Here is a 51,425-nt window from a genome sequence, read left to right as displayed (position 1 = left end):
AAATTCTCACAAAATTATCTTCATCGAAGCCGATGCTTTACATCCGGGGTTCAGTACTATTTCATATTGTTTTACAACACATGGTTTTAGCCCTCTGATGGGAAAGACTTTAAAACAAAACTTACAATAGTTACTTTTCTCAACAACTGAAATTTAGAATAGTGTGATTAAGAAAAATATGTGAACTGTTTGCAATTTCAAATTAATATTGAAATGCACAGGTTTAGAATTTTCTACAGTGAAAAGTTTTCGGAACTTCAGTGTTCAAAAAAGTATACGAAAGCTAGACGTTAAGAGCGTATCCAATGAGCGAGCAAAGTGAGCATCGGATTGCGAAGCAATCCGAAATGAACTGCGAAAGCAGTTCCGGGGGTAGGTGAGCGCCAGCGAGCAGGGGGCGAAGCCTCCTAGTTTATTTATATTTATTATGTCCGACAATGTAAAAAAAAAAAAAATGCATTTTGGGCTTCTGAGGGCCCCAGCTCCGAATAAAACTGTAAAAAAAGAGGAGGGAAAGTAAGATCAGGGGCCCTTGTCATCTCGGGGTCCCAAGCTACAGCTTATTTAGCTTATACGTATATCCGGCCTTGGTTGACTCTGACCTAACGCGAAACTCCCAATTCCGAAACCCCGGTTTGGAAACTTCGACCACGATTCGAAGAGCGTATTTTTCATTATTCTTTGACCTGCTGTTTAGATTTATAGCCTTATTAACAGTGTTTGTTTTCCATTTTTGTTGCTATTTTTTAAAACAATTTTTCTACTGAAAGAAAAAAAAAAAAAGATTGCATTGAGTAATTTAATTTGAATCCCGCTTTCACTGAACAAATGAAAAAGATGTTTAGTTTCGTTTTCCTAACTGACTTGTATTGATAAGCAAAAGTATCCGAGCTGTATTATTTATTATGCATTTAGGTATTTTATTATTATGGATATCATGAAGCCGCTAGCAACCATAGAAATGTAACTGAAATTCAATTTACTTTTATTTCACGCAATTATTTAATACTTTTTTTTTACACAATGATCAAGGGGAGTATACTAACATCCTTATTCGCATACATTTTTTATCTTTTTTTTTTCCTTCATAGCATATTATCGATAACTTAAACCATTGAGAAGAATTTTCTTTTTTTAAAATTTTTTAAATGAAATTGTATAAATAAATTTCTCAGCTCAGATAAGCATAAATCAATACATTCATATTATTCAGAAGTTATGAATGAATCTTATTGTGCTGCCATCTGCCGATGATAGAGAGAATCGCCGTCTGGGATATGGTGAATAAGATTAAAAAAATTTTAAAGGAAAATGTCATAATCGGAAAAATATTTTTTACTTTTAAAACTTTTAAAATTAAAAAAAAAAATCATGCCTTTAAAAGTTTAATTATTTAGATAATTGTAAATGGAAATATATCAGTTGTATATATGCCCTATATGTCATAAAGTAGTCAGGCTATAGATTAAAAATGACAACTAAAGACGGGCATTTTAACTTCATATAGTTTTAAGCAATTAATCTCTTCCAAATGATTTTTTCCAAATATTCAGCAGATTATTTTATGGTTAGAAAATTCTAAATTTCCTGATTTGAAAAGTTATTTGATGTAGTTTATAGTGTACTGTAGTTTAAATGTTACCTCAGTTCACACAAATTTTTTATTGATTACATAATATTTATTACAGCTTAATTTTTAATATACATTTAAAATAATGTACATGTTTTTAATTTTATTTTATGGATTAAAAAATTTTAAAATTATTTTCGTTATCTTCCTATATGAATATTGCTCATTATTTTGCCAGTTGATCTCCGAACTATTTTTATTTCAGGGAAAGATCTATCATCTCGATAGATATTATCAAAATTTATAATCATTTAATGAATTATATACTCTTTTAAATTTTATATTTCTTTCAAGTATCGATTGTTTTTTTTCTTTTGAAAAATTAAAATTAAAGTTAGTTAAATTATTTAGAATCTTCTTACTTACACTATTCATTTGAANAACATTTAATGAATTATATTCTTTTTTAAATTTTATATTTCTTTCAAGTATCGATTGTTTTTTTTTTCTTTTAAAAAATTAAAATTAAAGTTAGTTAAATTATTTAGAATCTTCTTACTTACACTATTCATTTGAATTATTGTAGCCGCAATCTGTATTATCCACGATTTTCTTTTTTTTTAGGGAGAAATTATGCAAGTGCTGCAACGACTGCTAATTATAATTTGAGAAATATATAGCGTATCTTCTATACAAGATATTAACTCAGGAAAATTTAATTTTCATTTTATTAATAAGAATTTATTTGATATAAATTAATTATAGTTATATGTAGCAAAAGAATTGATCTCATAGAACATAAAAAAAGCAACCGAACATCAAAAGTGTTATTTAATTTTTACTTTATTAATAAGCACTTATTTGATATAAATTAATTATAGTTACATGTAGTAAAAAAATTGACCTTATTGAACCCAAAAAAAAAGCAACCGAACATCAAAAGTGTTATTTAATTTTCCCTTTATTAATAAGCACTTATTTGATATAAATTAATTATAGTTACATGTAGTAAAAAAATTGACCTTATTGAACCCAAAAAAAAGCAACCGAACATCAAAAGTGTTATTTAATTTTCCCTTTATTAATGAGCACTTATTTGATATAAATTAATTATAGTTACATGTAGTAAAAAAATTGACCTTATTGAACCCCCCAAAAAAAGCAACCGGACATCAAAAGTGTTATTTAATTTCATTTTATTAATAAGCACTCATTTGATATAAACTAATTATAGTTACATCTAGTATAAAAATTGACCTCATTGAACATAAGAAAAAGCAACCGAACATTAAAAGTGTTATTTAATTTTCATTTAATTTATAAGCGCTTATAAGATATAAATTAATTATAGTTGCAACAAGTAAAAAAATTGACCTCATTGAGCATAAGCAACCGAACATCAAAAATGTTATTTTTGAAAACATAAATAAATGAAAAATCTCCGTCTTCGCATCCGCTGTCGCTCAAACCGGGGAAATCTTCAGGTTAAAAATACAAAACAGGAATCGAAATTCAAGACAATTAAAAATTAGAAACAAAAAAAGAACAAAAATATAAGAAAATACCGACGAAGAAAACGAAGTAAATAAACTAACACTAGTTCACTACGCATGCGCGGTTACTCTAACAGGGAATATCTTCAGGTTAAAGCAGTGTTTCCCAACCTTTTTTGTGCCATGCCCCACCTAAGCCTTTCTAAAATTCTTATGCCCCCCTATGTAACATATACATAATTTTTAATATTAAAAAATTTAATTGTTCTCTTAAGAAATTTAAATGATAGGTTTTAGGAAAAAATCAATCAACAGGAAATTGTTAACGAAACACAGTAAGTAAATTTTCAAAATATATAATGAAAAACTAAAATTCAAATTCGAAGTAATTTTAATATAAATTTTAATATAATCAAATTCGAAATAATTTTAAGATTTTTCTATGATAATTTATTAATTTATTGCGATCCTTGCGCTGGATGCTTGCTGCACAGAGATTTTATGTTCCAATTTAGTTGGCTTCAGTCTCAAGTGTCCCCGTTGTATTACATCCAGGTGATTTCTTTTTTTTTTACCAGTAAATCATTTACAGAACTGAATCCACATTCAGCTAAATATGAAGATGGAAACTGTAACAATAGTTTTCTTGCACATTTGGTTGAATTTGGGTATTTGATTTATGTTTCCTCACAAAGCCATGTCTTCACTCCTTTTGTATTAAATAAAATTTTAAGTGACTCACCATTTTGCATTTCTGCGAGTTCTTCTTGATACTGCATATTTGATATATCAGACAAATCCACTAACATTGACTGCATCATCCGTGTTGGAAAATCAATTTGTTTTAAATCAGAAAATGTTTCTTGTGAATCAGCCGAAAGAATAATAAGTAAAGCGGTATCATTTACTTTACATTTTTGGAGCCAATGAAACTGTTCATAGTTTTTGTTGTTAATATATTTCCGACATAACTCAATATGGGTAATGAAACCAAATATCTTCACTTTTGCATCAAAGAAAGTTTCATTTGTTCCTTGCAGTTGCTTATTTAATATATTTAGTTTTTAAAAAGATACCGGCTAAATAACTCTCAAATACTTCACCATCGACTGTTAACGGATACTTCATTTCAGATTTGTCGTCTAAAAAATCTCTAAGTCACGTAATATTTATTGGCCTCAATTATTTAAGAATTTGCTTTTTTCTTTCAATTTTGGCACGGAAATCTAGCATTGCATTTAAATGGCCCGGAGCAAAAGGCTTAAACTCGTGTAGAGTCAATTTTCGAATCGCCCCCCTTAACAATCAAATTGCCCTCCAGTGGGGCGTGGGCCCCACGTTGGGAAACACTGGGTTAAAGTCAGTTAACTCTGGGTTAGAGTAACTCGCATTTTACGTGCACGGTGAAATGAAATTTTGGAATCTCACCCGTAGTTGCTCCCATAAAACCTTTTTTGAACTGTGACTGAGGGTTAGAGTCAATGGTGAATACGGACGTTACCTGGAGTTGCTCCCATAAAACCTGTTTTGAACTGTGACTGAGGGTTAGGGTCAATGGTGAATACGGGCGTTACCTGGAGTTGCTCCCATAAAACCTTTTTTGAACTGTAACTGAGGGTTAGGGTCAATGGTGAATACGGACGTTACCTGGAGTTGCTCCCATAAAACCTATTTTGAACTGTGACTGAGGATTAGGGTCAATGGTGAATACGGCCGTTCTGGAGTTACTCCCATAAAACCTGATTTGAACTGTGACTGAGGGTTAGGGTCAATGGTGAATACGGGTGTATGCACTGTGGGCTAGAAGACCATGATCTTTGGCCAAAAGTCAAAATTAAATTTTCAACTAAAATATGTGTAGGCAGCTTTAATATAGCCCAAATTAAGTATTCATAATCATTCAAAACATTATAACTTACTTTTTGAACCAACGAAGGTACAATGTAGTTAAAAAGATGCTAAAAATTTTTTTTAAATTTAACTTTTAAATTTACATTTCAGAAATATATATGGGAATTTCACCTTACTGTTACATTTTTATCAGAGTAATTAGTCTGAAATTATAGTACAATTTTTCAATTTGTGGGATTGGTTAATACTCTTGACAAACTTACAGTTTTTATCTTATCATTTGACATTTTGCAATGCTTGAATGACTTTCAAAACTTAGTTTCAAAAAGTTCCACGAGGTAATTAGCTAAACTTTTTTTTGTTGCCTTCTTTGATGTTTCTTCTTTCGAAAAAACCTGCCCCATTTAGCCCATATTGCAAAGGTGGACTAAATATACCGAAAAACAAAAATTATGTTTTTTTTCTTCATGTTTTCGCGTTATTTTGTAATATTACNCCCAAATTGATGTCGCATTTTTGTAAAGTTTTGGATGCATAATTGATGTCGTTCAATACACTGTGCATGAATTCGCAAAGCAACACGAACTCGAAATTTAGCATTTTTGTTTTAATACTCTCTGCTTCACTACGCTCATCTTTATTAGGACTCTTTAGAACTATTTCTGATAATGCTTTGATAATATCAAAATAACGAAGTTTTATTGCAGATATCGTATTGACCCTACTGGACCATCTAGTCGGATTTAGTTTTTTTAGAGTGGTGTTCGATTCGCCAGTGAATTTTGACAGTAGATCCTAACGTTTGATGCTGTTTCCGAAAAAGTTATACAAATCTTGCAACGTTGCGAAAAAAACATATATTTCCACACAACTGCTAACGGCATCATTTATCACCAAATTTAAATTATGAGTGGCACAATGTACGTACTCTGCGTTAGGCTGGATATCCTTAATATGTTTTTGTACACCATTATACACACCACTCATCACATTGGCTCCATCATAGCCTTGCCCCAGACATTTTTTTAAATCAATATTTTTGTCGATAAATAACGTTGTCACTTGGTTGACTAAATCTACTGCGCCATGTTTGATGGCTACATAAATGCCTAGAAACACTTCTTTTACTTCTATATCAATTGGCTGTCCATTTTCCGATCTGGTTTTTACTGCATACCTCACAACAATGCTTAGCTGATCTACCTTCGATATGTCCTGTGTCGTATCCATTATGATGGCAAAAAACGGTGACGCTCTAATTTGTTCTAGTAGATGGGTTTTGAGTTTGGTCCTCAAGCTCCCAATCAATTCATTTTGAATTGTTGCACTCAGATATCTTGTAGATCCTAAAAACATAAAAAAACACAATTTCAAAAAAGTCCTGATATTAAACAGTTAATGATTATAAACAAAATAAAACGATAAAAAAAACTTAGAAATAATTATTATTACCTTTGGGCATATCCAAAACTTGTGTTATCACCGTTAGTGTTACCACATTTAACGGTGGAGACTGTAATGGTTGGCAACTGTTTGGCGACCTTTTAAAGCGCACTTGGTGCATTTTGTCATCCCGTCGGAGGGATGCGAGAGAGAGAAAGGTAGATGTATGTTTAATATAATCGGGAGAGGGTCTCCCTCGGTATTCTAAAAGCTGGAAGCTCTTACTGTAAAACAATGCCTATTTCTTTTGTTTTTAAATAAAGTTTAGTTTTATTGTTTTAAAAATCTGGTCTGCTTATTTATTGGAAGGGAAAGGCATTACAGAGACCATGAACGATCTCCTGCTCGCGGACCTGAATTAATGTACCCACTGCAGGTGACTTGCATTTTTTCACGATATTTCGCGTTATGCAATGAGCTGTAGCCGAAATCTATAGATTTGACACGATTTATTAACTTAACGGACATCAATATGAGTGGTAAAATTGAACCACTATATTGACCAGTACAAAAAAGTTTATTGACATTAGCTTACTTACTGCTGACACAGCATTAATTTTTTAACCGTTCTCGAAAAAAAAAATCTTAACTCGAATTCACAATAAAACGCACATCGATGAATAATAAAACGCACATATCACTATCCGTCAAATTGACAACACTGCCAACCTACAGAAAGAATTTAGGGGAATTCCCTAGGCATAACTTTTGAATTTCTCTCAACTGAGTTGTCATGATTAAAGTGGGGTTGCAACCTGTCTGATATATTTTTTTGAAAATGGGAGAAATTTCCAAAAGTTCAGTTCGATCGAGATTTCTGGTAAGGATTCGAGGGCCCCCTGAGCTTGAGGGCCCCGGGGTACTGCCCCGCCTAGCCCCTAGGTAGCTACGCCACTGGTGTATGCACTGTGGGCTAGAAGACCATGATCTTTGATCAAAAGTCGAAATTAAATTTTCAACTAAAATATGTGTAGGCAGCTTTAATATAGCCCAAATTAAGTATTCATAATCATTCCAAACATTATAATTTACTTTTTGAACCAACGAAGGTACAATGTAGTGAAAAACATGCTAAAATTTTTTTTTAAATTTAACTTTTAAATTTATATTTCAGAAATATATATGGGAATTTCACCTTACTGTTACATTTTTATCAGAGTAATTAGTCTGAAATTATAGTACAATTTTTTTCAATTTGTGGGATTGGTTAATACCCTTGACAAACTTACAGTTTTTATCTTATCATTTGACATTTTGCAATGCTTGAATGACTTTCAAAACTTAGTTTCAAAAAGTTCCACGAGGTAATTAGCTAAACTTTTTTTTGTTGCCTTCTTTGATGTTTCTTCTTTCGAAAAAACCTGCCCCATTTAGCCCATATTGCAAAGGTGGACTAAATATACCGAAAAACAAACATTATGTTTTTTTTCTTCATGTTTTCGCGTTATTTTGTAATATTACACCGGAAATATAATTTGCTTTTCATTTTCAATATAAAATTACGAAAATTATTATATGTTCATTGCTATATTTAATTATTTAAACGTATTATATTATTTTTTTTTTATTTTTGCTCGCCATATTTCAGACGCCATTTTCTTTCCTTTCGTATCTTCAGCGTATTTCAAAATTTCAACTATGAATTCAATTTACCTACACATAAAAACCCCTGAATAAAAAACCCCAAATTTTGAAACAAATTTTATCGAAATACTAATTTTGGCCACGAAACCTTGGATGCTGGCCCACTGTGGTTATGTATTGTTGGCTCCTTCCATGCCTTATATGTTGATTTTAATTCATGTGTGTGCAACTGCCCTTTGATAAGTTAAAATAAAATTTTAAGATGAAGTTGAACAATTTTTCTATATATTGTTAGGCCCCAAATTCAATTATATATTTTATTTTAAGACTACTTGAATTTTTTTTTCACACGACACGATTGTTTCTTCAGGCCAATGTCACGTGCCCTTCCCCCTTCCTTATATACTCCGTCCCGCAGTGGACTGATCGTTAAGACACGGTTCTCATCAGATCACCGAAGTCAAGCATCACTGGCTGCGGTCAGTGTGCGGGTGGGTGACCCACTTGGATCAGTCTGCGTAGGGACCGAGGGTGTGCGGTATTGGTCCTCGTTAAACTGTGCTACCGTAAAGTGCTCGACTTCGCGCGCAGGTCGTCGAGCTACCGAAGCGGGGGTGCCATCCCCTCCGCAGAGGATCAAAATTGTGATGGCATGTCTTCGGATCATCCTCCGGGATGTTTCCCAGACCGTCGCCAATAGCCCATTGTGCAGCTCTAGTGCGACGTTAATTAACAACAACATCCTTATATACTCCCTTTTTTCTGGCATATAACCCCGAATTCGATTACGTATTTAATTTAAAGAATGTCTCTTAAGCTATTCACACGCTCCCCCTCCCCCCCCAAAGAAATTCTTGTTGCTCATAACAGCGTGTAGAAAGTTTGCAATTCTTCTTTAGTTAGTAATTGCTTTAATTTAATAAGAAAAAAACAATTAGTAGAAATTGAAATTTATTCGATTAAAAAAATATTTATATAATTTAGGAGTTGTAAAGAGAGGATGCAATCAAGTTGATGCTATTTCTTGAATTATGTCTTTTCTTTGAAAATGTTTTTCCTTATTAGCATTTAATAAACACACGTTTCCAGCTGTGTTCATTTCTGTAAACACATCTCGAGCTGTGTCCCATTTCTTAAACACATATTTTGAGCAGTGTAGATTTTTGTAAACTTACAATTCGAGTTCTATCCAGATTTTTTTTAAATAAATAACAAAAAAAATAATAAAAAAACTCCCCTGCAGAATGTCTCCAAAGTTAAGATTTTTCTTAATTTGCAATGAATAGCAACCGAAATAATTTTGGAAAGCAATTTTAGAACATAATTTGTAAACACCTGAGTAAGGGTAGATACAAGGTTCAATTCTTTTTTAAGAATATGACTAACTATTTGCAAATGTAAAAAATTATTTTTGCATGGCTGGCAACACACAGGTTTTAAAATCATTTTTAAAACCTGTGACCTGACTAGTAAAGTGGTAATCCTTGTTACCGTGAAAAATAATACTTTTTGCTCATTATAACATTTATAATATGTAATACCTAAGTCTTAATTACTATGTTTCTTTCAAAATCTTATAGAGAGTTGTAAACAATTAAAAAGAAACGCTTTCAGAAGTTTGGGTAATTTTACAAACATTTTTGACCCATTTCCTCCTAAGCTAACTTTTAAAAAGACAATTACCGATCTCAAGAAAGAAAAAAGTGGTATCACGAGTGGTTCATTGGTAGGATTAAAGAAGAAACAAGGTAGTTCTGTCTACTGGAATATATTGACAGTATAAACGTTTATAATTGGATCTGAAAAACGGTAGATTACTTTAATAATGTGACAGGTGGCAGAAAGAAATGTCCTCTTGGTATTGACAATAACACTTAACTACTTTTTTGATATAATAGTTTCTCATACATAGGTTGCTTTTTTGTGTCTTAGCATAAATGCTACAGCTTATCACAAATTTATTGGTTTCTCATTCTATGTCAATTAAATTAGATGAAATGATTGTCGCATCATATTGGCACTTCCCACAATATCCAGATTTGTAGCATACCATACAGGGGTTAACATTTATTACCATGGAAGGCTGTATTTTTTTAGTACATCAACTTTGTTATTATGTGCCATGACAAAGTCCGTCACCTTTTATTATATATTATGTGCAGTTGTCGACAATTTACAGCTAAAACTTTTTTGAATTTCAGTTAGTTTTTGCAACATTTAAGGAGCCTCGCCGTGAGAGAAATAGGAAAAAAAATACATTTCATATGAATTTTGAAGAACATACATATAGGGACATGGAAAATAAATTTGAAACAAATTTTTCACAAGATACAATTTTCCAAAAAAGAGCAAAAATTTGAGAGCTTTAGTCATAGCGCTATCAAAAGCCTCAAAAACCGCTTTATATGTCAAAACGCATATTTATAAAAAGGTGAAATTATATAATATGCATTTGGTCTATTTTTAGCTATTCCTTCCCTTTGCTTATTGAACTAAACCAAATTTCGAATGCTTCATACATTTGAATATAAAGTACTCGGAAGACTAGTCGGAGTCACCTAGTTCCTACTAAATGATATTATATATATTGACCTAAAAATTGCCTACTCTTTTGTTTTGGCTATTCTAATGTTTACTTTTTGTTTTGTTGTTATTAAAGATTATGAATCCTCACCTCTTTGACGCCTTTTTTTATAAATACATACTACACGATAAATGGGATAAAGGTCACTTCGCGGCACAGGGGCTCTGATCCAAAAGCAAGACAAGACACGTTTAAAATAGAATCTGTTTTCATGCGCACAACTGGTTTACTTTTTAAATAGTCTGCGCAGAGGTGTGTCAAAGGTATTGTGAAGAGCAATATAGGCATAGAAATGTCGTGTCCGAAACGTTATTTTTGTACTTATTGTTCGGTCTTAAGCGAAGCGCCATCTGTAGCAATTGTTGTGAACTGCTCAGTTTCTCTTGAACTCTTGTTTGAGTCAGTCGTGGCTTCCATTGTAATAGTGCAATGATTTTGGTTATTTACAATTGTTAAAATAAAATATTGTTTGTTGAAATTATAGTATTTAATGAACCAGCGCACTGTGTACAATCGTGTACACATATTTTGTTTATTAAATTTGTTGTTTAACTCTTCTAATTATTATTTACATCAAAATCCTTATTTACATCAAATCCTTAGTATGCCCCTCAATCCTAGAAAAAAAATCGGAAAAAAGATCAAAAGGAATTTTTTAAATCACAAAATCTTTATATACATCAAATCCTTAGTATGCCCCTCAATCCTAGAAAAAAAATCGGAAAAAAGATCAAAAGGAATTTTTTAAATAACAAAATCCTTATATACATCAAATACTTAGCATGCCCCTCAATCCTAGAAAAAAAATCGGAAAAAGGATCAAAAGGAATTTTTTAAATCACAAAATCCTTATATACATCAAATACTTAGTATGCCCCTCAATCCTAGAAAAAAAATCGGGAAAAAAATCATAAGGAATTTTTTTAAACAAATCCTGTATTTTTTAGTCGATTGTAGTAATTTCCTTTAAATACGTCGCATACTCAATTAGAATTATAGTAAGTCCAGATAATATAAGCATAAGCAACAAGAGAGCTTATGTCATTATGAGACAAACTATAGTAAAAAACTATAATAAAATACAAATTAATACGTTCGTTTCCGGATCGCGCAATATCACGTGACAAAACTTTTTTTTTTTAACAGTATTTTTCTCACTGAAACAGATTAAGTGGTAGCAAGATGCATATTATCATTTAACTGTTTTTGCAGAAAATATCTTTTCTCGTGACAATAGCATATTTACACGTGACAACAACAAAATATTACTTTAGGTTTATCCTTACATTACTACCCTTCCTCCCCCCCCTCTAATCTCAGAAATAATCAGAAAATAATTCAAATTTAATTTAAAAAACTAACTAAAAATAAAATTAAAAATAAATTTCAAAAATTAACTAAAATTAAAATTAAATTTGCATTTCATAATAAAAATGCAATTCAAAAAATAATTCAAATTTAATTTAAAAAACTAACTAAAAATAAAATTAAAAATAAATTTCAAAAATTAACTAAAATTAAAATTAAATTTGCATTTCATAAAATAATTCAATTTATAGTAAATTTGTATTTTGATTTGAAGTTTTTTATAGGGAAAAAAATCAATCATTAAAAAAAGAGCGAAACAATGGGGATTCATATAGAAAGGGATCCTAGTTTCTCACACAAAAAAATTTATTGGAAACAAATGCCTATTTTAATAACTAGATGGCGCACTAGTGCTGCTGCAATGCTACCATGAAAATTTAGAAGTGGAGTAGCTGACGGACATAATATTATCTTATGTGTAAGACCATTGAAAATTCATTGATTTGTAAATTCCTTCAAATAATTTGTTTTCATTGGTTTAAGCACAAGAAAATATAACAATTTTAGAAACAAAAATATCTACAAAATATATCTAAAAATACTAATTGCATAATTTTAACTGCATTAAATAGTCAAACTAAAGTAAATATATTGAGAAGGGAAAATAAAAAAAATAATAAAACGTATGAATCAAATCTCTAAAAAACACCGAGCATTATTTTTCCTGTTTTTTAGATTCGAAGACATTTTTCTTTACATTTTAAAGATATTAGGGTAGAAAAAAAAGTAGAGTAGAGTAGAACTTTCGAAGGGAAATTCTAAATATAATTTTAATTCTTATAATACTGAAAATACTACGCTGCTATCCGATCAAAACTTGATATATAAGCCTTGCAATATTTTAGATTCATTATTACTTTTTTTTTCTGATGAAATTATACCACTATAATTTTATCTTCAACATTTTTCGACAAGTAATTTAGTATTATACATTTGTCGGTTTCTCGTTGTAATTTACTTTTTTTAAAAATGACCTTCGGTTTTTATTTATTTAGACTGCAAAAAAAAATTTTTTTTTTTCGAAAAAAATGTGTAAGCAGACAAGGGGGTAGTTTTGAATTATTTACACAACGCATACTTCAATTGCTTTACAATTCTGAGGATGAAAAAAAATTTTCTTTAGAAGTTCTGAAAATTAGCAAGCATTATTTCTCTTATTGTAATTATCTAATAAAATCCCTTTTTTTTTTCTTCAAATTTTTCAGAAATATATAGTTATGTTGAATTTTACTAGATGCTCAAAAACTTGCTCAATACAAAACAACTGCTCTTTTCAGAGTGAACTTGGGACTAAGCCTTGTATCTGAAGTTTGTTTTGTAACTGAAGTTTCTAAAGTTTGTTTTGTATTCAAAAACGAATAAAAATATTTTTAAACATGCTTCAAAATTCAGTTTCTTTTTTCCTTCTTGAACTGCATAGTAACGAATGAAATATTAAGTCTCTCCTGTACGAAGTAAAAACCGATGCCAATATTTTACTTATGTAGGATAAAAATATGCTATCGCCATCTTTTTTTTTACGAATTTCGTAATAGGGAACTAAGCATACATGCTTTTGTGTATAGAGCATGGAGTAAGAACGCATACAAATATTTTTATTTTATAGAACAAAAATGCATTTTAACCGTCTTACTTTGTTTGAAGAATTACGTAGTAGAGAAATAAGTATTAACCCTAGCAGCCAAATTACTTGCGCCTTCATTTGACCAATATTCACGAATCCTGACTCAATAAGGGTACAAACTGCCATTATTTTTCCGATATTGGTCCTATATAAAATTTTTCGATTCACTCGATATTTTATATTTATTTTTCAGCCAATATAGATTCTATATTTGTCCCATGACCGCCGATATTGGACCTATATAGGACCAATATGAAAAAAAACTACACATTCCATTAGGTGCATGTTCAGATAAAGACGCCGATTGAGCCTATTTTGAACCAAGATAAAGTTGTGGCTAGGGTATGCTTTCGTATTTGAAGTAAGAACACATGAAAATAATTTTTGTTATATAGAATAAAAAATATATTTTAGCCCTCTTTTTTAAGGAATTACATAGGAAATTAAATATTTATGCTTTTGGATATGGAGTAAGAACACATGAAAATATTTTCTTACATAGAATTAAAATATATTTTAGGCCTCACTTTTAAGGAATTACATAGTGGGGAATTAAGTATTTATGCTTTCGTAAATGGAGTAACAACACATGAAAATATTTTCTTATATAGAATAAAAATATATTTTAGCCCTCTTTTATTACAAATTACATAGTAGGGAATTAAGTATTTATGCTTTTGGATATGGAGTAAGAAGACATGAAAATATTTTCTTATATAGAATAAAAACATATTTTAGCCCTCTTTTTTTACAAATTACATAGTAGGGAATTAAGTATTTATGCTTCGTATATGGAGTAAGAACACATGAAAATATTTTCTTACATAGAATAAAAATATATTTTAGCCCTCACTTTTAAGGAATTACATAGTAGGGAATTAAGTATTTATGCTTTTGGATATGGAGTAAGAAGACATGAAAATATTTTCTTATATAGAATAAAAATATATTTTAGGCATATACGAAAGCATAAATTCTTAATTCCCTGCTATGTAATTCGTAAAAAAGAGGGCTAAAATATATTTTCATTCGATAGAAGAAAATATTGTCCTTGTTTTGAAAGAGGGCTAAAATATACTTTTATTCTATACATAGAATATCTTGTCTTTTTTCACGAATTACATTTTTTTTTTACGAATTACAAATTACATTATGTAACAAAGAGGGCTAAAATATATTTTTATTCTATATAAGAAAATATTTTCATGCATTTTTACTCCATATACAAAAGCATAAATACTTAATTCCCTTATATGTAATTCGTAAAAAAAGACAAGATTTTCTTATATAGAATGAAAATATATTTTAGCCCTCTTTTTTATGAATTACTTAGTAGGGAATAAAGTATTTATATTTTCGTATATAGAGTAGCAACACATAAAAATATTTTTATTTTGTAAAATACAAATATATTTAAACCACCTTTTTTACGAATTACACAATAGGGAATTATGTATTTATGCTTTTGGATTTAGAGTAAGAACACATGAAAATATTTTCATAATTTAGAATAAAAATATATTTCAGTCTCCTTTTTTTACAAATTACTTAATAGGGAATCAAATATTTAAGTTTCTGTATATGGAGAAAAAACATGAAAATATTTTTCTTACATAGAATAAAATTATACTTTAACTTTCTTTTCTTACGAATTACATAGTACGACAGATCCAAGTATTAACCATTTCGTATTTGACGTTAAAACAATGAAAATATTTTTAAACATGACTTAATTCATTTTTTTATGAATATAAAGTTATACATAGTTAAGTTTATGAATTATATAGGCGCACGGTTATTATCCGATCATAGGTGCAAGGATCCATGGCGTCTAATGGATCATGGAATGTATATATAAGGGATACCAATGTCCCATTTGCGTCAAAGGATTAAACTAGATTAGGCGGAATAACTCTTGATAACTTTCAAAACATTGATTTGGTGAAAAAATGCTTGATAATTTTAATAATTTGTGTAGATTTTATTTTGAAAAATTGCAAAGCAATAAAATTACGCAATTTATAGTTTTAACTATGTAATTTAAAACAACACATTTGTCTGTTTTTCAGATTTCAGAAATTTAATTTTATTTTAGTTTAAAGTAATGAAATCTGATTTGGATAAATGATGAAAATTGCATTAAACATACATAAGTCATGCAATAACAGAGATATTTTTCGAAATCACATAAAGTGATAAATGTTAAAAACTAAATTTCCTTTTGAAAAATGCCGAATGCAGAATTGTATTATACGTCATAAACAGGGTGCGTATCGTTTTTAAAAAATGCTTAAAGGTGCTTATTTTAGATTTACGTTTTTTAAAAGTCCTTAAAGGTGCATTTTTTATTCGGGGTTTGTAAAAAGTACTTAATTTTCTATCTTATAAAAAGAGATTTTTTCCTTGCCGTATCGATTTTGTAGATCTAAATTACAAAAAAATGCATGATTTTCACAATTTTCTCTGCAATATTTATCAGAAACCAGTTATTTTATTATGATTATGTAAAGTTTCTGAAAAAATGTTTCTAAATTCTATTGATTTAATGTTTATAAACCTTAACTTTAAACGGTAGTGAAAAAAATTTAATTGCTGCACAGATCTTAATTATGAATTTTTTTTGGAAAGCGATTAAAAATTATGCTTTGAGTGCTTAAAAAGTACTTAAAAGGTGCTTTTTTTTGTCGAAAAGTCTGGCTACGCACCCTAATAAAAATTCCAGTTAAATTTCTTGACTAACGCTATCTATATTTTCTCATTGTGACCACATGTTATGAACCATACCATAAATAAAGTAAACCAGTTTATTTGTGAAAATAACACTTAAAGAAATAAAAGCACGATTAAAATCCCTCCCCTCCCCCCGTTATTTACTTCCCTTTGACATGTGAGTTCCGTCAGGAGGAAAGAGGCCTCTTAAGTTTTTCCGTCCTTTCTACTTTTTTGTTCTTTCGGAAGTGCAATAGCAGGAATAACATGAGGGAAAAAAAGCAGACTTTTATTTGTTTAGTTTAATTGAAATAAAACTTTGCTTCAAAGAAGAAGGAAAAACGCTTGTTTTTTAAGAAGCCTCTTTTTTTCACAACAGATATGTGGGTGGAGGTGTATTGTTACTCTTTCTCTCTGTATATATATATATATATGATTTTATTTTATATTTTATATTCGTCATTGAACAGCCGACCCAATTTTTGGGTTTACGACTACTAATGTTCAACTCCGTAGCCTTGTAATTTTGAACCAATCCAGAAGACAAGAAAACTCCTGGATCAGTACCCCCAGAGGTATTAATTTGTTATGGAAACATGGAGGACTTGGAGACTCGACAGATTTAACGTGCATCAGTCACCATTTACTACACGGGGAGTCTTCGGCCGGCGAGGATCGAACCCACGACCTCTTGGACATGGGCTCAGTGCCCTATCGACCAGGCTATTCCGGCCTTGCTTTAATGATTTGTACAAAAGATGATTTGTACAAAATAGGTAATTTAATTCTATTCATTCTATAGTGATTAATTCGCCAGAAAAAGGGGATAGAGCGCTCTCCACCCAAAGAGGTAACCCAGCTGGTTCGAATTTCAGCGACGACTGGTCAATACAAATTCCACACCCAGGTCGCACCGACCACAGTATCATCAGCTGTAGACAGATCATGCGTTGGAGTCATCCTGTTGCCAGGCTTATCGTGGAGGTTTTCGTGGTTTTCTTCTCCAAGCAACGCAAATGCTGGTTAGTACCATCAAAAAATTTTCCTCGAAATTTCTCCCAATACTTGATCCAGGAGTTTCCTTATCTTCTGGGTAAGGCTCAAAATTACAAGGCTGCGAAGTTGAACAACGAAACATTGCTAATCGATATCCTAAAATTATAATTAATACTGATTCAGCTCACTTTCATTTTTTATTTGAAAAAAAAATGATAAAATTGAGAGAGATGTTAAAATTAATTCGAAAACAACGCTTAAAAAATCACAAGCGGTAAAATTTTTTATTATGTTCTAATTGAGATTTTACCATTAGTGTGATTTTTAAATGTTGTTTTTAATGAAATTTAAAGAAAAATATTGTTCTAAGACATTGTTTAAATAAAATGTAACTCTATTATTAAAAGATGCATTTTTTTTTAAGGAAAATTGTTTCCTGTTTCTTATATTGTTTAGCGTTAAGCTGTCAGAAATATATTAGTATTTCGATAACACGCATTACCATACTTCACATAATAGAGTTAAATATAAGCGGAATGGTAATCTGATGTTAATTTACACCCGAAGTGGTAAGTACGTTCTAATTCGAATGAAAACGAAATTTGTTGAAACCATTCAGAAAAATACCCCTTTTCGCATGGAACTCCAGCAGAAAGGAAAGGATTTGAAAGAAAAAAAAAAATGAAATAAGAAGGAAGGGAAAGACGAAAAAAATAAGGCAACCAAGTAACCCAGATACCTGAAATAGTTGCCTACATTACCTACTCTCCTATTTCAAAGAGTCCTCCACCTGGCAAGACCTTGAGGTCCGGATTGAAGACAACACCTGCTGAGAGTAGAATCGTATAATATTCTTTTTCCATCTGTTTTTCGAACAATATATGTTCCCAGCATCTATGACCGCTGCTGAGGAACATACGACAATCAAGCAAAATGCATATTTGACACTTTAGAGAGGTATGCATCTAAGCAGGGAGGATTTATTATTTCGTGGGGGGGGGGGCACTCTTTTTGTAAAGTCACGCATCACGTTCCATCTACGTTTCTTCACTTTTTCGATAGATTTCAGTGTATTGAATGTAGTTCTGAAGAGATTGCTTCATTCATTAAATTTCAACCAGTAGATTGAATGTTGTTCTGAAGAGATTGCTTCATTCATTAAATTTCAAGTAGTAGTTTGTATGTTGTTCTAAAGAGATTGCTTCATTCATTGAATTTCAAGTAGTAGTTTGAATGTTTTTCTAATGAGATTGCATCATTCATTGAATTTCAAGCAGTAGTTTGAATGTTGTTCTAAAGAGATTGCTTCATTCATTGAATTTCAAGTAGTAGTTTGTATGCTGTTCTAAAGAGATTGCTTCATTCATTGAATTTCAAGTAGTAGTTTGAATGTTTTTCTAATGAGATTGCTTCATTCATTGAAATTCAACTAGTAGTTTGAATATTGTTCTAAAGAGATTGCTTCATTCATTAAATTTCAAGTAGTAGTTCGTATGTTGTTCCAAAGAGATTGCTTCAGTCATTAAATTTCAAGAAGTAGTTTGAATGTTGTTCTAAGGAGATCGTTTCATTCATTGAATTTAAAGCAGTAGTTTGCATGCTGCTCTAAGGAGATTACTTCATTAAATTTCAAGCAGTAGTTCGTATGTTGTTCTAAAGAGATTGCTTCATTCATTAAATTTCAAGCAGTAGTTTGAATGTTGTTCTAAAGAGATCGCCTTAATCATTAAATTTAAAGCAGTAGTTAGCATGTTGTTTTAAAGTGATTGCTTCATTCTTTAAATTTCAAGTAGTAGTTTGTATGTTGTTCGAAAGAGATTGCTTCATTCATTGAATTTCAAGCAGTAGTTTGAATGTTGTTCTAAAAAGATTGCTTTATTAATTGAATTTCAAGCTCTGCTAGAAAGGGAATCTTCCTTTCAACGAAAACAAAACTGTTGAATTTTCTTAGTAATAATCTTAAAAGAATGTTTATTTAGTTATCATTTTGTGCAGAGAAATGCAGGAAATAACTTTTTCATCTCTCTGCATATTTATAATTCAAAATATAGATCGCAAGCAGAGTAAAGAAAAAAGTAAATCTTAATACATTCAAATATTTCAACTATAAGAAATCGTACTTTTAAGCGAAACAAATAATAAATTTCTTTCTAAATTTAGAACATCAGTTAACCTCAAAATTTGACTTCAAATGATTTACGAAATATTTTTTTTAAATTTTTCTTCTACCTATAAATTACTTGATATTAGAAGTTTTCAGCTGTTTTCTAACTTCAGAATTATAGTATGTAAATGTAGCTTAATATGTAGTTTAATATGTGTTATTCAAAATGTAGTTTAATATTAAATGTACCAGCATTTAATTTATTCTAACTAAACATAATATAAATTTTATGCACATTCTTCAGTTATATATTATACTTCCCTAACCATTCGTAAAATAAAACATATTTTAAATAAATTTCAGAAAAAATTACTTAGCATTTTTATGAAAATTTTTGAAATTCTGAAACCAAAATTCTTTATCCTCATCATTCAAGATAATGCCAATTAACAAAGCCACCATTGCTTTAATATACAACATTTCTTTTTTACAAATCAATATTAGAAAGATCTCAATATTCGATGTAGTATGTATATCTCTCAGGTAATAAAATGAAGTGACTCTTAACTATTTTATGTAGGATTTATAACACGCTAGAATCAACACACCATATAAATAGCACAAGATCAGATAAAACATGGATCCGTGATGCGTGACGTCAGAGTTGAAGATCACTATCAGTACCGAGGCCCACTCTTTACCACAACCCTACTTTCAAGGCGGCCCTCATCTAAGGCTCCGTAGTTATATGGAATGATGCTTTTTTTTTCTCGAATAATATGCTATTTTCATAACTGCCGTGAGTTCGCAACAGTTACGAATGATAGTTAGATCAAGTTTAGTCCATCGCTGTCCAGGCATATTCTGAAAATAGCGCAAAACGTAAATAATGAGAAAAGCCACAGTTTTGTGATAATGAAAAGTGTTTGCGGTTTAATTTTTTAATATTTAGAAAATTACTCCAATGTTGCAATAGTACATTATAGGGATTCATAAAAATTTGCAAAATCTAAGAATAAAGCAGTAATTTTGATAATTTTCATCTAAGTGGAAATAATGTCGCCAAATCGGCGATTTTTGTAACATTTAAATTATTTGTCCATTCTAAAGTTTGCTAGATAATTCTTCACGGCACACAGTGGGACAAAATCAGAAAAATGAGGTCAAAATTAGAAAATTAACTTCAATGTTCTAAAATTTGATCACCTATAGGTTTTTTGGGTCACTGATTTCAAATATGAAGTCAAAATTTCAAAAAAACAAAATGGCGGATGATTATTGAAAAAATTGTAAATAAATAATAAAAAAAATATTTACTAGTAGTTTTTGAGATATTTGATTACAAATTTGTGGTTAATAATTTTAATAAATAAAGTAATGGATGTAAAATCGCAAATATTTATCAAAACAAATTTAAACTAAATAAATTGAATCAAAATATTTAAGATTGTTAATTACAAATTCGATTATCGAATTTAAAAAAAATAATGAATCTATTTTGCTAGATATAAAAAATTTTGAAAATGTTATAACAAAAATAATAATCTCAAGTTTATTTTTATAATTTTTTCATTAATTTTATCATTATTATGAAAATGATACGAACTATAAAAATCGATATATCAGCCAAATTCGCAAATATTCGCAGCTAATTTTTTTTTAGTTCTTGAGTATATATACCAAACAAATGTACACATTTTTTTTTTCCTCGGCAACGTAAGGCTTTTTTTATAGAGCACCCTAAAGTTACAATTTCATTGTACAGGGCAGAAATAGGGAAATGGCTCTGGTTTTAATAGTATTTATATAAAATAATGAATTCATATATATCTTAGAAATACATTTATGTATAAATCATGCATAGTTTTAATATTTTTATTTACTATAAGGATTTATCATATTAATAAAAATTTAACTGAAAAATTTAATTTTTTTTATTTTGATTTTGCTTCCATTTAATTGCTATTTCCATTAATAAACCAAAAAAACAAAATACACCGTCATATTCCTTGGACATTTTACTACAAAAAACCATATTGAGATTTTTTTTTCTCATAACTTCATTTTTTTTAAATTTTTAACCGCGAAAAATGATTTTTGTTCCACAGTGTGGCATGATAATATGCTTTGTTTAAAATCATCGCTTTACTTAAAATGTAAGGTACTTAAACTGTCCTTTTATTTCTGTTGGCGACAGAATGTCGAAAAAATATGTTAAAAGGGTTCATTCAACGCAAGGAGATTTAACAAAACGAGAGCGACCTTTTAGCTATGCAACTTTAAGCATCAATGATTTTGTTAAAGGTATAAAATCCCGAATGGCTTACGATTTAATCGCATTTACTGAATTTTAGGTGACTAGGGGTAATGCCTAAGAAACTACCACCCACTGCTGGTTATCACTCGCCTACCCCATGAAAAGCATTAGCAGTTTCGGATTACTGCATGACCCGGGCTGCGATTTTCGGATCCAGTGACCTTTAACGACTGTCCTTTGTTTGGCTTTTTTTTAAAAATAAAAATAAAACTTGATTCTTGCCTTTATTTTAGTTTAGTTTTGTCTCAGAAGATAGAGTGCTCGCCTCCCAATGAGAGGTCCTGGGATTGAATCTCAGCGATAGCTAGTCGATACGAATGCTGCACCTAGCAAGCAACGACCACAGTGCTAACGTAAAATATCCTCAGTGATAGACGGATCATGGTTTAAAATCCACTTGTCGTCAGTCTAACCGTGGAAGGTTTTTATAGTTTTCCTCTCCGTGTAGCGCAAATGAAGGTTAGTTTCGTCAAAAAGATAAAGGAGTGAAGATAAAGATAAAGGATAAAGAAGTGTGATAAGGGAAGATAAAGGAGTTCCCTTGTCTTCTGTTTTTATTCTTCTCGTCTTTTGGGTTTAAAATTATAAGGCTACGAAGTTGAACATTGGTAGTTGTAAACTCGAAAGTGGGTCAGCTTTTCAACAGCTATAATAATTATAATATTATAATATACTTTAGTTGAGGTAAGAAATTTTAAAAGAAATTAAGCCTTGCATTATAATTGGAACTAACTACATCCAAGAGAGAAATGTCCAAAATAGAGAACGAGTAGTTAAAAGTCACAAGATTGTAAATTAGAACCCGGATTTGCTTCGCTTGCTCACAAGGGGCATGGTAGTCTTGGTAGTCTTTTTGTTTAAACAATATGCTAGTACACAGAGCAAAACTGTCTGCCATTTTGAAAGTATTCAAATTTATACGTTTTGACAAAAGTAATGAGCTTAGTAGTTAAAAAAAATTATTGACATTTCTTCTTTACATAAAAAATATACTGAGCTTGTCAATTAAAAAGAACGTATCCCAGTTTCTTCTTATTATTTTTAATTGAACTTAGATGAAAAAAGCTTATTTCAATAACAAATAATATCAAGAATGGTCATTAATTGCACTGCTGGCATATAAGAAATAAAAATTTATCACAATACGTTTAAAAAAAGATTGTGTTTATGTATTGCCATTTAATCGATAAAAACTGAAAATTTGATATTGCTGAGTGATGTTCAATGTTCATAAAAGTTTTTAGCATTTAGTTACACGTTATATTTGCATATCATTTTGAATAGAAGACTATAATTTTCTCTCGTGTTAATCAGTTTAACTTTTTTAACTCACATCGAGTATAAAAGTTTCTAAATAAATATTACAAAAGATATGAAAAGTTTCGCTTATATTAATCTTCTTACTCACCTACATTTCAACAATGTGTATTTTGGAATTGCAATTTTATAGACAAATTTATCTAATTATTTCGCCACATTTATCCGTTATCCATTGGAAATAAAGGCGATTAAAACTTAATTATACAGTCATTTCGTGACCTGATTCCTTGAACATCATTCGTTGAACCTATGCGGTGTAATATGCTAATTTCATTTTATGAGTTATTTAAATTTTTGTTTCCTAATGCAATTAATACCTTAGCGTTGCCACCAGATAGAAACAAATTTAACCTTTATTTCAAGGTTACTTTAGACCTATATGCATCTTCCAGACACAGCGTTCAATATATTGAACAACATTTGGTAGAGTTTTATTATTTAAAAAGTAATCTGATTTTTTTTCTGCGACTTTACACAGTGATTATCCACTTAAAAATAAATTTTATTTATAAATTTTATATTGTTGATAGGAGTTTTAGACTATTGTACAATATTCAAAAAAAAAAATTTTCTTTTTAATAAAATAAAAAAAAAGTTAATTTTAATAAATTGATTTTTTTTTAAATTTCTATTGAATTTATAAGTTTACTTTCTTCTAAGCTACATATTTCTAAGTACAATTCACATTTGTTTTTTTCCAAAATTTAAATCTCGGGTCTGAGGAGGATTTATAAGAAATTAAAATAAAAGAATAAATGAAAATATTTGTTGAAAAGAACCTGTTTACCTAGCGGATTTACTCTTAAATGCTCAGACTCATACTAATAACTATTACAAATTTTTAATAATTAAAATAAATACGCTAAATTTATTTATGATACTTAGCTATGAAACTAGCCTTAGTGTCTATGAACTCGCTAGAAGTACTGCACGACAATTGTTAGTTGGAAATTAAAATTAGAAAGCACTAGTTAATATCTTATAACTGGGTGATTCTCACGAAATATGTCAATTCACTGTCCCTTGCTCCAAGATCTAATACTATAATACTAAAATAATAAATTTTTTTAAAGAAAATTAATAAATAGCATCGCTGTTAGCATTTTAAAATGACTTTGCACTAGCATTGACTGTTTTGTATAGTTAAAAAATTTAATTGAACTTCAAAATGTCATCTTCCTGGTATGTCCCAAACAATGTTTCCAATAATACTAGCCTCAAAACTTCCCATAAGTTTTTCAATATCTAATTTTTTCTTTATCTCAACCATAGTAAGCATTTCTAGAATATACGCAGAGGGTATTATTTACAAAAACTTCGTTTAAAATAATTTTTTCTGTCAATAATTTGTTTGTCCCCAGAAAATCTGTCATTTTCCTGGCTACTTTTATTTAGTGGTTTATAACCAAAATAGATAGAGCCAGCAATCAAAATCTTATGTTAATAGAATAATCAGATACCCTCCAATATGAACATGTCTTGTTGCATGAATAAAGAACCAATTTTTTGGTTCAAAATCTATTTCAAAAAATTTTTCAAGGTGAGTAGGTTTTTGTGTTGTCATTTACCTGGCTTCTTGAAATCATTAATAAAATAAACTACATAGATTTATCTGAGTTATTTTAAGAAAGCCTGTTGTTTTCTGCAGAATACAAACGTCTTAGGCCAAAATATTAAATTAAAGTAAAGTTATATGCTATAAAATGACGAATTTGTCATTATCCTGGCTGTCATTTTCCTGGCTTATAAATGCCAGGACACTGAAGTGTTACCAGAATTTATTTTAAACTGCTAATACTGTAAGGAGGGAAAGCAAATATTAACCTAATGCCAAGTTCATGTATGATTGTAATATGCTTAGATGTGATCAAAGTTATTTATTTATTTAATGATTGATTATTATACACAATTTTATTCTGTACATATCAGCAACAAAAATGTTTTTGATTCTTTCTGCAGTGGATAAAAAGAATTGATTTAAGCAATTTATGGTCCATTTAACATAAAGGCTTAAGTTGAGTTACTTACTATTAACTTAAAATGACTGTTTTTTAAACTTCTAAGCTAATATGTCATTTTCCTGGCATTCAAAATTTGGGGAATTTCTATTTTATTTTTTTTTCTCGAGCAAATGTCAATAAACTACACTGCTGTCTATAAGATATTAATAAGTGTAACTAAAGAACTATGCAAAAAAATTTTTTTGATTATTTTGAAGACTTTAAATTTGAAGATATTTTTTGGTCCGAATTGTCATGTTAGTGATGGAAACCGTGTCCTTACGATCAGTCCACTGTGGGACTAAAAAAGGGGCATGCGTATAATATGAAAATATTTTCTGAAAATGCTGATTGAAATTTTCCTGATAGTTCTGATGTTTTTACCGTTGGTCTCATTATTAACAGTTTTAATAATTATAGGTTAATCATACTAATTTTGTTTTTTAAAAAATATCAGAAATCCCAAAAAATTTCATTATGCCAGCTACATTTCTGTAAACTTCCTAGAAACCAGAAACTTGGTATTTTACAAGTTTTGTGAGATACTGAAGTACAGTAAATATCAATCATTTGTTTATTTACAGAAAATAAATAAATATTGTAAAAATATTTTTCAATTTTACTACCTTCATCTTCACCTCTCTGATGCAAGAATACGTACCAAAAAAGTATAGATTATAAATAGATTACAATTGCCAGTTCATAAAACTCTTCTCATGTTTTCGTAAATAAGCTGGACCCCTCTTTGCGTTTTTCCTTAACTTTAACTGCAGTAAACTAGATTTAAGATTTCCAATTAAAGATTGCATTAAACAAAATTTACGTATAATAATATCTCGTAAAATTTTGAGTAAAATATTTGTTAAAAAACTTTTGTATTTTCCTTTTGTGTTCAAAACTGCTGACCTTTGAAATACATTGAAGACATTTTTTCAAAAATTTTTTTCCTTCCTGGAATTAAATTTTTATTTCACATTTCAAATGCTTCCATAAAGGAGGCTTTGAACCTCTACTACTCCAAGGCAATTCAAAACTCTAATGGATTTTTGTTATTCTCGGACTCTCGCTCTGCCCTCCAGGCAATTTTAAGAGGATACTCCCAACTCACCCAAGATATCATCGTGCTCTTAAACAGAATAACCACGGCCCAAAGAACTTGTATCTCTCAATGTATACCAGCACACGTCAATATCGATGGTAATGAGAAAGCTGATATCCTGGCCAAGGAGGCCCGAGATAACTCCCAACTTTCCAACAGCCTGATCCTAACCGATGCTGATGCGATAGCCAGTCGCAGACTACTTTCTACTACCTCTCTGAAGCACTCCATCTCTGCCCTAAACTGTGATCGAGTCATTTNAAATAATTGAAAAACTTCTCCTATATAAAACTAAAATTAATTCATTAAATTTAATTAATGAATTTATATTTAAAAAAAAACTGTATAAACATCAAGTGCGATCCACTACAAGTTTAAAAAATGTATTTGAACTTGAGTGGATAAAAGTATTTTCATAACGATTGAAAGTTTGAACGAGGTATAGGTAGAGTGTGAAATAATAGTAGGGATTGATAAAAATGAAAATATATTTCAAACTAGAGGAGAATGATCAGGAACTATTTTAATTGAAAAACTAGGAAACTAAATGATTTCCAGTTTTTAAATGTCTTTATATCAGTGGTTACCAACTGGCGGCCTGCGAAGCCTTTTTTTGTGGCCCGCGAACTATAATATATTAGTTGTCATTTCTCTGCTGACAATTTTCGTAAAAAATCTATATGGACTTAAAATACTTTTCTTTCTTTAAGAAAAACCTAATTTCTTCGTTTCTTTGAAATTTAACACACGAACGTAGCAAAACAATTTATTTTTCAAGTTTTACATGCGAGAAAATATTTATTCAAATACAAAAATAATCGTGTATGTTGCGCTTTTTTATTTAATTGTTTTCGTATTTTGTGAATAAAATTTAGCATGTATATATCAGAAATTTTCTCGAAGAAATTCTTAGATTTAACTTTTTGAAACCACTTTATTTGGACGAAAATATTTACACACACATTTGTAAGTTTTAAATTTAAACTGTAAATATCAATTCTCTGGTGATTGCAGCAGACAAACCTCAATTTTGTCATTGAACATTTTGTGTGCTTCTATGTAAGTTTTAATACCAACCTTTTCAAACTTTGATATCTTAACAAGTAGATATCAGTTGCACATTAATTGTTTAATACATAGGTTCACATTAAAGTTACTGTAGCCCGATTTTTTTAATATGCAATTAAATATTTTTAAAAATCTGCTTCTTACTTTAATTTGTAATTCAATACTTTTGTTTTGTACAACTTGGCAAAATTCTGACAGTAATATTCAATGCGCCTTCAAACATAAAAGAGTCCTACATAAAATTTTGATAAAGTTGCGGCCCGCCATTTGATTTGTGTTTTTAATTGTGGCCCCCGGCCTCATGCTAGTTGGAAACCCCTGCTTTAGACCTATATGCATCTTCCAGACACAGCGTTCAATGTTTTGAACAACATTTGGTACAGTTTTATTATTTTAAAAGTAATATGATTTTTTTTGGTATGCCTTTACACAGTGATTATCCACTTCAAAACAAATTTTATTTATAAATTTTATATTGTTGATAGGGGTTTTAGACCATTGTGCAATGTATAAAAAAATTAATCTTTTTAATGAAACGAAAAAAAAGTTAATTTTAATAAATGGATTTTTTAAAAAAAAATTTCTATTGCATTTATAAGTTTACTTTCTTCTAAGCTACATATTTCTAAGTACAATTCGCATTTGTTTCTTTCCAAAATTTAAATCTTGGGTCTGAGGAGGATTTATAAAAAATTAAAATAAATGAGTAAATCAGAAAATTTTTTGATAGGAACCTGCTTACATAGTGAATTTACTCTTAAATGTTCAGATTCATACTAATAAATATTATAAATTTTTAATAATTAAAATGACTACGCTAATTTATTTATGATACTTAACTATGAAACTAGCCTTAGGGTCTATGAACTCGCTAGAAGTACTGCATGACAATTGTTAGTTGTAAATTACAATTAGAAAGCACTAGTTAGTATAACAATGTCAATCGTATGCGAAGTTCTGTAAATATTTGCATGCTGACTAGATTCTTAAGGCTTACGTGCTTACGTCTTGTAAGTCCGTTTGTCCAACATCACCAGATAATATTGACTTATAAGAAATATTACCCGATGAAGGAATAGTATTTTCCCTTGTCATATTGGATTTTAGAATCTTATTTATTGGAGAAAGTTTCGATATTCGATTTTTTTCTTCTATAAACTTTGATTACGGTTCCTTTAAAAAATAAGGTGGGGTGTATAAAATAATAAAGTCTTCGCTTTGGTAATTTTTAGAACTTCGAATATTTAACTTAAAAATTTAAAGCATAGAAATTATGCGGTAAACAATGAACAGTATTTGAAGCTTGTTGCCTAAGGGAAATAAAAAGTCAAGGTTTAATATTTAAGGCAAAGCTGTAGTTCAGTAACATCTTACTTTGAATCTGAACCTTAGAACAAACAAATAACTTACATATTTGAAAAGTTGATAATTTTTTTACGAAATATATCTAATTTAGCGAGACTTTTCAACCTAGATTAAATTAAATAAATAAATAATTTTCAGTTTTTGAAAAATGTTCCGAGCCCAAATAATACAGCTTTGGAGTAAGTTTTTTAATGTAAAAAATTGGATCAGAAACGTTTATTGTAATTTTTTTATTTTCACAAATGTGTGGCTTTTCTTTGTATTGACATTTTGCGCCATTTTCAGAATTAGCATAGAGGGCGCTGAATAAACTTGACCTAACAGTTATGAATAACTGTTGCAAACTCGCAACAGTTTTGAAAACAGCACGTTGTATTCGACAAAATGTTATTACATATGTTTATTTTTGTTCGAACAAACGAAACACCTATTTGATTGAAACTGAAAAAATAGTTTGAACGCAATTCATACAAAAATAAATACATTTTTCGAAAACCTAAAAAGATGGGTAGGTAGGTAAGAACTTTATTTTCGTCACACTAGAGCTGCTCAATGGGCTATTGGCGACGGTCTGGGAAGCATCTCTGAGGATGATTCGAAGACAACCACCGCAATTTTGATCCTCTGCAGAGAGAATGAGCTTCCTTGCTTTGGTAGCCCGACAAATCTGAGCGTGAAGTCGAGTACTTTACGATAGAACAGTTTAACGAGGACCAATACCGCACACCCTCGGTCCCTATGCAGACTGATCAAAGTGGTCACACACCTGCACACTGACCGCAGCTGCTGACTTCGGTATTCATCTGGAAACCGTGTCTTTACGATCAGTCCACTGCGGGACTAAAAAGGAGGCACGTGTATAATATGAAAATATTTTTTGAAAATGCTGATTGAAATTTTTCTGATAGTCTTGATGATTTTACCGTTGGTTTCATTATTAACAGTTTTATTAATTATAGGTTAATTATATTTATTTTTTAAAAAAATATAAGAAATCCCAAAATATTTCATTCTACATTTCTGTAAACTTCCTAGAAACCAGAAACTTGGTATTTTACACGTTTTGTGAGATACTGAAGTGCAGCAAATATCAAGCATTTGTTTATTTACAGAAAATAAATAAATATTGCAAAAATATTTTTTAAGTTTACTACCTTCATCTTCACCTCTCTGATGCTAGAATACGTACCAAAAAAGTATAGATTATAAATAGATTACAATTGCCAGTTCATAAAACTCTTCTCATGTTTTCGTAAATAAGCTGGACCCCTCTTTGCGTTTTTCCTTAACTTTAACTGCAGTAAACTAGATTTAAGATTTCCAATTAAAGATTGCATTAAACAAAATTTACGTATAATAATATCTCGTAAAATTTTGAGTAAAATATTTGTTAAAAAACTTTTGTATTTTCCTTTTGTGTTCAAAACTGCTGACCTCTAAACTACATTGAAGAAATTTTTTCTAAAAATTTTTTCTTTCCCGGAATTAAACTTTTATTTCACATTTTAAATGTTTCCATGCATAATTTTTTTGCGAAATTCTTTAAAATTTGTTTTTTAAGAAAATTCTGAAATTTTTATGCATTACGTAAGCAGTGCCTCCCTTTTGTTAAAAAAAAATCATAAACCTTCTCCCTTTGTTAAGTGCTTACGTACTATTTGAACGATCCCTTAAGTGAAATCATCAGAAAATAATAAGAATTCGGCTTTGGTTTATTGGTACAACATACATTTGCAGGCTTGCGTGCTCAATTAAGACTTATAAACATTTGTCAAGTAGAAGAACAGATAGCACAATATAGAGAAGGACATCCCAAAGAGTACATTCAGGGTTACGGCGAGATTCGAACCCGCCAACTCCACGCTTAACAGAGAGTTTGGCGGTCAGGGAGGCTCCAATAAGAATTCGCTTTTAGCAAATAAACTGCTCCTTATCAAAATCGAATTTTCCCACTGCTGCCAAAAATATTCATTAGACAAATTTAAAATTGTAAAATATAAATAAAAACAAGAACGAATAATTGGAAAGCATGACATTTTAAACAGTTAATGTTTAAACAGTTAATGCAAGCAAAAAAATATATTGTGATTCAGTAAAATTGAAATTTCGTTCAGTAAATTTAGAATTTTCATAACCTTCCAGAAATTATACGCTGGCTGCACCTTTGATAGTTTCTTATAAGTTCGAATTTAAAAAAATCGACTAGATGTCACCCCCTGCCTGCATTTACCTTCGCGGTGCCAAAAGGGGCTCTTGTACTTTTGTTAAAATTTATCTCACCCTGCATGCAGAGAATCCGGCTCTTTTTCACGGTTCCACCACCCCACCATAACCCCCAGACTTCCGCGGCCCACAGAGGTGTTGACGTCACGCGTAAACGGAGCTTCCCCATTGGTCCAACTGAAGGATTCAGCATCGATTTCCACAGCGTTACCTAGGAAACGACGGCATGACGTAAGCGTTACACTTTTTCTGAATGAGAGGACATAAAACTGTCGTTTTCTCTCTACAAATTCATTAACTAAATCCAGGAGGTGATTTCATTTGAATTCCTTCTTTTTTTTTTAGAAAGAACTTGAGTGAGCTTGCAGCTCACACATTCTTTTCCGGATTTTTCTAACCTCTTTTTCTATTTCCACTTACTCAAAAAGGAGGGGAAAAAAAATAAAAATAGAAAGGGGGTTATGGAAAGCGAGTATTTAATGCCATGATTCTTTTTATACATTCTTTTAACAGTTTTTTCTTTTTTTTAAATTTTTAAAAAAAAGATCAAAAAGAAATATTGAGCACATTTTTCTGTAAGATAAGAAAAAAGGAGGAATTTTATTGTTGAGCATGATTTTCTTCATTACTTTTCCAACGTATGAGTATATGTATACATCTATATTTTGCTCTAAGATACTTATAATTATAGCTATTACAAATTACAGATAGAAAAAAAACAGAAAGGTTGAGTTTACAGAAGAAAGTACAGAATGAAAATGTATAAAAAATTTTACTAGTAAAAGTGATATTTTTTTAATTCGAATCTTGTAGATGATATTCTCACATTTTCTCGGCAGAAAAATTTACTAATTATTGACTCTTCCGATTTCTGTAAATCATTTCACAAATTAAAATTTGTAAATAAATTAAACGATAATAAATTGAAATCAGTACATAAATTAAAAATCGTAAAATCAATGCAGTAACTCCCAAAATAAATATCGACGACAAAATCACGCGAATAGGATTCTTTAAAAAAAGAGATACTCAATTAAGTGTATGTAAAACATGGTGCTCTTTAAAGAAAAAAAAATGAAAGAAAGAACATTATTTCAAGAGCGAACAATCTTTTATACATTCGCGATTTCGGAATTTTTTATTTTATATTATTATTTTGAAATTCCAGCTGAAGCCAGTCGTTACCGATTTGCACATTTAATCTGCAAATCGATTTAGAAATAGATTTGCACATTTAAATGAAGACTTCCTCAAAAGTATTTCTGACACAATATACATATCTTATTGAACACACTAATTTTAAATTTTTAAACTTGAAGAATACGTTTTTATTAAAGAAACACTCATTACACTTAATACAAAAATTACGTACTTCTGAACGTCCTTGTAGCGCAGTGGATAGCGCGTTGGACTTCTAATCCAAAGGTCCCGGGTTCGAATCCCGGCAAGGATGAATTGAAGTGTATTTCTCTTTCATGGTCGAAAGAAATAGATTTGCACATTTAAATGAAGACTTCCTCAAAAATATTTCTGACAAAATATACATATCTTATTGAACACACTAATTTTAAATTTTTAAACTTGAAGAATACTTTTTTATTTAAGAAACACTCTTTACATACAAAAATTACGCTCGTTTGAACGTCCCTGTAGCGCAGTGGATAGCGCGTTGGACTTCTAATCCAAAGGTCCCGGGTTCGAATCCCGGCAAGGATGAATTGAAGTGTATTTCTCTTTCATGGTCGAATGAAATAGATTTGCACATTTAAATAAAAACTTCCTCAAAAATATTTCTGACAAAATATACATATCTTATTGAACACACTAATTTTGAATTTTTAAACTTGAAGAATACTTTTTTATTTAAGAAACACTCATTTCATACAAAAATTACGCACGTTTCAACGTCCTTTTAGCGCAGTGGATAGCGCGTTGGACTTCTACTACTGTGCTACTCCGCTAACGCATCAAAAAGGATGAATTGAAGTGTATTTCTCTTTTATGGCCGAATGAAATAGATTTGCACATTTAAATGAAGACTTCCTCGAAAGTATTTTTGACACAATATACATATCTTATTGAACACACTAGTTTTTAATTTTAAAACTTGAAGAATACGTTTTTATTTAAGAAACACTCATTACACTTAATACAAAAATTACGTACGTTTGAACTTGCTTGTAGCGCAGTGTATAGCGCGTTGGACTTCTAATCCAAAGGTCCCGGATTCGAATCCCGGCAATGATGAATTGAAGTGTATTTCTCTTTTATGGCCGAATGAAATAGATTTGCACATTTAAATGAAGACTTCCTCAAAAGTATTTCTGACACAATATACATATCTTATTGAACACACTAATTTTAAATTTTTAAACTTGAAGAATACGTTTTTATTTAAGAAACACTCATTACACCTAATACAAAAATTACGTACGTTTGCAAGTCCTTGTAGCGCAGTGGATAGCACGTTGGACTTCTAATCCAAAGGTCCCGGGTTCGAATCCCGGCAAGGAGGAATTGAAGTGAATTTCTCTTTTATGGCCGAATGAAATAGATTTGCACCTTTTAAATGAAGACTTCCTCAAAAGTATTTCTGACACAATACATATCTTATTGAACACACTAATTTTAAACTTGAAGAATACGTTTTTGTTTAAGAAACACTCATTACACTTAATACAAAAATTACGCACTTTTGAACGTCCTTGTAGCGCAATGGATAGCACGTTGGACTTCTAATCCAAAGGTTCCGGGTTCGAATCCCGGCAAGGATGAATTGAAGTGCATTTCTCTTTTATGGCCGAATGAAATAGATTTGCACATTTAAATGAAGACTTCCTCGAAAGTATTTCTGACACAATACATATCTAATTGAACACACTAATTTTAAATTTTTAAACTTGAGGAATACGTTTTTATTTAAGAAACACTCATTACATTAAATACAAAAATTACGTACGTTTGAGCGTCCTTGTAGCGCGTTGGACTTCTAATCCAAAGGTCCCGGGTTCGAATCCCGGCAAGGATGAATTGAAGTTTATTTCTCTTTTATGGCCGAAAGAAATAGATTTGCACATTTAAATGAAGACTTTCTCGAAAGTATTGTGTGCTGGTGGGTGACCACTTGGATCAGCCTGTGTAGGGACCGAGGGTGTTGTGCGGTATTGGTCCTCGTTAAACTGTGCTACCGTAAAGTGCTCGATTTCGCGCGCAGGTCGTCGGGCTACCGAAACGGGGGTGCTATCCCCTCCGCAGAGGATCAAAGTTGCGATGGCGTGTCTTCGGATCATCCTCCGGGATGCTTCCCAGACCGTCGCCAATAGCCCATTGAGCAGCTCTAGTGCGACGTAAATTAACAACAACAACATCCTCGAAAGTATTTCTGACACAATATGCATATCTTATTGAACACACTAATTTTAAATTTTTAAACTTGAAGAAACCGTTTTTATTTAAGAAACACTCTTTAGACATAATACAGAAATGGCGCACGTTTGAACGTCCTTGTAGGGTAGTGGATAGCGCGTTTGACTTCTGATCCAAAGGTCCCGGGTTCGAATCCCGGCAAGGATGACCTGAATAGTGTTTCTCTCCTATTACCGAAAGAGAATGATTAGCATACTTAAAGGATGTCTTCCTCAAAAGAATTTCTTTCACATTTAATGTATTGCTATCTTTTTGGTTTCGTGAATGCCACGGAAGATAACGTTACGTGTATGGCACTACTCAAATGCCAATAAGTGATAGATGGGAATAATTAAAAGAAGACAGCAACAAAAGAAATTTGTTTACGACGCAGAAATTTTTTCTCTTCGAACATTTTTTAAAATTTCAAGTGTATAGAGTATGGTTTATGTAGTTTATTAAATTCAATATTGTTAAACAAGATTATAAAGCACGTTTGAACGTTTTTGAAGCTCAGTGAGCAGTGCGGTTACATGTAACGAAAATTCCATGGTCGAGAGATCTTCTACACGCATTACTCAAATTATATAACAACCAAACTTTACTATAATATCCTCTCATACTTCTTATAAATTACAATTACTCAATTAAGAGCCGTGATGAATCAAGGAATTCAACGTTCCAATGAGGTGAACTGCGTTCGAATCCCAGCGATGGTTGGTCGATACGAACTTCGCACCCAGCTTGCATCGACCACAGTACTGACGTGAAATATTCTCAGTGGTAGACGGATAGTGGGTTAGAATCCAATTGCCATCGGGCTAACCGTGGGAGGTTCTCGTGGTCTTCCTCTCCATGTCACGCAAAGGCGGGTTTGTTCTATTAAAAAAATTTCCAAGAAAACAAATTTCTCCCATTACTTGATCCAGGAGTTCTCTTGTCTTCTGGATAGTGTTCAACATTGCAAGATCTCAGAGTTGGACATTAGTAGTCGTAAACCCACAAAATTGGGTTGGCATTTCAACGACGGTTATGAAATGAAATAAAAAGTACACAATTAAAATACATCTATATAATACCATTAATCTACAATTTTAAACCATTGGAATCCATCGTCCTCTTAAAATGATTGTTCCATTTCTCAAATAAAAAGAGAATAAATATGATAGGACGCTTATTATATTTTAATGATTAATTTCTTAGATACAGGATAGTACTGGCTAGCATATTTAGTAACATAAATATTTGGATCAAGCGTTAAAGCACTGCGCTTTTTAAAAGTTTGGGAGATCTTTCTACCCTCGACCGTCAATAGGGTATACACATGGTAAGAAAATTCTAAATATACCTATAATTCTTTTCATTTAATTTTTAAATATAAACAATAGGTGGAAATTTACTTTATTCTTCAATAATTTTCGATACGTGTAAATTCAATGTCATGACCACTGATCGGAACATGAGATATAGTACGTGCTTCAAATAATATTCTCGTTTAATTTTTTCTGACAAAATAATATCTATACCGTTTTGCAATCAACAGTTTTCGCAAAAACTGTTGAATTGAAAACTGTTTCGCAAAATTCATTAAATTGTATACATATTTGTCCCTTTATTTAACTTTTAAAAAAATGCAGTCGTGTTTCTATTTAACGAACTTCTATTTTGCGAATTTCTCTATTTTGCGATTCTCTTTACTTCGAGATCTGCTTTCCCAATTTCCCAAAATATTTCAGATTGTTTCAAACTTGTTAATGCATTTTATGGGGGAAATGTGCTTGAATTGATTTTCGATGCCACTTAACTTTTAGAGAAAGCAGTAAAATTCCTTGCTTTTTTTTTGTTTGCATTTCGAAATAAAACTCAGACAGAATTAACGGATTTTCTCAGTAGCAATTAAACTTAAGAACGCACGTGGTAATGTGTGGTTAAAATTACTTTTATAATAAATGCAGCTATAATTTTATACATAAATTTAGCATTTTTCAGTTGAAAATGTACGTAGCATGATAGTGTAACACTGGATAATATTTTCCATTATTCTTGCTTTCCATGCAGTTTTCCATTGTTTTTAAGATTTATAAAACAAGTAGTAGATGCTAGTATATAAGATGAAGCTGTATGAATTACAATTATAATTGTCTCTAGTGTTTATGAATTTAAAACCTGTTTTGTGTTGTTTAAGTATTTCAAAAGGTGTTTTTCTATTATTCTAATTCTTCTATTATTCCTATATTCTAAACGAATTTTCTACATAACGAACTTATTATCTGGATTTAGCGACTTCGTAAAATAGAGATCCGATTGTATTTTTTGTTTTTGTGAAATTTTCGTTATAAGAATCATCCAAATCGATTTTCATCAGCTTCAATTTAAATAAAATTAAAAAAATCTTAAAAAAATGACACACGGGTAGCTTTAAATTACTGATTCAAAACCAGCAGATTCTTCTTTTCTTTAAAGTTTTGATTAAAATATCTTAGAAATTCTAAAAAATTATCAAGCTCTATTTCTTCCAATCCAATAAAGTGATCCTTGAATTTCTTCCTTGATTTTTTTAACACATTGAATGCCAGGCTAATTTTACATGGCTTGCCCGTCTGGCCAAATGGTAAATAACTACAAACTAAATTTGCAAGTATTAGACAGATTTTGCTAGCTTTTCAAAGAGTTTAGCATGACATATCTGAATAAAGTGGTGAATTACATAAGCCTACGAATTGTTTAGAAATAGTGGTGGATAAAAATCTACTAAATTGAATTTATTAAACAAAGAGTCACAATTAATAAACTACCACTTGAAAATATTTATTCACTGTCCGGAGCAAGTTGACATCTCTGTGTATATAAATAAAACTATATTTCTATGTTCTGTATTGCATTCATTTCTTCAAACCATTTTAGTAACGATAATAATATTTTTAAAAAATTTAAAATGTACTCAAATTGTGTGTTTTTAATAATCTTGGCTTCGCCGGTCACCGGTGACCCCCATGGCATTCAACGTGTTAATAGATATTGTGCTGTGTAATAATATCATATCCTTAAAAGATAGCTAGGAACAAAATAATATTTACAACACAATTAATTATAGAATTTTATCTTTCCCTCTTATTAGTCAAGACTTGGTATAAACAAATATTGACCACTTCTTTTTTCTTCGTAGGAATGGATTTTAAAAAAAACTGGTAGTCATATTTCTGGAAAACTCATTCGCATAAAACAAAATTGTATCAAAAATGTTAATAAGAAAATAATAAATGACCACAAAAGCTGGTGAAAGCTTAAAGGGATAAAAAGTAGGCAGAAATAGGCGTGTCCAAGGACTCCTTACTTTAATTGGAAGTCAGATGTCAAACTTCAAACTTCTGAATACCTTGTTGGAATTACAAACTCCCCATTGGTGGAATGGCCAGCTTTTTATCTTTCCCGCCCTCAATCCCCCCCCCCAAATGCACGCACCATGCATTTCGACCACCTGCCTCCGGTCATATTTTGAGGCAGGGGGGTGACTCTTTCCATGTGCCGGCCAGCACCCCCTTTTTGTAATCAATGTCCCTACATGCAACCTCAATTATGTCAGGCTTTTATGGGGGAGTCCACCGCTTTGTTGAAGTCCAGTGGGTTTTTCAGGCCCCTGGGGGCTTCCATTTAGATGAAGTTTTGCATCATATGCATGGGTGAGCTGTCATTTTTCTAATGGGGATAATTTTCTCTAGTTAAAGTGGTTTTAAATTTTTTTTTTTTTAAATGATGTTTTCGAATCTGTTAGTTAAGTTAGTTTTATTTGAGAATTTAGAGGACGCTTAAAAATAATACAGGCAATCAGGAATCTTTTGAGATAGTAGCAGCCAAAATAAATTAGTTTTCATCCTTAAGTTTTTTTCTTTCTTTTTTTTTTAAAAAAAAAGGGCGGTTGTTTCTATTTTAGTCGTAAATTATATAAATTGGTTACTTTTCCAAGCAGTCGAATCTTTTATTTATTATTAGTAATAATGTCGAATTAAATATTTTAAAGATTTAAAATATGATAAGGTTTTAGATTTGAATGAATGAGGTTAATATTATGCGTAATAAAGTATTAAACTATGCGATGTGTATTAGGAATTATTTTAACTCTATGATAAAATAAAATGATAAATAAAGAAAAAAAATTTAGTAACTCACAAGGGAAATTTCATTATTTTTGCTATATTTTTTATTATTTAGCAAATGAATCATAGGGAACGTTTGCTAAGAAATAAGCTAAAATTTACTCACAATTCCATTTTTTTTCTTCTTCTTTTACTGAGAAGATTTTGTTTATTATGGCAAAAATTTTATAGGCACTTAGCAAAAAATGTTTTTAAAATTGAAAATTATGAAAAACAAAAAAGATTCGAAACTGTATCACTGTGTATGAAATTATATGCTAAAAAATATTTTTTTTCTTTATTTATTGAAATGCTAAATTAGTTATAAGTTATTTATCGTTAATATTTTTTTTTTATCTGCATTAATTCCTTTATATTATTTTTATTGTCTGCGTAGATACGCTGCACAGTAATTCTTTTTTAAAACTGCGAGGCACTCGAAAACAAAAACTTCAAAATTAAAACTACGATTAAATAGAGAAATAAATAAAAATAAATCAAATGAATAAAAGTTCGAATCTGCGTATTGCTTATAAAAATCATTCGCTAAGAGAAAAATATAATTTATTATTTAGTTTTTTTTTTTTTTTTTTTTTTTTTTTTTTCTTTTTNTTTTTTTTTTTTTTTTTTTTTTTTTTTTTCAGCAGACTGAGAGTTTTTTTTTTCTTTTTGGAGGGGTGAAAAAGAAGATATTGCATGATCCTTTTTCTAGAAATGCCTGCACTAATTAATTAGGCCATTTTAATTTCTACCTATCGAACTGCATGTGAAAATCCAATTGTTAGATAATGAAAAAGCATCCTTTTCAACATGCAGGCCGTTTTCAATTCCCTACTAATCGAAAATGTGTTTCAATTAGAGCTCCCCATACTTTTGATCATTCATTATCCACTTTCAAGAATGAATATTTCTTTAAGTCGATAGTAACAGCCCGATTTCTTTAAATAAAAAATATGTAGATCAAACTGAGCCTTAAAGAGATGTTAAAAATGTTTAATGTGCCTTTAGTTTCTTTATTTGAATTTTCTAGATGAAAAAAATATTAATATTTTATTTCAGTGAATTCAGCATGAAAAAAATTTCGAAACATGAAAAATATTAAATCATCACCATAATAAACATCGCCTTGTTTTAGAGTTTCTTCTTACTTAAAAACTACAGTTTTTAAAAAGCAACGAGTAATTAGTATTAAAAAGTATTTGAAAAATAAAGTATCGCGAGATTCAGAATAGACATCGTCTTGTTTTAGAGTTTCTTCTTATTTAAAAACCACAGTTTTTAAAAAAGTAACGAGTAATTAGTATTAAAAAGTATTTGAAAAACAAAGTATCGCGAGATTCAGAATAGACATCGTCTTGTTTTAGAGTTTCTTCTTATTTAAAAACTACAGTTTTTAAAAAGTAACGAGTAATTAGTATAAAAAAAGTATTTGAAAAATAAAGTATCGTGAGATTCAGAATAGACATCGTCTTGTGTTAGAGTTTCTTCTTATTTACAAACTTCAGTTTTTAAAAAGTAACGAGTAATTAATATAAAAACGTATTTGAAAAATAAAGTATTGTAAGATTCGGAATAAACATCGCCTTGTTTTTGAGTTTCTTCTTATTTAAAAACAAGAGCTTTTAAAAAGTAACGAGTAATTAGTATAAAAAAGTATTTGAAAAACAAAGTATCGTAAGATTCGGAATAAATATCGCCTAGTTTTTGAGTCTCTTCTTATTTAAAAACTGCACTTTTTTTAAAAAGTAACGAGTAATTAGTATAAAAAAAGTATTTGAAAAATAAAGTATCGCGAGATTCGGAATAAACATCGCCTTGTTTTTGAGTTTCTTCTTATTTAAAAACAAGAGCTTTTAAAAAGTAACGAGTAATTAGTATAAAAAAGTATTTGAAAAACAAAGTATCGTAAGATTCGGAATAAATATCGCCTAGTTTTTGAGTCTCTTCTTATTTAAAAACTGCACTTTTTTTAAAAAGTAACGAGTAATTAGTATAAAAAAAGTATTTGAAAAATAAAGTATCGCGAGATTCGGAATAGACATCGCATTGTTTCAGAGTTTCTTCTTATTTAAAAACTACAGTTTTAAAAAAGTAACGAGTAATTAGTATAAAAACATATTTGAAAAATAAAGTATCATGAAGAAAAAAAGTTTTTATTATGAAAATATGGCTTAAATAGTTTTCTTGAAAATCAGTCAAGAGTCTGAACCACTAATGTTCATTTAATTTTTTGTGTATTAGGTCGTATCTNAAAACAAAGTATCGCGAGATTCAGAATAGACATCGTCTTGTTTTAGAGTTTCTTCTTATTTAAAAACTACAGTTTTTAAAAAAGTAACGAGTAATTAGTATTAAAAAGTAGAAAAATAAAGTACCGTAAGATTCGGAATAGACATCGTCTTGTTTTAGAGTTTCTTCTTATTTAAAAACCACAGTTTTTAAAAAGTAACGAGTAATTAGTATTAAAAAGTATATGAAAAATAAAGTATCGTAAGATTCGGAATAGACATCGCATTGTTTTAGAGTTTCTTCTTATTTAAAAACTACAGTTTTAAAAAAGTAACGAGTAATTAGTATTAAAATATATTTGAAAAATAAAGTATCGTGAGGAAAAAAAGTTTTTATTATGAAAATATGGCTTAAATAGTTTTTTTGATTATCAGTCAAAAGTCTGAATCACTAATGTTTATTTAATCTTTGGTGTATTTGTGGTCGCATTTCTGGTAATCAAACTTTTTTCACTCATATACAAAACTCCTTCTCCACCGATAATTCCATGTGAAATATAATTCTAATTATAATAATTTATTATTTTTTAATGTTTCATTTAATAATTTCTTGAAAGAAAATTTCAAATTTTAAAACTCGCAAATTTTATATGATTTTAAGTGACTAGAAATTTTTTAATTAAAAAGTAAAAACAATTATGATAAAAATTTGTGCGAAATCTATCATTTAGAGTCTAAGTTATTAAATTACAAAAATTTGTGTTCAGATTTTGATTTTCAAAGACTATTCAACCGATTCATTTCAAATTTTGGATTAGGCGTAGTTTAAAATGATGCAAAATGAGCATATTTTAGAGTTATTGAAAATTCTTTCAACCATTAAATCAAATAATAATATTTAATTAACGATAATTTCTTTTTGGGGAGATTAATTTTGGACAAAGGAATTTTATAATTGTGGGAAATAAATTTTTATTTTGCTTAAAAAGCTCCGAAAATCGGACGAAGTACGCAAAAAGTGAAATTAAATATTAAAAAAATATATTTTTTTTAAAAAAAAAAAAAAGACGCACATTTTATTCGCTTTCCTGATTAAAATATGGGAATTCTACTTTCTAAATTGCTGCTCTCCTTCTTATTTGTATGGTTAATACAAATCTTTTGAAAAAAAAATGGAAAAAAAAGAAAGTTTGTTTCCTTAGAAAAAGAACGCTCTTGTGTCCTACTTAAGTAAATTAATAGTAAGTATTAATAAATTAGCATTTGTGCTCATCCTATCAAATCCATAAGGTTGACATATCGTACACTAAAATCTAATTATTGCAGCAAAAGTATTGCATAGTGATGTGTTTCGTAAATTGTTATTTACATGCTTTTATTTATTTATTTATTTCATTTTTGCTCGCTCAGGGTTCCTTAATTGTTAAGAAATTTTGTGGAAGAATCTCATTTTATTCATTCACATATACGTGTCGAGAAAAAGTAAAAAATAAAACATCTGCCTTTTTAGATTGGAAAAAATAGTGCTTTATAGCGGTATTTTGACTAATTCCCAAGTTTTGTGTGGATTTTTTTCTTCGCAAAAATTATTAACAATAAAGTTATACACGTAGCAATTTTAGATGGGTAATTTTATGATATATTACTCTTGATCACTTTTAAATTTTTTAAAATTCTCTTTTATATTTTCACTACATTAAAAAGTCGTAAGAATAATCGTCGACACTGTCTTGGGTGTTCGATTTACCGTTACAGTTTGTTTTGATACGCAAAAAACATAGAGCTTCGAAATTTGAAATTACCAAAGTAAAAATTATACACAGAATACAAGGAAATAAAAAAAATTTCAATTTTCAAAATTATTTCGAGCATTAAAGTACCTTTTTTGCGAATTTACTGTCTGGGGAATTGCTACTACAGAGTTGAAATACGACTTACTGAAAACGCCATTTTTATATGAATTTAATCCGATTTTTTTCGAGATTCCAATTTGTTCAAAAGTTATGGTACTTTTAAATGTTTTTCCACGATTTTTTCCACTTTTTTTTAATTTAAATTTATTTGGAAACTCCTCATGCTCCACAAAGTACAGCATGAGACTAACAGGTGTAAGTGGGCAAAGTACAATTGTAAATTAAAGCGAAACATAACAAAATTAAAAATTTAAGTTGCAAACAAAATGGCGTAAAATATTGAGGTTTTCAGCGCATTAAACAAACAAAGACAAAACAGGAAATACCTGAGTGTTTCTGTTTCTATTTTTAAGAGCTTGAATATAAATTGCAATAAAATATAACGTGTTCTACTGTGTCAACGTCTTGACTACGAGAACAAAAATTGGGATTCACTAAATTAAACCTAAACGAGTAGCAATTGAAATTTCCATGTCCTGTATGAATGTGAGTTAGATAGAAGTCGGTAAAAAATTACTACACTTCAACCGCTGAAAAATAGTCGAAAAAAATCTTTTAATCCACACAGCTTTTGGGGAAGCCTGTGTGGATTAAAAAAAGTGTTCTGGTTTCCAGTGTGACTACGGAACAGTGATCAGAAGATCAATACCAATGCAAGTCGCTTCTTTTGGACAACTGGCCCGCTCTATTATTGACGAGACTTTTTCTGCTGTTGTTGCTTTAAATGATGTTTTTTCCAATGCTGAAGAAAATTTTATTTCTGTTTCACGAGCTTTTTCTTTTTCTTCATGCAAAAAAAAGCAAAAAAAAAATTCTCAAACATATAATTTTTTATAATCTGCGATAAAATGGCATAAAAACTAACTAACTCCCTGGCATTACAGTCCATGTTAGACCATGGCCTCACTAACAATTTTTCTCCAAAGTCGCCTGTCTCTAGCTCTTTGTTTCCAGTTTCGGACCTTTAGAATCTTAAGGTCTTTCTCCCTCTCGTCTAAAACCATCTCTTTGCCGGCCTTTCTCTTTTCTTCTGGCCCTGGCACTGCCCCTTGAATATCTTCTTAGTGCCTCTGTTTTCATCCATTCTCTCAAGGTATCCTAGCCATTGAATTCTGTTTGCTTTTACGTAATTGATTATAACTTTTTCTTTAAATAGTCTTAAAATGTCGAAATTGTATCTTCTTCTCCACAGATCACCCTCTTTGACAGGTCCAAAAATAGCTCTAAGAATCTTTCTTTCCCAGGTAATCAGCATTTTTTCTTGTTTCTGGGTTGGAGTCCATGCGACGGGATCAATAATATGGCATAGTATTCAATAATTATGGTTATCGATCTTTATAGAATCCGATACCATCGACATTATCATAACAGAATTTATCGTTGTTCTAACTGTTGGATAAATGATATCTGATCTCTTTTAAACACGGAAGTAAAAGCTTGATTTTCCTCTTGTATCACGTGACCCTTAGCAACAATTTTACCCTAGTCCCAGTTGGGTTCAAAATTGGATCAATATAGGTCCTATAATGACATCCACCGAGGGACTAGATTTTTTAATATTGGTCCTATAATGGCCAATATAGGGCCTATGATGACTGAATAATGAATATAAATATCGGGTGAACCCGACAAACCTTTATTGAGCCAAGATTTGTGAATATTGGTTCAATCAAGGCCCAAGTTATTTAGCTGCTAGGGGCTTTTCAAGGACTGGTATACATGAATACTAATTCTCATGTAGATGTTATTTCTTCTGTTTTAAATTTTGCTTGTGTATTCTTTCAACGAAGAGAAAGGTTATCATTTTCCTCATTCTGTTAATAATGGCCTGCGATTAATTAGATTTATTCTTCTTCAGATTATCAAATATTCCCAATTTCATAACAGGCGAGGATTTATTTATTCCACATGTTTAATACATTTATTGATTATCGTTATGAAGAATAACAAATTCATAGCCATCATTAAAAAAAGGGAATATTTATTACCTTTATTACAACAGATACAGAAAACTGATATATTTTATGAAATAAATAAAGTGTACGATAACGAGTACAAATGTTATTCATTATAGATATAAGCATTATAGATATAAATATAAATAAAAATAATAGAATAAGCATGGAAGCGTACTATACTATCCATTGCTGTTGCACATACTATATTTCACGTACTACATCAATTTATACGTGCACAGCGATTGATGTTGCACGTACTACCAGTTATCGATTTTATTTTTTTTATTTTTTTATAACCGTTGTTGAACAGCCGATCCAATTTTATGGGTTTACGCCTACTAATGTTCAACTCCGTATCCTTGTAATTTTGAACCCAATCCAGAAGACAAGGGAACACCTGGATCAAGTATTGGGAGAAATTTGCCTTCGCGGAGGACTTTTTGATGAAACTCACCCGCATTTGCGTTACATGGAGAGGAAGACCTCGAGAACCTCCTGCTGTTAGCCTGACGGTAAAGGGACTCTAATCCATGATCCGTCTACCACTGAAGATATTTCACGTCAGCACTGTGGTCGGTGCAAACCGGAAGCGGATTCGTCTCGACCAGCCACCGTTGGGATTCGAACCCATTTCACGTGATTGGAAGGCGAACTCTCTATCCCTTGAGGCATAGTGGCTCTTATCGATTATTAAAAGAAATGAAAAATGCATAGAAAGAATAATCACGATATTCTCGCATTTGATAATTTTCGTAATCGGCAACTCTCGCAACATAATCGTATTTCATATTTTTAATTGTCACTCAATGCAGATCGCGAAACATGGCAATCATGACTGATATTTTTAATACCAGCCATGACTACTATGCCACATAAACATGATGGGTGTTTATAAAATTTTAATAACCATCATTATCCAATATTTTAAGGCTATGTCTAGCTCTACAGCCATAAGCTTTACTCTACATGGATACTTAAAAAATACATATATATTTCTTTCATTATTTCTTATCTACTATCCAATAGTGGTATTTGTAACAACAAATAGCCGTTTTTTTTTAAGAGCCCTTTTTAAATAATTAAATATTATTTTCGATAACCATTAATGTAATAATCATGCACCTGTTAAGCCTTTATTAATAATGTGAATGAGTTATGCAAAATTCCACGTCCATAAATTATTCTTTATCATTCTATCAACAATTTTCACTACCTCTCCGCCATTTGCTGCTTGCCCCCACCCCCCAGAGCGAATGCTTCCTCCCCTCTCCTATCATCTTTTTATTTTATTTTTATTTTTCAAGAGCTTCCTGCATAGAGAAAAGCACCTGAACTGTAGGAAGCGGAGTATAATAGATAGTTGTCAAGGTTACGAGGAACTAAAAGTCAGTCTTTTTTTTTTTTCTTTCTTCTTTTTGATACTTTTCTATCAAAACAAACCACCAATCTTATCTTTCTCTTTTTATTTTGAATAGAAATGCTGGATTCTCTTTTTATTGAAAGTTTCGTAGTCCGTATCGGTTTCCTTTAACTTTGGATTGTTGACTTCTTATTTTACTCATCTGAAAAAGAATTTTTTTTTTTTTTCCTTTCTTTCTTTCTTTGCCTTGAGGTTGATGTCTTCTTTTAAATCAATGCACACTTCGGCATTGAATTTTTTTTTCTTTCACATTAAGTGAATTTTTTTTTCTTTTTTTTTATGTTAAAGTTTTGATTTTTTTTTCTTTTTATTATTATTATTATTATACAGCTAACCTTTTAGTTAAGAATAGAAATATGTATAATAAAGTAAGGTTTTGTATAAGTGTCGGCGTGCCGGCGAAAAAAGATAAATTGTTGATAAATTATAATAACAGCACATGAAGGCAAAGTCACAACACGTAAATTTAAAATTTCAACAGTTAAATTTAAAAATAATTTTGTCCTTTCTTCAAATTTACACTTTACAAATTTACACTATTTGAAACCTAACCTGAGTAGAACAATAAAATTCGCACAGTTTTGTTTTAAAACTATTCTTTGTTACTATTTTGTAACTTCCAAACATATATTAAGGCGACAATTTTATCGCCAATGCGTATGATTTTCACGACATTTGTAGGACGTTTGGCGACTATTGTCATCACGTCACCATACTGACGTGAACCCTAGTTATAAATTGAATTGTTGATGATTCTGTTTTATATAAAAATATTTAAAACATAACGTCAGTGCTAAAGCTAAAAAGCTATGTTGAATTAAAACCGTGTTTTATGGTCCGGTCATTATAATAATCATTTATTTTCGACCTATAATGTCAGGTAAGCATCGATAAAATCAACGTGATGAATTAGTAGTTCAGAAATTAGTTGAAACCATATGTTTATTTTTTGATAGTTACCGAACTATTTTTTTTAATAGTAACTTCGAGTAGCTTCTGAAAAGTGATTCTATAAACATATGTAATATAAAATCAACCGTTATTGAAATAAAATATTAAGTTACGTAATAAATTACAAAATCAATTGAGAAAATTGCTTTATTATGATAAATTTTATCAAGTATGAGTTATCCGCGATGACTAACATCGTTTTCGATGACGAATGACACTCGGAATTGTTAATCTTTATTTTAATAATTTGAAGTCATAGAGAAATATATATATATAGTAGTTTCTTCTCTAATGATAGAGCATTTATAAAATAAAAAAAAAATGAAGCGTTTTTTTTTCTTTTTTTATTCTAAGTGCGCTAATATGGCAACACTCGAGCTGTAGTGTTTTCAGCACCACACTGCGGCAAAATACGTAGATGAGCTTATCGTTTTCTTTTATTATTTTTAACTGAATTTAAGACATTCTATGTAATCGTTTGGTTATTTATATTATTTTAGTTCTATGAAATACTTAGACATTAATTATTTAAGGACATTAATTTGCGTGTTAATGAAGGCAAAAGTGCATTTTGTTTAAGTAAACTATGATTTATTTTAAATACTTTAATTTTTCACTATTTTTCTTGTACTTAAATTTATTTCAATGATTTTTAAAATGCATATTTATCTGCATAGCATGCATGAGTACCGTTTTTAAATTAAAGTATAAATTCCTAACAGCTTTATTGATGTAGATGTACTTATTTTCAGGTTCACACCGAAGCGATTGCTTCAGAGAACCCCAAACTTGGTGTAAAACAAGTGTGTACAGGTACAGAGCAAACGAATGATTTCATACTGAAGTTGCAGATCTTTTGCTTGACATTGTGAAAGAAAAGAACTAAAGAACACATACACATTAGAAAGAAATTAGTTAATTTCTATTCTCTGATGATACAATAATAACTTTGACGGAGTATTTTTGTCTCATTCTGTAGAAACAATACAGTTTTTTTTTCTACCTATCTCAATAAAAAGAAATGTAATAAATTCAAAATCCCCTAACTTTGCTAGCTTTACAAGTCTTTTTTTTCCTCCAGAAAAAAATTTGATGACACAGCATCAGCCTTTACAAATTTATTATTTTTTATATTTTTTATAAAAAAAGAAGAAGAAAAAAAATAGTGAAACTGTCGGGCAAATGCAATGAAGATCTTAATATTCGGTAAATAAGAGCATAGTCAAGTGTATTAGAAACTTTAGAGTAGTTTCCGTTGACTTTTATAATTTCGTTTTTTCTTTCTTTTTTAATGAACAAAACTTGCCTGTATACTGTATACAACTTTTCACTTTATATATGCTCATAAGCTAAAAAAAGAAGAAGAAAAAGGAAAAAGAAAAAAAATCAAAAATACAAAAATATACATTTTAAAAAAAGATGATTTCATTAATCCTTATTCAAATAAGTCAAAAAAAAGTTTTTTTTCATAATCGGTGACTTCTTATTGATATAGAAAATATATCTCATTTTTATGATATTAATAGCAATAATGTCGGCACGCATAAAAACAAAAATAATAACGAAAAATAAAGAGAAAAAAATAGCAGGAAAAAATACTCATTAAAAAATAATTTTAATAATTCTCAGTGAAATGGATACTTCCATAGGCCAACAACAAGGTTTTTTTTTCAGTACCCTTAATTATTTACTAATGTAGTTAATAAATTTTATTGAATAATATTATTAGAAAGAGTATTAGCTTGCATCATATAAAAGGAAAAAAAATAAAGAAATACACATAAAACTTAAATGGGCAAAAAAAGAAAAACTTCTTTTATTTCCTCCAATTATTAAGAAATATCATAAACATTTTTTTTTTTAAAAAAAAATGTATGGTTTTTATGGTACTAATAGAAATAATATTAGTACGCGCAACATATCATCACGATTAATCAAACATTGCATAAAGGAGAAGTTCAGCTTACAGGCTTTATTATATTTTATTTATTTTCAATAACTTCACCGAAGCAGAGTGGCGCAGTGGAAGCGTGCTGGGCCCATAACCCAGAGGTCCGTGGATCGAAACCACGCTCTGCTAGAAAATTTTTTCCCTCAATTTTAAACTTGTTAGATTGCTGTAAAATTTTTATTTATTATCTTAATAAATATTTAATAATTTGTGTCAATTTTTATTAAATTTGAATGCTCAATCTAGCTTTCTCTTTTATAACTGAAATTATTAATTTTTAAAATGGAACGACTATCAACATACAAAATAATTGCTTAAAAAGACTCTTTTTTTTTCTATGGATTAAACTTTCTAAACACAGATAATTTACATTTAATTTTGTTTAAAAAAAATTCACAATAAATTTCATTGCATATTTATAAAAATTCTTAGAATTCAGAATAACTTTGCTATAAAGGGGAGAATTATTGGTTATAAAAATACTTTTTTAATTTAAACTTTGATTTCTGTTCACTTGATGGTTCAACTACAAAAGACATTTATTTTTGTTCAGAAACATAAAATTGAGGTCTTGTACTAAACGAAAATTATTAATTTTGATATGCAATTTTAAGTTGAAAATTCTCTTAAATAATCAACAAATAATTTAAAAATTTTGAATTAAAATAGATATAAATAAGTTAAAGATAAATTCGAATTATTTTACTTTTTTTTAAAGGAAATGCTTTGAGTAAATATGAAAAAATTCCCTGAGTTAGTAGTTGTATTTTCCATAAAAATTTAACAAATTACTTTAATGCTTTCAGAATAATAATAATTAAAAAAAGAGAGAACTAAATGAAAGTTTCAATAGAAATTTTTTAGAAAATGTTTATTTATGTATTTTATTGAAATTATCCGAAGGATTAAGTAAAATAATACTTATTTATGAACTTATATGCGTGAGGATATTCAATATTTCTGCCAACAGATGGCGATACTATTAGTTTTAGATTTCATTTTTGAAGAGAATTTTTTTTTTCCTAGCCCTAGAAAGAAGGGTATTTTGAAAACCATAACTTCTTTTTCGTTATCAACAAATGAACAAATTATCGACATTTTATTTTCAGATATATAGTTTGGAATTAATAAAAGAAAAAGAAATTGTTGTTTTTTTAAAAGCGAAACTTTGATTTAATTAGTAAGTTTAGTAAATGAAGTATTTTTTCAATGATTTGTATCTGAGCTAAGAACTGAATACAACACGTTTTCTTATTTTTGACTACAGTAATGATTGTATTTTTTCATGGACAAACATAAAATTTTCGACGCATTAAAATTTATTTTCATTTTGACTAATGTAACAACACGTAGTATTTAAAATTTAATTTAATTTAAGAAAATATTTAACATACTAATTTTTAGTTTTGCTGTCATAATTTTAAAGCGGCCTAAAATAGTTTTTTAAAAATTTCCTCGTCTCTCTCTCTCTCTTTAAACAAATTTTTGAAGACGTAATATCGCAACACAATACATCTAGGGAAAAAAAAAAACTTTTTTTTAATGCATTATGCTGCGGGAAGAATTTTAATTCCAATTTAAGAAATAAAGCGTGCGGTATTCTGAGTTCTCATTTCATTTTTTCTGGTAAAATTATACCAATACATATCTGTAATCGGCTGTTTTAAATAGATAGTTTAGTATTATACATTTGCGATGAATGTATTTATTTTTGCGTAATTTTAGTGAAAAAAACTTGTTTTCATTAGTTTTAACTGTAGTTAATTTTTAAAAAAAATTTAAAATAGTCAAAAATGTAAATTTGAATTACTTAAAAAAATCTATTTGTTTTATTGCTTTATATTTTTAAAAATATTTATATTTTTGTATTGCTATACATTTTGTTTTTATTAAAAAATATTCTAGGGAATTTCTAAAAATTATCAAGCGCTATTTCATCAAATCGTAGTTGAATGATATTCTATGGTCAAAAGTTTAAGTGCAAAATAAATTTTAAAAAAATCTAGAAAATGCAATTAAAAAATTTAGCTTAAAATCTAAGATGGCGAGGGAAAAGGACTTGGGTGACTTCAAACGCAAGAAAAAAGCAATTTTTTTTCCTTTTTTTCAATTTTTTAAGTTCTGTCACCGAGCAAAATAAAAAAGCAATAGTTTAAGAGCCTTACCCTTGAAGCAATGCCATGATTTTAAACTAACGTAAATGAAGTACCTATCTACCTAATTCTTTTTAAATGCATTTTAAATTTTGTTTAAACTAACATACACTGATTTGGATGGAGCTGAAAAATTCTTTTATCATAAATTATGAAATAACATTTACTTTTTTTTTACTAATTTGAAAACAGTGAAATGTGTAATACTGAATTTCCTTCTGAAAACACTGATTGCTAAAATTGGAGTGATAAAAATCCGATGAAATTCTAGAATAAAACCTGCTACATCTTCCGTATTCTGGTTGAGCGATTACTTTTACATTTTTCACGAAAGACAAGGAGCTGTGGTCGGAAAAACTACATTATTTTTGTAGTTCACTACAACTACAACTACTTAGTTAAAGATGCAGTTAACTACAACTGCAATTAGTGGAGCATCGTTTATACGACGATCACTTATACGACGTTTACATTTATACGACGTTTTAGTGTGGTCCCAAATCATTCCTATTCATTTTAATGTAAAAATATATCGTTTATACGACGCACAGAATCGGTTATACGTCGGTTTTTAGATTTTGTTCACGTTTATTTA

General features: G+C 29.9%; 6 non-coding genes across 6 annotated transcripts; all 6 read left to right on the top strand.

Annotated features, from left to right (window-relative positions):
- Positions 1-32,098: 32,098 nt before the first annotated feature.
- On the top strand, positions 32,099-32,171 carry TRNAR-UCU (transfer RNA arginine (anticodon UCU)). The gene has a single exon. It is a non-coding gene; the product is annotated as a tRNA-Arg (tRNA).
- A 190-nt stretch (positions 32,172-32,361) lies between these two features.
- TRNAR-UCU (transfer RNA arginine (anticodon UCU)) lies at positions 32,362-32,434 on the top strand. The gene has a single exon. It is a non-coding gene; the product is annotated as a tRNA-Arg (tRNA).
- Positions 32,435-33,160: 726 nt separating this feature from the next.
- TRNAR-UCU (transfer RNA arginine (anticodon UCU)) lies at positions 33,161-33,233 on the top strand. Its single transcript has one exon. It is a non-coding gene; the product is annotated as a tRNA-Arg (tRNA).
- Positions 33,234-33,419: 186 nt separating this feature from the next.
- On the top strand, positions 33,420-33,492 carry TRNAR-UCU (transfer RNA arginine (anticodon UCU)). Its single transcript has one exon. It is a non-coding gene; the product is annotated as a tRNA-Arg (tRNA).
- A 726-nt stretch (positions 33,493-34,218) lies between these two features.
- On the top strand, positions 34,219-34,291 carry TRNAR-UCU (transfer RNA arginine (anticodon UCU)). The gene has a single exon. It is a non-coding gene; the product is annotated as a tRNA-Arg (tRNA).
- Positions 34,292-48,734: 14,443 nt separating this feature from the next.
- Positions 48,735-48,806, top strand: TRNAM-CAU (transfer RNA methionine (anticodon CAU)). The gene has a single exon. It is a non-coding gene; the product is annotated as a tRNA-Met (tRNA).
- Positions 48,807-51,425: the final 2,619 nt, after the last annotated feature.

Source organism: Parasteatoda tepidariorum, chromosome 1, assembly GCF_043381705.1.
Source record: "Parasteatoda tepidariorum isolate YZ-2023 chromosome 1, CAS_Ptep_4.0, whole genome shotgun sequence".
NCBI classification, from domain to species: domain Eukaryota; kingdom Metazoa; phylum Arthropoda; class Arachnida; order Araneae; family Theridiidae; genus Parasteatoda; species Parasteatoda tepidariorum.
This window is presented reverse-complemented; position numbering and strand designations above follow the sequence as displayed.